General features: G+C 36.0%; 3 protein-coding genes across 41 annotated transcripts in view; 2 read left to right on the forward strand and 1 right to left on the reverse strand.

The window, feature by feature from the left end:
* The first annotated feature begins 22,713 nt into the window (after window positions 1-22,713).
* Window positions 22,714-47,521, forward strand: LOC105224218 (syntaxin-4). 7 transcript variants are annotated; one of them, XM_049456268.1, is made up of 9 exons: window positions 22,714-23,272; window positions 28,488-29,095; window positions 31,330-31,452; window positions 45,022-45,115; window positions 45,225-45,467; window positions 46,584-46,657; window positions 47,022-47,159; window positions 47,240-47,350; window positions 47,412-47,521. In XM_049456268.1, the coding sequence occupies exons 2-9, from the start codon at window positions 29,063-29,065 to the stop codon at window positions 47,481-47,483; spliced, it is 888 nt and encodes a 295-aa protein (XP_049312225.1). In that variant the 5' UTR covers window positions 22,714-23,272; window positions 28,488-29,062; the 3' UTR covers window positions 47,484-47,521. The 7 variants fall into 7 exon arrangements, with proteins under 7 accessions (XP_049312225.1, XP_049312226.1, XP_049312224.1 ...); XM_049456269.1 differs by having other exon boundaries at window positions 28,512-29,095; XM_049456267.1 differs by having other exon boundaries at window positions 28,530-29,095.
* Window positions 47,522-50,212: 2,691 nt separating this feature from the next.
* LOC105224219 (protein cramped) lies at window positions 50,213-56,928 on the forward strand. 2 transcript variants are annotated; one of them, XM_011202233.4, is made up of 9 exons: window positions 50,213-50,403; window positions 50,856-51,125; window positions 51,210-51,609; window positions 51,697-51,900; window positions 51,959-53,343; window positions 53,400-53,549; window positions 53,624-54,110; window positions 55,135-55,283; window positions 55,364-56,927. In XM_011202233.4, exons 2-9 carry the CDS (start codon window positions 50,868-50,870, stop codon window positions 55,463-55,465), a joined length of 3,135 nt encoding a protein of 1,044 aa, XP_011200535.2. In that variant the 5' UTR covers window positions 50,213-50,403; window positions 50,856-50,867; the 3' UTR covers window positions 55,466-56,927. The 2 variants fall into 2 exon arrangements, with proteins under 2 accessions (XP_011200535.2, XP_011200536.2); XM_011202234.4 differs by lacking the exon at window positions 50,213-50,403 and adding an exon at window positions 50,465-50,611 and having other exon boundaries at window positions 55,364-56,928.
* Window positions 56,929-68,732: 11,804 nt separating this feature from the next.
* The window catches only part of LOC105224246 (disks large 1 tumor suppressor protein), a 155,748-nt gene continuing 152,391 nt past the window's right edge, over window positions 68,733-72,089 (reverse strand). For 26 of the 32 annotated variants that reach the window (XM_049456221.1, XM_049456222.1, XM_049456223.1 and 23 more), the window contains 2 exons: window positions 71,811-71,902; window positions 68,733-71,739 (listed from right to left, as the gene is read on the reverse strand). In XM_049456221.1, the coding sequence (XP_049312178.1) occupies window positions 71,633-71,739; window positions 71,811-71,902 (199 nt within the window). In that variant the 3' untranslated portion in view covers window positions 68,733-71,632. The remainder of the gene's footprint in view (window positions 71,740-71,810; window positions 71,903-72,089) is intronic. The other 6 variants (XM_049456235.1, XM_049456234.1, XM_049456231.1 and 3 more) reach the window with 1 other exon arrangement.

Genomic DNA, 72,089 nt, shown 5'->3' on the forward strand with positions numbered 1-72,089 from the left:
TACATGCGAGGACACAACAATATCCGCGGCCTTGCATACTTGCAACGCGGTCTTTCTTTCCCTTGCTTTGAGACATAATCCCTGACATGCTTTGGCCTCCACGCAATCGAGCGCTGCATTGAGATCACATAATCAAAATCAAGAGCATCGATAAAGTCGCCGATGAAAACAACAAAATATAGTAAAACACGACAGTGACAACAAAATACCAAGAAGCAATCAAGATGCAAGCGAAAAGCACAGTGTCGAAGCTGAAAAAGAACAACAACGCGTTCAAGGACGGCAGTGAGCAAACGAATGAGAAAAAAAAAACAAAAAACTATCTCACAAAATGGCAAGAAAAGTAACGGTAGTTACAATAAAAAGAAACGCTCTTCACCCACATCTTGGTCAAAAAGAGCACAAAAATCACCACCCGCTTTTTACACTTCGCTTTGCTCGATATCAATTTCCGTTGGCCCATCAACACACTCAAAACGTAGCCAAGAAGCAAACGAACCCAAAGCACTTTCAAGCGGCATTTAATTTCCTTTATGCAATCAACGTTGGTCACGCTGCAACAAGCGCTGCAATATTATATTGCCACATTTTATGCTTTTTATCATATTATTTGTCCGCGCCACTCACCGTCACCATTCAGTTGTCTCAAACGCAGAGGGCAGTCTTCATTGGAGCCAGAAGTCTATGTCAATAGTCTTTTTGTTGTAAGTCAATTCTGGGTATCCTTGGTTGCAATAGTCGCTCTCGTTTTCCGTGTGCTCCTGAAACTGAATTATTCCGTTGCATACTTTAAGGCTATTTGACACTGCAAATGACAACTCAGCGCTTGCCACGGCAAGAGGTGGCAATGAGCAGAGCAAGAAATGGACATAAGCAGCAGTTCGTATGCAGATACTATGATGGGAAAGGTGAAATAGCGGCCAAGCCAGCCATGAAAGTATGGCAAAAAGGCAATATTCCGATTCGCCATTAGAGTTTTTTCTAAGTATTTACCTTTCATGCATTCGATATGATTTTAATAATAATTTCATTTCGTTTTGTGCTTTTCATGATATTTTCTCGCGGTCACTATTGGACTATATTGCGGCAAATCAAACAACTGCTTTACTCATTCATATTCATATATATTTATATAATAGTTTTAAAATTAAATTTGCGTCTAAGAGTTCTATCTCCACAATAGAAGCCTTATCAGAAGCAATTTGTAGATTTTGATCAATTTCGCTTTCATCTAATCCTCCTGTTTTCGATGGGCGAATACACAATCTGATTAAGAGAGACTTTTACAAGCATCGAACTCAGATCCTATCCTATTTTCTACTTTAATTCCACTAAAGCTTCTTCTTTGTTCGGTTCTAAGAGAAAATTTTATACTCTCGCAATTTGAAAGGATCGAAGCCGAGGAAAGTGTCATGTTCAAAAATGATGCGAAGTATTTAACATTCATTATTCGACGAAATCGTGATTGGATTACAATCAAATTTTGTATTTTAATTAAAATTTATATGCATACTATATATACTAATAGAGCTTTCACTGTATTTTTTATTTATTAATTGTTTACTATTCTATCTTCCAGGTTGGTTCGTGCTGGGCACAGTGTGCTAAATTATACTAAAATCGGTTCAGTAGTTCAGGAGTCCATCGCGGACAAACAACGTGACACGTACTTTTTATATATAAACATTATATTGCCAGTCAAATGAGATATATGATAAACTCAACCACTATAGCTAACATACAACGAGTCCCCGCATAAGACTAACTAACTCTTTGCATGTCCTGCTAACCATGCACATCTGACAACCCTCTCTCTATGGTCTGACTCTGTCGGTACACCACGGTTCCCGGTCCGTTGGCTAACCTCGATGACAACTTATGCAATCCTAACCCTCCTAATGGAGACTAGGAGAAGAACGACTTTATCGTTGTTGTAAACTCGGCTATGCCAATAAAAAGAATGTTTATTGTATATATGTATCTTCTAAACCATTCAAACTACATACAATAACCAAATTTGTTCACGGCAAGTCCCTTTACTACATCTTACAACACTGTAAATGGCTGAAAACGAAATATAACACCGTTCACCCCCAATATAACGAAACATGTAGGAACTGCTAAAAGCACGATAAGTCCACGACTAAATATGCCAGACACATAAAATTTTACACCCTAGATGATGTGAGAGGATTCCATTTATCTCTTGCCATTTCCTGTTGTTCCTAATACACTCATGCATGCTCTCTCACGCTCTGCTCTTGACAAACATATTGTCAAATAAATTATTTAGTTTTATATGCAATTTACAGACAAAAAATATTTTCACAGGTTTAGTGAACAAATTTATTTGCAAATGAAAAGTTTTAAGTGGTTTGTTTCTCTTTTTTATGACACGCCATCTCGCGTTGCTTATTTGTTTAACAAAATAAAAATAAAACTGTCGCCAGACTACAACAATAGCTGACGGCATTTGCAACAAAGTGGTGTTTATACTTTAAAGCTTTATGGCAAGAATAAAGAAATTGAAGCAAACTAAAAGAATAATGAAAGTAATTGTAAATTAAAGCGGAGAAAAGAAAAACAATTGAAAACTACATTCAACGTAAATATTTGTTGTCTGAGGGTGGAGTGGTATGTTAGAGGTAATCTCATTCGTTTGCGAAATGCGTGGATAGTTAACAAGAAAGGTGCGACTAAATAACAAATTAGTGAATATTGCAAATATTATTAATTCAAAAAATACAAATAACAGCTCATCAGGTTATCTTTAAAAGTGCTTTTCTCGAAATACTCGAAATGATACTATCATTATAAAATTTTGTCCATATAGTAACCTACCAGTATTTTGATCTGATCAGAAAACGAATTTTGGGCAGCTCAAAAACGACAGAACTAATTTTAGTAAAATTCAACTTTTTTTTAAGCCTTTACTTTACTTTTCGTTCGTTGGTCATTTAACGGAGAATATCTTTGAGTAGAGAATTTCATTTTAGGTTTGTTGCCGGTTTGCGACAAGAAAAGTTGAAATCTGGGTGACTATCCGTCTGTCCGTTCGTCCAAACATGCAAGCTGTAACTGGAGTAAAAATTGAGGTATCTTTATGAAAATTGGTATGTGCGTTTCTTGTTAAATAAAAAATAATTACGAGTTCGTAGATGGGCGCAATCGTAAAAACCTAAAAAATACTATAACTAAGCATTAATTGGCGCAAGGGATTCCAATAGCAAGGAGCACATGTTAGCAAAAAATTATGAAAACGTGACTATAAACAGTTATAAAATTAAATATACATAGGTACATGCATACTTATGTGCTCGCCCTTACCTTTTATTGCATGCAAATATTTAATTTATATCGATTATATGCACATCGTATATTTTGTAGCGCTATGACCGAACGACAAAAACAATTAAATATCACCAATATTGCAAATTTCTCACCAAACTTGAATTTTACTATTATACTATATATGCATGTATGTATGTACATATTTGCTTCGCTTATAACGCGCTGTTAGGAATCCTCGTGCAAAAGCCCTTTTTTCACAGGAGCATGCTGAAACATGTTTGCCGAGCCAGCACATTGTGCACTGCTGTTAAATTCCATTTGCACACGTTCACTACAATTACTTATATAGCACGCACTTATCATTTTTATCATTTTAACATATACTTATCACTTTACATTCACAAATTCACATAATTATTAAGTAATATTAAGAAAACTTCACTAAATTATTAATTTATAACTTTTTCACAAACTTTGAACGCGATCACGAACCGACGCGCACTTACCGGCACACGACAATAGAGAATGTTAATGAACATAAATGAACCGACACACAACTATCCAACAGAGAATGTTAACGAACATGAATGAAATTGTATTAACATTCGGTCATTCAGTTGCACTTCTAATTTTCTGCAGCGCTGTTCCCCTGCTTAGTAATGAGGAGACAAGAACTGCATGGTTGCATGCGCAAATATGTAACATTACTACATTGTAGTGTATGCTGTAACGAAATTACAGAGGATCACTCGGCGGGTTTGCAGTAACATAAAACAAAAAAATTACATTGCTTTGTTGGGTCTTTTGCCATAGATTATGGGGTAATTTTTGACATGTTGAAAATTACTCGTATATATTTTACACATCAAAGCACGAGTGGTCATCTCTTATTATTATTTTTTGTTTTTGTGATACATACGATCTTTACAAAAGCGTCACAGGGTGACCAGTATATTCTTGATTCAAAATTTCCAATTTTTAAATGTGAAAACAAAATTTTTAAATTCACTATTAAATTTTACCCGTAAGGTTCCACAAAAAAATATTTTCAAATCTCTGCCATGACAAAATTTTGTCAAAACAAAATCTCTCTCAAGCACAAATTATTTGCATTGTGTCTATCAAAGCAAGCACACGAGACACATAATACTTTTTTGTTACACATTTTTTTATGCTACTGCGCTTTAAAAGGCATGAAGCACACGAATTGCTCAAAACAATTCCACCTTTTATTTTCATACGCTTTTAATACTGGATAATATTCCCTCTATCTGTCTGGCAAGACAGCGAGACAAACATAGAAGCAGCTTAAACTAGTATACGAAATACGAAATGTACGTTTGTATGCAAATATGTTGAGACTTTCATTTGTATATATGTATATACCGTTATGCATACATATACATGCGCTTTTACTCGTCTCGTGCGAAATTGTGTGCCAAAGGATGCGCGACAAATTTATTTTAGCTATAAAAATGTCTGCAATGAAGTTTTCTCAAACGCACAGACACACAGAGAAATATATATAAATATATAAATACACATGCATGTATGTGTGCCACAACTTACTAACACAAACTAATGTTGGCAAGTATATGTTGTTTTAAAATTATGCATTTGCTTTTGCTTTGCCCTGCTGCCATGCCCGCCACATTGTCGTCACTCATACGCCTCGTCTTACCCAAAACTAATTTGGTTGAGTAATTTATGTTTATTTTTCATTTACATATTTTACTTGTTGCCAACGCCAACGGCATACACAGAGCGCACACATGCATCATTGACACTGTGCACTATGCCACCAGGGAGTGGCTTACACACTCGCTGCACTTGTGGCATGCCAACTGTTGCAAATTTTGTGCGAAGCAACAATTTATTTCTATTTTTTATGCTTTTTATTTTGCATATTTTGCTGAAATTTCTTAATTAAAGCGTGTTGCAAAACAAAATTATTATATGAGCATAAATAACTCAGGAAAAATGTTGCAGAGACAATACTTCATACCAATTTTATGTGTGGGTAATTGTTTTTGTTTTTCTGTGTTGGCCCTGATGCATTAAGCTGATTTCAGCACTCTATTTTAGGTTTTATTTTTTGATGTTAATAGTGTTGTTATTGTTGTATAAGGCACTTAGTTTTATTTCAATTTCCAAGAGGTGTCTAGTTAATATATGTTTTTACACTAGGAAGTGCCTCAAGAAATGTTTTTTCAGTAAATAGTTATAATCAGTAAAGAGCTACATATTTCCACTTGTAACGAATTTTTGCGTGATTTTTTATAGGCATTTGGCTTTGTTTTTGAATAAAGTAATACTCGTATGCATTTACCGAATTCAATGTAATTTCATAATCGGTGATCTAATTGGAAAAACTGGGGATTCCTTGAAAAATGCGCTTAAAGTTTTGGCAGCCGATTAAAAAATAAATACGCACATATTTCCGAAACTGTCTAACAAACTTTAAATTTCCGGAGAACAGTATTAAACAACTATGCTGGACTTTCGAAACAGTTTGCCTACGTACTAAACCCTTAACTCCGACTGCTGCAGCTTGCATTTGGACCCGCGAAACTGGCATTAAGCACGACTTCGCAGGACCAAGCTGGGCAATATATGCCTCTTCACATCCTACCTCCAGGGTTATTCATGTGGTCTTATGCTCCTCCGCTGCCTTTCTTTCATTCTGAGTTCTCGGAGCGCTATTGCGGCCACTCTCTCATTTTAGCCCACACCAGCTCTGATCGCAGCATTGACTCACTATGTGGTCGGGTGTCATTCTTTCTTTTGTCAGTTCTCTCCATCTCTTCGCAACTTGGCGCCAATTGGAGGTTCCAAGCGAAGCCAGGTCTTTCTCCACCTGGTCTTTCCAGCGGAGTTGAGATCTTCCTCTACTTACCCCGACGGGTACTGGATCGACCACGTTCAACGCTGGAATGTTTTCGTTTGTACGTACGACGAAGTTATGACTGTCAAAAGTGACGTGGGGGGTCTCTCATCCGAGGCTGTCGATTAGTTTTCATGGAGAGGATGTTTCACCTTCTCTTTTTAGAAACGCCCTTTAGCTACGCAGAGAATACTTGGTCTAGGATCGAAAGGTGTTTCTGGTCATTCAAGTGAATGGCAATCAGAGAACTTTCCTTACTTACGTGAATTTCTACACATGACTCCAGCCAATCAATGTATCTGGATAAAACTTGTTCAAATAATACCGCAATGCAGGCAAATTAGAGGACTCTTAACATAGATTTTCCGATGTGAACATAATCTCTGTGAAAGCTCAATTGGATATATTCCGTGTTTTCTGCACTCTGCTTCTTACTTATGATACATATATATATGTTATGCTCAGAATGGCTGACTCTCTGTGAATATCTCACATACCACTAAGTCTTATTTGGCTTACAAGTTTTGAGTTTGAGTTTCATTAGCATTTCTTAGATATTGACAGAACAGACGCGTTTTAAAGTCAAACGAAAGTTCGAAAGTCACAAGAGCATGGTGTCATCATAAAAACATTCTCCTCGAATATTTTATTTAATATAACTTCGTAAAAATACTTCAAATTGGAGTGTTGGCATCACAGAGAGAGCAAGGAATCTAAACATCTCTTAGAGATCAGCTGAACACATTTTGGTTAATGTTTTGGGTACGTCGATTAGAAGTCGAAAACGAAATACTCGAGAATACAGGAGAGATCCTACATTCATCAAACAAATCATCACTGATGACGGGAAACTGAAAAAAGAAACTTCTTTGGAGACACTGAAGACCATCGCAGCCGAGGAAAAAAATCCTTCGCCCAAGTCGATCTCAAAGACCTATGCAAAATTTCATGAAGATCGGTTGAGTAGTCGGTTGGCAAGACTTCAAAAACACAGTTACGAGCAAAACGCGTTTAAGGACGAAGCACAAGTTCTCAGGGCTGTCTTTCCGAAATTATTACTCAGATCAACTGGTAATGCCGAACTCTATTCTAGAGGTGTTGTAGTATTTATTAAAACTATAAAAAAAATCGATTTTTGAAACCCGTAAACCCCTTAAAACACATTAAAATGTAATTTTTTTGCTAGTCCGCGTCAAATTAGATCAGATTGCAATTTATTGCTATTAAACCTGCTGAACCTGTGTCATTAAGGGAGGTAAAGAATTAAATATGATAGCAGAAACTGCGAAAGGCTCCTTAAATATAAAGTCTGCCACACTGGCATAACTGACATGCAAACTATATCACATAACTCTATTATCCCCTTAATAAGGGAAAACCAACAATATTTCACAAAAACAACAACTACGCAAAAAATCTTTAAAATTTACACTGATGGTATTATAATTGCAACAAGCCACATCATTAGTCAGACACAATTTTCCACTACACTTGCAACATGTTGCTGGGCTACCGCCATAAAAGCAACAAGAAAACGCCGCTATGCTGACATGTTGTCGACTGCGGCCGTGTGCTACGTGCACTATTATGATTGCCACAGACACACACCTACACACTCAAACATCTAAGTAAAGTAATATGAATGCGAGGTTAAACAGCGCTTCACTGCTAGTTGTTGTTGCGACGCTTGCAGCACTGACACAGCCACTTACAACAAAAAGACCAAATGCTGCTGCATATTGCAATTAATTATAATTAGGTCGAAGTTAAGCTGATAGAGGTGGTGCATGGCTGAAAGCGCTCACTGCGAAGTGTCCTGTCGGCAGTGTAAATATATGTGGGAGTTGAGTAGCAAAGACTTTACTAAGTGAAGCTGGGTTCCTGCACTTTGTTAAAGGAATTATGCAGCACAATAGCGTACACTCTTTAGCTTGGTAGAGAATTTGTGGTTTGAGGTTTCGTGGTTTCCACTGGCATTGAAATATTCTCTTCCACCGGAGAATTCTGGAATTTAGAATAATAAGTAAGGGAAAAACTTAGCAGAGGACAATAAGACAAAAAAGAAATCGAATCGCCTTCACCTCCTCCGGCTCATATGCTCAATATGTATATGTATTTTTTACGAATATCTAATAGAAGTTTTGAGGCTTGTAAAGATCGAACTCACATCGAAATTGCAGAACCAACAACATAGCGAGTCTCACTTTCTGGAATATTTTTACAAAAAATTAGCATTAATATATCTATATATTTAATACCAGGTATTTAGTCAGGAGGCCAGTGAATATGGTTCTCTACTTAAACTTAACATCGAATTGAGCATATTTTTAGTTCGTAGAGAATTTAGACATGTCGAAGAGAGTAAAAACCGATTTTATCCATAAAATAAGTAACAATAACATTTTCGTGGCTGCGGAAGTTGCTATCAGACTCTGAACCTCTGAATACCTAAAAGGACACGTTACTGAGCACTTGGAAATTCTCACACACTTTGACTTTTTACCGGATCACTTGGATCTCTGGCGGCAGCTTGTCTGCCTTTATACCGGCGAGGAAGTTGTGGGTGGGAAGAACCCGTTGGAGTAGAGGGGCAATGAACTTCTTCACGAATGGGTCAAAGCTTGAGGGGAAAGTTGGTGGAGAGGTTTGCTATCAGAATATCTCTATCAACTCCAGCTTACACTTTCTGGCCGTTACAGTGTTTTCCAAGCTTAAGATAGCAATAGATTTACTACTCCAAAGTACAAGGCGGCGCTACTAGCCTTGAACTCGTTAACATGTGCTCAAGGTTCGCTATCAATAGCATTGAGTGTATTTGTGATAAGACTGGTATGGTTTGCCAGGCCAAAGCGGAACCGCTAGAAATTGTAAATCTAATGAGCTAGCAAGGATGAGGCGTCCATGTTGCAAGGGAGTCTTACCAGACGCTGTTTGCAAAAGCTGTATGGAAGAAGATGAGGTGGAAATAACTCGACACTTCCTTATTAAATGTCCTCGCTGTATGCCACTTTGTAACTGTATCTGTGGCAAGAATAAGTAAGATAATGATCGGATAGTTAGAGAGCACAATATAACATATAATTTGACCCTAATAAGCAAAGGCAAAGGAGACCCAGGAACACCATCAGCATACCGACCTTTATGCATGCTAGACACAGCAGGAAAGCTATTAGAAAGACTCTGGAAACCGCGCATCATAGCCGCCATAAACGATGCTGGAGGCCTATCAGAGCGACAACATGGCTTCAGACCAGGCAGGTCCACCATCGGAGCCGTGGAAGACGTCGTGCGCAGCGTGGAGGAAGCTCACCGAAGGAACAAGTTCTCGAGGCCAATAGTCCTCCTCGCAACAATTGACATACGAAATGCTTTCAATAGCGTAAAATGGGAAAGTATGATCGACGCACTAGAAAGTCGCTTCAAAACGCCCTTCTACTTGATGAAAATGATACGAAGCTATCTTAAGGACAGGAAACTACTGTACGATACGAGTGACGGCCCACAAAGTAAGGAAATAACCTCTGGAGCAGCGCAGGGATCAATACTTGGACCAGACCTATGGAATGCCAGCTACGATGGAATTTTAAACGTTGAAATGCCTGACGATTGCTACCTCGTTGGCTACGCAGACGATATCGCCGCCGTCATAACCGCGCGTAATACCGACATGGCCAGGCGTCGACTGACACAAGTTATGATACGAACACAGACATGGTTGGACTCACACGGCCTCAGCCTAGTTGCTGAAAAAACAGAACTGATCCTGCTCACTAGGAAACATATCCCGCTGGAGGTAAACATGCAAGTTCATTCAGAATCTATTAAAACGACGAAAGCCCTAAAATATCTAGGAATAAGAATGGACAACAAATTGACGTACTGGGCTCAAATCCAACATGCTGCAAAAAAGTCAGCCAATATAACCATGGCGCTATCAAGACTCATGGCAAACACCGGAGGCCCACTTGCAAGTAGAAGGAAATTGCTTATGGACACAACACAGTCAGTGCTACTATACGGTAGCGAAATATGGGCCGATACATTAAATGCAGAACATAGACGAAAAGTGCTTGCTAAAGTGCAGAGAACAGCAGCCCTGAGAGTCGCCTCGGCGTACCGCACTGTATCCGAATCCGCAGTGCTAGTGATAAGCGGCGTCATCCCAATAGACCTTCTCGCAAAGGAGAGAAGACAACTATGGCTATGGAAGAAAGACGGAATAGAAATACACATGACCACAAGACAACAGGCGGGGAAGCAAACTCTTGAACTCTGGCAAGATCGGTGGACAAGGGAGAGCAAAGGCCAAACTGATTAAAGAAATAGAGAAGTGGCACAGTAGAAAACACGGCGAGGCTAATTACTATATAACACAGATGCTGTCCGGTCACGGGTATATCCGAAAATACCTATACAACATGGGAAAAGCAGAAAGCCCTGCTTGTATTTATGGAGACGAACCACTAGACGATGCAAACCATAGCATTTTCAAGTGCCACCGGTGGAAAGAATCCCGAAGGACTGTACAAAACAAACTCGGAAAACTAAGTGCGGAAAATCTCGTAGAAAAAATGATATCTAGCAGCGAAAACTGGAAAATAATTGCGTCGTACGTGGAACATGTTCTACGCACTAAAAAAAGGTACATGGACGTGGACTCCCAATAGAAGACGAGCCAAATAGCTTGATGCTGGCTAAAAAACCGTAGACATCCCTGGACGCAGGGAGAGTAGAAATTGACCTGTAATGGATCCATCTTGAAAACCTTGCACTGAAGTAATGCGAAAGCGGTCTCGGGGTAGGGGAAAAGATTCCATGATAGAAGGGGGGACTGTTTTAGTGGGTACACCACTCACGATATTATAAAATTAAACTACTTTTTTCTTCCATAAATATAAATATTAGGAATTTAAAATAGCCTGCGACATCTAACGAGTTTTTGAGATAAATCAAAGATTAAAAAATATTTCTTGAGCCTCATTCTTCCGTTATTTATACCTGAAGAGCCCTTAAATGTGTGTCCATACATACTTGTATGTATACTACAGTTTCATTCACTGTAGTCGTGTGTACTAACCACAACCGGTTCTAATTTAATCAATAACAAATAATCAATTGTAATTAATTTATATTCCATAGCGAATTTATATTTCCTTTCAAGTTATCAAACTATTTATGTATGTATTTTTTATATTTGTGCATGTCACATTTATTGCAACATTTTAGGTTAAGTTGTGTCTTTGTTAATTATACTCTATTAGATAAATATCTGCATTAAACACGCCAATTAGTTCATGCAACCGCATTTAAATGATCACTTCATAAGGGTGGCCACATTTTTATACCATTTCGTTGCTAATTCCATAGCTGCACATTTTTGCACTAAATCCTATTTGGTCAAAAAAAATTTAAATACGCCACAAAATACCAATCATTAGTGGTTTGGTGTTGAACGCAATGCGAAAATAAAACAAAAACCAATATAATTGCAATTTGTTATCGTGCAATTAGTGCAATTGATTTCACAATAGATATGCATAGGCGGACTGACACAAAATATTCAATCCCATTTGAGGTAGTTTATACAGGGTAATGCTTTCAGAGCTTTAAGAAGACGACGAATTAGCAATTTTACAGTCTGGAATCATATTTGGTGTTTTGAACTTCCACTCAGCGGATTTGATAAAAAACCGGATTCTTTTCCACCCAGTTACCCAATGTCTCTTAAGTTGTAGTATTGAGAGCCGTGGAATATGTGGTATTCCTCTAGGACCCATTGCTTTAAACGACTCTTGACGGAACTGCTTGGCATGGGGCAGTTTAGGGTAGCTTTCTTTCCAGCCGCCCCCTAGCGGGCCAGCTCATCTGCCTTCTCATTTCCTGCTATTCCAAAATGGCCGGGTAATCAGATGATGCTAATCCAGATGCTTACTTTGAGTCAATAAAGCCTGATTAAATAACCTAACGCAGTGAGGCTTGGTATTGGCACTACGGGTTGCCTTAATTGGCACTTGGCTATCCACTAGAAGGTTTATGGACTCTCTAGGTAGAGCAGAGGCCTACTTGACACCTTCTGTTATGCCCTCAATTTCCCGTAAGATTGAATTTTAGTCATTTAGTTTGAAGCTACCTTCTATCACAAAATAAGCCAACTCCTGTTCCTATTTCACCATTTGATCCATAGGCGAATGTGTAAATTTCGATGCTGGCACCGTCGGTCACAAAACCATTGGCCCATCATTCTCTGTTGGGAAATAAATACGTTGTGTTTACTTTCTCATGTGTCTTCTTTTCTCGGTCGTATTGCCAGCTTTTATCCGAGTTCATTAACAAGGTCGAGTATGATACCACGCCCGTAGTGACGCCTAACCCGGCTCCAATGGCCTCAAATCATAAGCCAACATTGTGTTATACTTCACTTGTATATGCATTGGCCGAATCTCAAGGATAACCTCCAAAGCTCAAAAAAAATGGCCGTTGCAGTTGCTCCAAGTGTTTAGCACGGGACTTTTTCGATAATTCCATCTACCATACCACCTCGCTATACTCGTAAGTTAGTATTGGGCGAATGACACTTGTGTTAGGGGCAGTAGACTACAAGGGGTTCTAAACGCCACTTTGGGACAAAGGCTCTTCTGAAGAAGTAAATCTAATTTAAAGAACATGGTAGATCAAAACAATCATTAATGCCTAAATAAGTAGGAGAACATAGATCACTACCAATCAAAAGATTGCGTTTGCTAAATTATTTAAGAAAAAGAAGAAGAATTACAAAATCCATTATTAGCAAAAAAAAACCTTTGAAAACCGAAATTTTAATATTTTCCTTTCATAAAACCCAAGTGAGTAACCCTTTATATAAGCCCACAATACAAATTGGGCAAAATTCGAATAACCAACAAAAACAACAATAAAATTCCTGCACATTTATCTGGTTAAATAAATGCAGTAAAATCTATAAATAATTACACTATTATTGTTGCAGCAATTAGGACTCTAGAGAAGTCCAGTGTGTAGTTGAACTCAATAGAAATGATTGACGAGTTAAATAATTATACTGTGAGTAGATGTTTGTTGGCATTGCACCGATTAGTGGACACTGTTTATTACGAGTATTGCTAAATTGGCAACACTGCCGCGTTTAGTATAAAAATTATGATTATTGTTTATTTTTGGTAGAATTTCGAATTAAATTCGAAAAATTCATTTGAAATTCTGGCAGCACAGATTTTATATTTTTTTTTATGAAATTAAGTGAAGTAGAAAATAATATTGTTTTGATGCTGTTATGAATTTTATTAACTAATTGTAGGTGGTGTTTGAGCGCACTTAAATTAGCGCAAAAAATGAGAGTGTGATAGTGCTCAAAAAGAAGTGATATATTGTTGTTTTCTTATTAAACAAACTCATACGATATTTTTCTAATATCCAAAAGGTCGTTTGAGGGCCTTCATTTTCATTTATTGTCAATTCATTGCTAATGGGGTAGTTAATTAACAATCGTTTAATTTTGTAAATTGAAAACAAATAGGCGCAAAATTCTCAAAATCACTCAATTATAATATTGTTTGTCTATTGGTCAATTTAGCTCGTAGTTGTTCATTTATAAGTCTCTCTGTTATTTATTTGTTGAATTAGTAGTAAATTTAGCGCTTAATTGTTCAATTAGGGGTCTATTTAGACATGGTATAAGAATGATAAGGCAAGATATTGTTGTTAGGAACTAGTAAGTCCCTGTGAAATTATGATGGAAAAGAGAAAAATGAAGGCAATTTACCAGAAGAAGCCTTTTCGAGATACTTTATTGTATATTAAAATTTCTTTATTCTCATACATGAACTTCAATTTCTGTATAAAAACTAAATAATCACTTTAGTTGGCACCCACTGCCGAAAACATAACGCTTAATTGAATTTCAAAAGAAGAATAACGAAATTTCGGATAAAACGTATGTGAAGTCTAAATCATGGATAGAGCTGCTAGTCCAATCAATATCGTAGTACTTATAATTATTTTAAAGGTTAATCTATGACGAGTTCCCACTTAATCTAACTAGTTAACAATGAAATCAATAAACAAATAAAAAAGCCTTCACAAAGGAAGTAACATAATTTGATATTGATGAATTTGATATGCATGGATCTACAAAATTGTGTTCAGAGGCAGTTAGTTTAAGACCACTTCTTGGTAGATTCGTAGTTAGAACGTGACCTTTTTCTTTAAATATTATTGTATATAAAAGAGTTTGAAACGACCATGCATTTCCAAGAACAATTAATCGACGTAATATAACATGGAAATATGAAAGCATAATAATTCTGAAAATAATTCTTTACTATATAAATCTAACACAAACGAAGGCGTCGGAACAGAACTTTGCACAAAAAGTGCCTCTAAGGTAGTGTTAATTAAAAAATTTTCATAACATTGTTTGGCTTTTTTTTGACTATGGTATATCGGTAAGTATGAAATGAAGTTCAGGGAGTGTATTTTTGTCATAATTATCTGCATCTTTTGCCGAAAATGGTTTATAAAGGGTGATTTTTTAAGAGCTTGATAACTTTTTTTTAAAAAAAAACGCATAAAATTTGCAAAATCTCATCGGTTCTTTATTTGAAACGTTAGATTGGTTCATGACATTTACTTTTTGAAGATAATTTCATTTAAATGTTGACCGCGGGCTGCGTCTTAGGTGGTCCATTCGGAAAGTCCAATTTTGGGCAACTTTTTCGAGCATTTCGGCCGGAATAGCCCGAATTTCTTCGGAAATGTTGTCTTCCAAAGCTGGAATAGTTGCTGGCTTATTTCTGTAGACTTTAGACTTGACGTAGCCCCACAAAAAATAGTCTAAAGGCGTTAAATCGCATGATCTTGGTGGCCAACTTACGTGTCCATTTCTTGAGATGAATTGTTGTCCGAAGTTTTCCCTCAAAATGGCCATAGAATCGCGAGCTGTGTGGCATGTAGCGCCATCTTGTTGAAACCACATGTCAACCAAGTTCAGTTCTTCCATTTTTGGCAACAAAAAAGTTTGTTAGCATCGAACGATAGCGATCGCCATTCACCGTAACGTTGCGTCCAACAGCATCTTTGAAAAAATACGGTCCAATGATTCCACCAGCGTACAAACCACACCAAACAGTGCATTTTTCGGGATGCATGGGCAGTCTTGAACGGCTTCTGGTTTGCTCTTCACCCCAAATGCGGCAATTTTGCTTATTTACGTAGCCATTCAACCAGAAATGAGCCTCATCGCTGAACAAAATTTGTCGATAAAACACATTTCGAACCGAACACTGATTTTGGTAATAAAATTCAATGATTTGCAAGCGTTGCTCGTTAGTAAGTCTATTCATGATGAAATGTCAAAGCATACTGAGCATCTTTCTCTTTGACACCATGTCTGAAATCCCACGTGATCTGTCAAATACTAATGCATGAAAATCCTAACCTCAAAAAAATCACCCGTTAATTGGTTCAATACTATTCCTAGCCCACATATTCTTAATACAATGATCTCCGGCTTTCCAGTTATGTTTTAACAGTTCATTTAGATCAATATGATATTTTAATGTTTTTAACTACTGTCGACAACCATAACGTACGAGTTTTTACTTTCACACTAAACTTCAAATCGATTCGGTCATTGATCAAAGCAGAACGTACAGCTTCTACTGGTATTGACGACGCTTTTCGAAACAAAGATTTTTTGACACTCTCCGAATTTCTGTGGGGTATTCGATAGACCATATTCTCCAACTATAAACTGTAGTCCAATGGATTCAAATCTGAATTTCTAGGCGGCTAATCATTTGCGGCTATGAAACCAGGAATATTGATTTCACAGAAGTGAAGAAATATAAACCCTTTTTTGGAGATGCCCCATCAAACCATTACAGGAAATGGACGGTGGAAGCTTGGTATAATATTTTTTGCGTCGTTTCAAGTTATTGCGTAGATTTTGTTGGTTTGCTTATTAAAAAATCTCTAACAGTGAAAATTGATTCATCTGTAAAAAAAGATACTTTCATAGCAATGGAACGTTTGCTTTAAGTGTGTTGTCGGAAGATGACTGGTTGACCGTCGGAAGACTTCTCGAATAACTTTTGACATGGTCGATATTTCTATTTGTCCTGACAAAACTTATTTTCTGTTCGGCTGAAGGCCTCGTAGCCAGTGCTGCGCTTATGTATTTATATAATAAAACTCTTTTCGTTATATGAATTATTATAAATAAATAAATAATTATTTTCTGTTTTCTAAGCGAATTTCTGCTAATGCGTTCGTGAACAGTTTTGTGGATTTTATGACTGTCGAACTTCCACTTCTCTTTTTGTTATCAACTGTAACCGTCTGGGAGAAACGATCAATAGTGCAGTTGTTAATAAGCGAAAGAAAGCAATGAACTAAAGACCTATTTTGAGGTATTCTACTTTTTTATAGCAAAAACACAGAAATTTCAAATTTAGTGGGAAATATTTATTATCATTCTGTCATTCTTTCCAATTTTCAATGACTCGTTCGAACATTTTGTCTGGTAACTGCCGAATGACACACGTGATATTTTGCTCCAAAGCCTGAATCGAAGCGGAATTTTCTGTATAGATTTTAGACTCTACATATCCTAACAAGAAAAAGCCTAACGTTTGATATCGCATGATCTTAGTCGCCAACCGACCGTCCCAAAACGTGAAATTATCTGCTCATCGAAGTTTTCTCTCCATTAATTGATGCCTTGTTGAAACCAAATGTCGCGAAGATCACGAGCTTCAATTTCAGGCATCAAATAATCGGTTATCATGGCGCGATAACGGTAGCCATTGACAGTTACATTCTCAACGGATCATTTTGGAAGAAATATGGACCGATGATTCCACCGGCCCACAAACCACACAAAACCGTTGTTTTTTCGGGATGCAATGGCAACTCTTGAATCTCTTTGCTTGTTTACATACCCATTCAGCCAGAAATGGGTCTCATCGCTGAAAAAAAATGTGGCTCAAAAACGTAGGATCTTCTTGGAACTTTTCAGGAGCAATATTTTATATCCTTTCAATTTAAGATCATGACGTAAAATGTTCAAAACCGGTCTATACGTCAGTCCGAGCTCCTGCGACCGGCGCGAATCGACTCTCCACGGTCTTCGTGTACCCTCTCAGTTGAGGCTGATATATTTTCTTCAATTCGTGCTGGACGTCGAATATTATCCAATAATAAATGCTGGATCTCAAGATGGGTGATAGTGATTCGAATAATACGCTCAGTAGGCCGATTATATTTACCATAAGTTGAGCGCGCGAAACACATTGTTCACAGAACGTGAATTTTCCTAATAAGTTTTAATAATTTGCGTGGCAATCAAGAAAAATATCAATTATTGCATCCCTCCATCAGCAAAAAGCTTCCGTGAACGCGTAAAAGAGGAAGCATGAATTAATGCCTCGCTACAAAGCGGTCCACAACATTTCACAGAAACTTCAAGCGGTGACAAAATAACCACCACAATTTCTTGCAGTGTAAAGATAATCGCAATCAAAGGAATGCAGCCAAAAAGCAACAATAAAGCATTTATTAAGAAAGAATACTCGCGCTTGTTTGTGTTATAAATAAAAGAAGAATAGTCTTTTAAGCTTAATTCTATAGAAATATACACAGCGACGGGGACAAAACGTTGCCTACCGCCCACCGCGCGCAACAGCTGATGCCAGCGACACTAACAGCAGTAACAACAACAACAAAAATCAAGTTAGACCGCTTAAACGCCCGACTTCCACAGCGCAGCCGGAGTCAACAAGAGTTGGAGAGAGGGGGCAGCGCCGCAGGGGCAGAGCTGCAAAGCGGTAGCAAAGCAAAGGAGATTTCTTCATTGTGCGCTTATTACACTCAGCTTTATAAATGCATATATGTATGTACATTATATGAGTGTACCGCTTCGCGATCTGACAGTCACCGCGAAAGTGCAGTTAACACGAATTCGCCAACAAACAGCGGCGCGACTGCGGCTGAGCGGCGGCGCAGCGTCGAAGAACAATTAAATTGGATAACCGGTTCCAGCGTGTTGTTCATAGTACACACACGTGTGTGTATGTGTGTGTATGCTCAGTGCAAAGTTTGTTGCTTTCAAGCAGTGAGTAATGTGTGTGCACGAGTACGTGTGTATGTACAAAGCGGTGCATAAGTGGAGCGGTAGTGGAAATAATTTATATGTATGTGATAAAAAAATTATCATTATGTGAATATGGCTGTGGTGTGGAAAATATGCGAAATTAGAAGAATGCTAGCAGAAAGCACTTGAAAAGCGCTACTTGAAATTGAAATATGAAAAAATATTAAAAAAAAAACTCTCTAAAAGTGCTAACTCATACGAGGGCTATTCTTTAAGTCAGTGACTTTTGACTTTGTACCTCTTCAACTTGGTATTAAGTTTGCCAAGGAGTTTGGGACATCTAGACGAAAGCGCCGGAGACCCTATAAATTATACATAAAATGATCCCTCCGTAGATAGTCTCTCAGTTTTGTCCTTTTCTATTTAAGAAGCTCATTATTTATCGGAATTGCCAATATCCAACTTTTTCTTCTTCTTAATTGGCGTAGACACCGCTTACGCGATTATAGCCGAGTTAACAACCGCGCGACAGTCGTTTCTTCTTTTCGCTTCGTAGCTCCAATTGGATATTCCAAGCAAAGCCAGGTCCTTCTCCACTTGGTCCTTCCAACGGAGGGGAGGTCTCCCTCTTCCTCTGCTTCCCGGGGCGGGTACTGCGTCGAATACTTTCAGAGCTGGAATGTTTTCGTCCATCCGGACAACATGACCTAGCCAGCGAAGCCGCTGTCTTTCAATTCGCTGAACTATGTCAATGTCGTCGTATATCTCGTACAGCTCATCGTTCCATCGAATGCGATATTCGCCGTGGCCAACGCGCAAAGGACCATAAATCTTTCGCAGAACTTTTCTCTCGAAAACTCGTAACGTCGACTCATCTGTTGTTGACATCGTTCAGGCCTCTGCACCATATAGCAGGACGGGAATTATGAGTGGACTTATAGAGTTTGTTTTTTTTGTGTTTGTCGAGAGAGGACTTTGCTTCTCAATTGCCTAATTAGTCCGAAGTAGCACCTGTTGGCAAGAGTTCGTCATCAAAAGGGGGGTCTCTCATCCGAGCCTGGTTCTGACTATTCACTGGGGGTGTTTTTTTTACGTGGCGGGTCCCAAAACCCAGCGCAAAACCCTATGCAGGGGATGCTTCGCCTTCTCACGTTAGCTCGCCTTCAAACGGATGTTCTTAGGATACCCAGAGGATACTTGGTCAAAGACCGGAAGTCATAAGCTGCTTGAGTCATATGTAAAAGAATCGTTTCTGGCCACTCCCACGTGAATGGCAATCAGAGCACTTTCCTCACTTGCGTGAACTTCTACACATGACTCCATCCTCCAACTATCCAACCACTATGTATAGCATAAAGCTGCGGTACAAACTTATCATCAAAACGAAACACTTGAATGGAAAACTTTTTATCGATATAGATTATTCTTCAAGCAACACTGCAATGTCCAAACATATTGTTCAGTTGGAAGCACCTTAGCATATAATTGGCATACAAGCTGACTGATCATAGTCAGGATCAAGATCTTTTTATAAGAATTTGTATAAGAAATGCACCTATAAAGGTAAAGGCTACGCATATAGTAACTTCAATACAACCGAAGCAAGCATTTTGGCTTGTTTTGTCATGATTTGAGCAAATGTTGACAGTTTTGGGGGACAAAACTCCGATTACGATTGAGAAGAAGCTCAGCAGAGGCGATCTTACTCTTGTGGGAAGGTTCACTTGTAGTAAAGCTCTTGGTTTTGGACCATTAGGATGCTGGCTGGGTTTTTCCTCCACCTTCAACTCCTGAAGGACAAGTGATATAGCCATGATCTCTTCTATTCTGGGATCCTTTTCTAGTTCACACGTCTTCAGCGTTTTTTTGTTGGCGGCTGCGGGGTGGCGCTTCTGGAGGCAAAGGAACACACTTCCCACGCGCCACGCCATCCTCCCAAACCTCGCGTACAAAAGATTCTCGGCCGCCTTAGTGGTCTGGAAGATGTAGCTATGGCCTCCATTTTCATTCATGGATTTCGCCAGGCTTAAAACCCTCAAGTCGCTAGTTGGATTCTATTTTTGTAGCAGCCGCAGAGCATGTTTCGGTTCCACCACACGAGGTATGGTTACTTTCGCTTTGGGCACCGATGGAGTACTGCTATGGTCTACCATATTCAGCTTCGCTTCTCCTCCACAGGTTTGGAACCATTCTGACCGCTTCCCTTACCCATGTTAGCGTCGGGTCGTCGTTGCATTTGAAAATTTTGACACCGCTAAGCCATGACGGCATGGATGCGCTCGGTTCACTCTCCAGTCTCGGAAAGAAGGTTTCCAATAGCTTTATTTACACTATTTTTCACCGCTTCCGTGAAATTTGTCCCAGCGGTTTACTAGTGTCTCTGAGAGCGACGATCAAATGCCGTTTCGCAATCTCATTGCCCGCCACTGCTGCCGGTTTGTCGTCCGCGTGTTTGACATCTAGGTTCCCGGCGTCGTCTTTGCAATTACCTCTTTTCACCAATGTGCTTCTCAATGCTGCTAGCATACCGTGGATCCTAGACACTACACCAATTACGAGTGGCGAAGTGTGCCCGACCATACTTCACCTCTTCTCTAGCCCAAGCCAGCCGTTTCAACTCTTCTCCCTTCAGACTGGACTTGCATTCGAGGCGTTTGCTTATTCCGACGTCGCTTTTGCCTTCAATCCCTCCTTGCTTGGATTCTTCCGGGGCTCTCTATTGTTGCCAGACTTGGAATACTCGGTCGCCTGCACAGGAAAGCGAAGAAGTTTTTCTTCTCTTTCCGCGTGTGAACATAAACAAATGATAACTTTCAGTTAAATAATCGCTCCTCTTCAATAATATCCACACAAATCATAAACTACTCGAAATAAACATCTCAGAAGTTTCTAAAAATATGCCTTTAAGCTAACTCTAATATGGTTGCCAAAACATAGAGAGGTGCAGATAATGCAAAATTTGAGTAAACATCCATTATTCTCGTAAATACTTTTTTGAGTTTTCCTAAAATTCAGTTTTAAATCCGTATTCGGGAAAAACAATGAATTCTGCGAGACGGCAGTGACTCTAGGTCTAAGAACCTAATCTAGATCTAGCATCAACAGGTAAAGCATTGATGAATTTATATTGCTCTATGATCTCATATATTAGCCTGGCGTGTATTCTGGGATGGAGCCTCGATCATGAAACGACAAAAATATAATTTGTTACCAGAAGGAAGATCGCAACTCAGGAATCCTAAAGTAAGACGTACTAAGCTTCCATTATACAATCTAAAAGCTTTCCAGCTTCCTAGGATATAACGATCAAGGGTTTCGTATCCGCTGATTAATTTGATATGATATGGCATATAGAATTCCTAGAATGCGGACAAAAATCCCTCTAAAAGTCATGAAATGAAGGTTTCGGGACAGCTTTTCCAAGAGTGCCGTATTATACAAAAATACAAATAGATGAAGAACAATCTTCGAAACGTCTCATATTCGGCTAAACTGAAAGCGGGCTTAAGTTGTATGCAATGCAATCTATAGCAAAAAATCGAATCGTGAGATCTTCGAAAGCAACAAGTCAAAAAGTTTTAGCAAAGTATAAATCATATTAAACATAAAGCTGACTTTGGAAATAAAGACGTTTGGTTTTCAGGAAGATATTCGTCGACTTATCAAACCGCCCTCGTGTACACATACATACAAGTATATCTATGAGAATCTAGGCAAGGGCAATAAATGCGCGAAAGTGATAAATGAGACCAACAAACAGGCTATGCGCACGTAGAACAACAAAAACTTGCAAATTCGTAATAGAAAAGCGAAAATATTTTTGCATTACAAATTTTGATTTCAGAATTGAGTTCAAATTGCAAAGGCACAACGCGCGCATACGAAACCGGCCGCGCGTCGATTACAGCAACAGTGTAATGGCAAGCGCGCGAACACTCAATAAGTCATTCAACCAATTACAATGTACTATATATAGGTACCCACAACCTTCGCGCACGCTGTACAAGTTTCCATTGCAATTGAGCTGAGAAAAAAAGCACACGCTATCATTGATGTTTTCTAAGCGGTGTCGCGAAGTTAGCAGTTGCGCGCGCGGTAACGCTTCACTTTTCGTGCACGCAAATAAATTATTCGAGAAATTAAACATAGGAACTTTGTGTCGATTTAGTGGAGAACGCGCTCTCGCGCGCGTACTTCAGACAGCGTCTACGCCGCTTGCCGGTGCTAATCATATCATTTCAGTATGAGTAAGAAAAAAGTGCGATAACAACAAAGAACATTGTGCACAGAGCGCGCCTTACATACTAAAACGCTGTGTAAATAGAGGCGCTCCATATAAGCAACAACAACAAAGTGGGCAAAAATACCGCAAAGAATGTATTGTATACATTTTTAATAATTGATAACCACAAAAAGCGAAACATACTATGCGCTGGCGTTCAATGCGCCGCTATAACAGCCGCTGACGCAACAGCGGCGCGCAAATAACGTCTTGCATACATACGTAATCAGCACAATACACACTTCAACAGCGCCGCCATCCCCAGCGCTTACTTGAAGCCGGGCGCGCATAGCAGCGCATTCGCAATCGCGACGTGCGCCTGCACAGCGCTGAGCGGCTGGCAAGCAAATACCGCCTTGCGCTCAGCGCGTTCAGTACACTTCTGACGCGTGTTTTTTGCGGCCGTCCAACACAACGCACAGCTACCTCAATTTCCATTTAATATAAAACTACTTTGATGTATCATTTCGCGAAAGTAGCGCGAGCGCGTACGCTTATCGCAACAGTGGCTGAGTGACAAGACAATTTAACTTATCTATCTAGCGTGGCGTAGTAAGGCGTAGAGAAGGCGACAATTAATCCTAGCATGCGCCTGACTGCCACAGCGGTCGTACATACTTAGCGCAAGCATGCGCCGACAGTAGCAAGAAGAAAGAGAAAAATAAACGAGCGTAATATATGGAAAACACAAGTGAATAATCGCTTCAAGGTAATGTGTAAGCCACAGCTGTCAGCGCGGATCGCTGATCGTTGATCGCGTGGATTGTGGCAGTGATCGCGCGTACGTGCCACGCCAAGCCGCCGAGCGCTTGAGGCAAATTGCAGGCAATTTCAGAACTTAAGCGCCTTGCCGCGAGTAAATTTCAGTTCAAAAAATAAAAAGTGAAAAGAACGAATTCCATACAAATATATTTGACTAAATATTAAAACAAGTAGAGAATATGAAATGTTGCTTAAAACTAAAAAAAAAATACAAAGTAATGGGTTTTCTAGTGACATCAGCTGATTCATGCTGTTATTCTAGTGAAATTAGCGCGTCTAATCTAACTACTAACAAGTGCTAAATAAACATTAGATTCGTGTTTGTGTGTGTGTGTGTGACTAATGACGTATTTGAAAAGAAACTGCTGCTAGCAGGTGTTACTTGCAAAACCGCAGAAATACTGTATACGACGTAATACTAATGGATACTGCTGAGCTCAGTACAACAACAATTACAAAGCTATATTAATTTATACTCTCTACAATAAATCTCGGATGCTATTTATCAACAGCGTTCCGTTTATGCACATACACCTACATACAAACGTTTGTAAATGTTTAGATGAGTGAATCGAAAGCTCCACGTACTGACATACATACGAGTATAAACACACTACACTTCCCCTTTACATTCATAGCTCTGTGGTAATAGGCAAGGAAATCGCAAACTTATTACTTAATAGTATAATTATAAATCATAGAGAAATTTTTAAAATATTTAACGAGTACCTCTTCACACAAGTTCACTTCAAGTCATGCTGATTTGCATTAAATACATACTAATTTCGCTTGAATTGCTGTAATTTTGCTTGCTTATTGAACCTTCCACAAAAGCCAGACTTGACTTTGAACTTTAAGCATTAACAGTAATGACTTTTCTCTGAACAAACACATATCAAAATAAAATAAACGAATATAAAAGATTTCTTACAAGAACTTGTTTACCAGCTAAAGTGTGATCCATTTCGAAGTTCCCCACTTTTTAAAAGAAAAAACACAAACACCTCAAATTTAATAGGGAATGTTAACTATTGACCTTTCGAAAGAACATTCTTTGGCATTTATTTTTTGAAGATTATCTCTCTCAAATTTTGGCCGCGGCGACGTCTCAAATGGTCCATCCATTGAGTCCAATTTGTGATGACACGTTCGAGCATTTCGACTGGTAACTGGCGAATGTCACGCGTGGTGTTCTGCTCCAAGATCTTGAACGAAGCGGAATTGTCCGCAGAGACTTTAGACTTTACATATCCCCACAGGGAAGAAGTCCAACGGTGTGATATCACACGATCTTGGTGGGCAATCAACTGACCCAATATATGAAATTTTCTGCTCAACAAAGTGTTCTCTCAATAAATCCATTGATTGATGTCATGCGTGGGAGGTGGCGCCGTCTCGTTGAACCCAAATTTCGCCGAGATCACGAGTTTCAATTTCAGGCATAAAATAGTCGGTTATTATGGTATGGTATATGGCGATAACGGTCGCCATTGACGGTTACGTTCTCACCGGTAGAATTTTTGAAGAATATGGACCGATGATTCTACCGGCCTACAAACCGTACCAAACCGTTGTTTTTTCTAGACACATAACCATTAAGTCAAAAATGGGCCTCATCACTGAACAAATTTGGCTCGAAAATGTCGGATCTTCTTGGTAGCTTCTAAGAGTCCATTGAAGAAAGCGATGTCGCTTGGGAAGATCGATATGGGCAATTTTTTGGCGAGGAAAGAGCATGTGCAAAATTCAAAAAATTAAGGACTAGTTCGCATAGAGGGACATATGAAATCATACAGTCTCATTTCGTTTTACTTTTAGGTGATTTTAATAGACTTGAATTAAAATAAAGGGTACTTAACCAGAGTATTTCAAGAGATTCAATCACCCTATAGTAGCACCAATTTCTTGGAGAGGATTTTAGGTAGCTGTTCATTCTTAAATGAGAGTAAGATCTATACCAAAATTTACAAAGCTTTTGATCAAAGTCCAAGGAAGAACTAAAACCAAAGAAAATCACTGAACACTTTATGTTTTCCATTTTCTTCCCATTTTCACTAATTTCTCACATTAGTTCATTCAAGAGTGATACACTGATTATAGCGACCCTATAACTATTAGAACTATAGTATAATTTGTTTTGTGCTTCAAAATAGCTCTCAGTTTCGGCGATCACCTCTTCATTTGACGAAAATTTCAGCCAACATTCTTTTGACATCTGACAACAGGAAATAGTCGTTGGGAAACAGATCTGGAGAATACGGTGGATGCGTGTTTCGCAGCTCAATTTATGGATACTTGCCACAGTTTTCACTGACTTGTGACACGGCGCATTTTCTTGGTGAAATAGCCATTTCTTTTTCTTCAAATGAAGTCGTTTTTCAGCGATTTCGTCCTTCAAAAGGTGTAGTAACGAAGCTATTTAATAGCAGCTGTTGATGGTGTCCGGAAACTCATCAAGCAAATTTTTTGCTTGAAACTCCTTTCTACTAATTTTTTGGTAATAAAAGTTGATTCACTCACAAACTAATGATCCGAAAGCTTTCGAATTTATACACGCGCCTTTTGAAGATTAGGGCTAAATACAAATCATATTGATTTCGTGCCAGCGGCGCCATTTATGTGTCAGGTCGAGGGCTTCAATTTCATTCTTCACTGCTGGGCTAGACCAGGGCTTGATGACTAACCTCCATGTAGATTTCTGTTATTAAAACACTACACATAAAATGTTTTAGTCATTCGAAAACAATTCAAATTGCTTGTGGTCTGTGGTCTGTCCAAATGGTCCTCACAACTATACATATGAATATATATTATATATCCGCAAACTTGGGCTCAAACACAGTATACCGGCAAATTTTCAATAAGCAATTTGGCCACGATTTCTTCAAACAAATACCAACATAACGGGATAGAATATTGGCCAAATGTGAAAGCTTGAACGTTGTGCTGCCCTAGAAAGTACGATACCCGTTTGAAAGGGAATTAATCTAAAAATTATTTAAGCTTCGCAATACAAAAAAAAAATTATTTACAACTCTCCGAATAAAGCCGTTACTTGCACATAGAACCATTAGAAACGGAATAGCTAACTTTTATTAAAAAGCGAATGTATATAGTATAACATATCAGGTTATACTCGATGTTGATCAAAGCAAATATCAGATGATGTAATACCTGCAAATTTAAATTCAATTAACAAAAGAATCCAAAATTAGAAAATGCAACAATTTATTATGTTTTTTTTTTTTTTTTTTTTTTGTAAATAAAAAATATTGTATGATCAAACATTGTCAAAGCTGCTTAGCCATAAAACACATCTTTGTAAAAAATATTATATGCAACTCGTCATATTTTCAATGATTTCACAATAAGACTAAATGAACTCAGCCGGCATCACACATTATATACCCTACACGAATTATAAGTAATGTTGAGCATCAATGTGAAGCGTTTAAAATAAGTTGCGTACACGAATAATTACAAACATTTTATTTATTTTTTGTGTATTTTGGTAGTGGAATTACATAGTTTCTTATCATTGATTTTTGCTGGGCTAGGGAAGCTTCGTCATTATATAACTTTTTTTTTTCTCAAATCACAAAAAAACGTGGTTGTGCTGAAACTCTGACTTCTTACATTTACAAATTCATATTTGGCTCTCATTTTCGTCCGATAAAATATCAAAATTATAACCACCATGTTAAAGCACTCTATTTATGCCTAAACCAATTTTAAAGTAAGCAGGTCAGTGTGTTGTATCATCATTCACGCACACCGCAACGGTTCTCTGTGATTCAAATATGTAAAGAATATACCATATAAGCAATAATGCTCCAACTTGTGACCAAAAATATTAGGTCATTAAGTCATCCATTAATTTCGCATGGTAATTGACTCTTCGTAAACATTGATAAGGCGCTAATGTACATAAGTATACCAATATTTCTTAAAAAAACTCATTATAAGCAAATTTGTAGGTAACGGAAAATATTTACAATAATTAGGATGTTTATAAATGTTTGTTGTTCCAAGCGGTGAGGTTATATCAACTGAGAAAATGTTCTATATAGTATATATATTGTAATTTATTTTGGTAAAACCATGTTAGACAATCTTATACTGTGAGTCCTGGATAATAAAGTGCTATGTCGGAACTTGGAATTAATTCAAACTAATCTGATACGCAAATATGGAATAACATCTATTCCGAAGAGCTGTCAAACACATTGATAAATGGAATATTAAAAACCATTTATCACGTATTAAAGCAATTATTCGTAAGCATGATTGTTATCTTTCCAAGATTACACTCCTTAAATTTGTTAAGGAAAATTAATACTTTTAGGCCTATGGTATATTACAATGCACACACATGGTATTGATCTATGATGTTGCCAATACAAAAAAGATCAATAAATCATGCGTAGAATTTTTCTTTTGTCCACACTATGAGTCTTTTCATCGACTTTTGTAATCTATCAGCCTTAAGTTGCATGTGTTTACGCCATTATACTACTTAGAGGGAAGGTAATAAAATTAGCCAAAATTTTTTTCAATCCTCGAAACAGTTGTTAAAACTGAAAATCTCGTAGTAACGAGGAACTAAATCAGTTGAATACGGCACGATATTGGATGAAAATTTGGCGAAAATCGAATAATTCTAATCCTTTTTACGAATAGCTTCGTGAAAACGACGCAAAACAGTCAAATAGTACTCGTTGTTGACAGTTTTGCCGGTCGGAAGGAATGCAGAGTGAACCCACCTCGACAATCGAGAAAAACTGTCAACATAACCTTGACTTTTGACTTGCTTTTACGTAGCCTTTTCGGTTTCTGCTCACCTTTGCCACGATATTCGATTGAGAGATCATGTGTTTCCGGGTCGTAAGCATAGATCCAAGACTCATCTCTAATAATAATACGTTTCATGACGTCACGGCGGTCGAAAAGCATTGTTTCACAGACGTTAACCAATCGTGCTTCCACTTTTTTTGGGCTCAAAAGATCTTTCAAAATGATTTTTACTGATCTTTCCTATATTCCAATGATGCTAGTAAGATCTCTGACAATTAATCGGTCTTGATCTGCAAGCGCCAATATTTTTACGAATGGGTTATGGCACGAAATTTAAAAAAAATCTTACTATTTTTTGCCCACAATAGTATACTATAAACTAGTTTTTATAGAATCTGAATAATTTTAAGGAAATAAAAATAATTACAGACTCAAGGAAACTATATTCGATACGCAAATAAAGTCTAAATATATGCAATCGCCAAAAAGATAAGAAAACTGAGGAATATGTGCTATCATTAAAAAATAAAAGATATGACAAGTGATAAAAAGTGCTATAAATGGTTGTGCAATAGAGCGTTTATATACACAAAATCTAAATACTCATAAAATCTATAAAAAGTAGTGCAAAACACGAAAAAATACTAAAAAAGTACTAATAGCATTTGTTTAGAGGGGTGGCTGCTCGCTTCACGAGCGTTTTTTGTGTTCTTATGAAAACGTCTCAGTTTTGGCGCAGTCTTAAAGCCAAAGTGTCAACAACGAGCGTAAATATTCGTTTCGTAACAAAAACGAATTTGCCGTAAAATACTATCAGTGATAACAACAGCCAACGCTAACAACAAAAACAACGACGACGACGACGAATTAACAACAGGAAAACAGCAAAAATATTTAATTAACAGCCGGCGCTGCCTCGTATACAACAACAACAGCAACAACAATGGTTAAAGACAGACTGCCGGAGCTGCTACAGGTAAGTTCAGCACACACATATTCACACAAACACTCTAAAATATGAGTGCATGTGTATGTTGGTAGATTATTTTCGGTGGGGTTTTGAGAGTTGGGAGAGTGCAGATAACAACGCATTGCCTGTGTGCGTGTGTAGGTATTAGTGTTAGAAAGATCTAAGCGGTGTTGCCACCAAATTGAAAGTGGAATAATGTCGAAAATATGCAACTATGCTCGATAACTTCTTTGACCTTTTAGGTCTTTGGTGTTAAAATTTTGAAATATTTATTTATATATAGCAATGTGGGCTAGCTCTTAAAATAATAATATTTTTCTTGAGCTTCTTTGCTTCTCTCCTAACATTACTAGGTTTAAGTTAATGGGGCCGCTAGTGATCATAGATTAGTTTAGGTTAATTTAGTAGGCCAATAAGCTACGCATTGAGTAGTTTTGGTAGTTTGCGATGCCAGATGAAGTTCAGATGGTAGGTGCACGACGAGTAATCATTCTTTAGGATGCCTGCGCTACACGCGAGTTCTTACAGACTCTGCGGCCTCACTATCGATACCTCTTCCAGTGTATCATGCCGTAGGGACCCCAGATACTTATAGCGTAGTCTCGCTAATGCGATGGTGCCCAATGTTTCGCTGGTGCCCTGCTCTAGACACTTCCTGCAGTTTTCTCGATCTGTTAGCCCCATCCTTCGGGCGTGAGTCGCCACCAGACAGTTAGTATTCCCATCATGTTCCTACAATCTCTTCTATCGAATGCCAGTAGTTTTGTGAACCTCAGATCTACCATTTTATATATGACTTTGCAGTTTTGCACTCAGGTAGCTCGTTTCATCGGGTTTTGGTTTTCTTTACCATGTTCCTGTCGAATTCAGTGATCATAAGATCTCATAGAGATCGTTTTGAAAATATGTAAGTGTTTTCGGGTTAGCAGTAAATAATCCGAAGCCATTGGAGATCACAAAGCTCATAAGTCTTAACCAATGAGCTCATAAGTAGAAACTCAGTTCGTAGTAAAACTTTTGAAACAGTACTAGCGCGACAGTCTTCACACAGTAAGCAATAGCAAAGGTAAACATGTCCAGAGGTTAGTTTAAGCAAAAGGTAGTGAATCTTGAAGATTCGTCTACAAGCAGCGCACAACCCTGGGGAAGGATGGTTCGCCTTCTCACTTTTGCTTGCCTTCAAACGGACGGAAGAACGTTTTCTACGCAAGACATGAGATCACTAGTCTAATTTGCAAGAAAGATCTGAAGTCAACCAAAATTGAAAGGACATAACTCAGCGATTGGAATCAAGAGACAACATCATGCAGCTTACATCCTACCTAGGTCTCTTGAAGATTTGACATCGCTTCTATGTCTTTGAGACTGTGCTTCTTCACCGTTATGTCACAGCACTTAATTTCCACAGAAAAGTTGAAAATTCTGCTTAGAAGTTAGCAAAATTTTGGTTCCGTTATGAAACAACTAACTATATGACACTACTTCTTCTTGTTCAAAACGGCAAAAATATAATACCAAAATCCATGAACTTCAGAAAGTTGTATGAAAAAGTGGCAACACCATTCGTAGGTGTAAATTTAATTGCACGTCTAAAAGTACATATGATTGTGTGGTGGGTAAGCGTAATTGGCAACAGGAAGGGTGGAAGCGCGTGCAAACGTAAAAACAGCCAACAACAAACAAGCAAACGAGTCACATCGGCGCACACAGAGAGTACGGCGACAATCAGTAGAGCACTTAGCGCTTGCAGCCAGCAGAAAATATGGCTAACAGCAGTGAGTAACGGCAGTGGTAGGCGCAAATTGCGCAGATTTGGCAGCACCATCGGCAGGGCGGACGTGTTTTGCTCTTATTTGAATATTAAAACCATTTTTTTTTGTTTTGCAAAGAAATCAGTAAATCGGTGCTTTTTCAATTGCATTGGTCTCATGTTCGATAATCGCGCAAACAAATTGATAGCAATCAGCTGCAGACTGACGGACACCGTTAGACCGTAATTGTATGAAGACAAGGCGCATCAGCTGATCATTGACAGAGTTGAAAACAAAAACAAACATAAAAGCGGTTAGTGTGTGTGTGATTGAGACATTATTTGTGAGTGAATTGGGGTCGAAATTTGAAATTTGTAACATTTAATTATTGCATTAAATGAATTTAATTATTAATTTAAATGGATTTAATAATAAAAAATTGTTTACTTTTCATGGTTTGTTTAACAAATATTTTATTTGTTTTCGCAGCGCTCTAGCAGCGTGTTGTCTACCGTCTCCGGCACGAATGGTTCGGCATTATTTCAGCGCTCCAGCAACGTCGAGCTCAAATTCGCAGAGATGAGTGCACCCATGGACGCCATACTCAATCCGGTAAATAAATTTACTTATAAATCAAAACAAAAAAAAAATATTATACAAGCGAATATTTAAAGTGCAAGATGGCTCCAAAGACAAGGCTAGAAAACTGTGTGCACAATTGTCTATGCAAATGTATGTATATATGTAGGTATACATATATGTACTGTATGTGTACATATGTGTTTAAAAGTGTAGGGAACTTCTTAAAGTCGGCTCGTCTAACAAAGAAATCATCTTCCAGAAAGACAATAACAGTGTGGTTTACTTATTGATAGGCGCTATTAAACTTGCTTAAGCTGATAGGCCCACCTACATACATATTTATATACATATATAAGTTTATATTTACATATTAAGTGACTATGTGTTAGAATGCAAATATCTTTCTTATACATATATAGGTATGGTATATATTGTTATGTATTTGCCTCCTTGCGAGTTTAATAATCGCATCGCAGAGTTATAATTTATTTTTTTTTTTTTTTCAAATTTACTTCATCTGCGCACTCTTTTGATTTCATTGATATTTTTATTTATTATGTTTTTATTTTTTCATTTCTTTCTATTTATGTATTTTTTTTTAATGATACTTTGTCATAAAGAGTGATCTATTCAAGGTTCCCCACCGTTTTAAAGAAAAACACAGAATCTTCAAATATAATGGGGAATGTTTATTATCATTCGAAAGAACATTCTTTGGCATTTATTTTTTGAAGATTATTTCATTCGAATGTTGGTCTCGGCTACGTCTTATATGGTCCATCCGTTGAGTCCAATTTCTGATTACTCGTTCGATCATTTCAACTGGTAACCGACGAATGACACTCGCGATGATTGGCTCCAAGGCCTGAATCAAAGCAGGATTGTCCGCATAGGCTTTAAACTTTACATATCCCCACAGGAAACGGTCTAACAGTGTGATATCACATGATCTTGGTGACCAATCGACCGGCTCATAACGTGAAATTATCTGCTCACCGAAGTGTTCTCTCAATAAATCCATTGATTGATGCGATGTGGCGCCGTCTTGTTGAAACCAAATATTGCCGAAATCACGAGCTTCAATTTCAAACATCAAACAGTCGTTTATCATGGCGCAATAGCGGTCGCCGTTGACGGTTACTTTTTCACCGGAACATTTTTGAAGAAATATGCACCAATGATTTCACCGGCCCCCAAATCATACCAAACCGTTATTTTTTCTGAATGAAATGACAGCTCTTGAATCTTTTCGGGTTGCTCTTCGTCCCAAACGTGGTAATTTCGCTTATTTACATACCCATTGAGCCAGAAATGGGCCTCATCACTGAACAAAATTTTACTCGAAAACGTTGGATCTTCTTGGAATTTTCCAAGAACCCATAGAGCAAACCATTGTCGCTTGGGAAGATCAAGCAGCTTCTGTTCTTGCATAAACTGTATTTTGTACGCCTTTTTTTAAGATCTCGACGTAAAATGCGCTAAGTTGTTTCATACGTGAGTCCGAGTTACACTCTTAACTACAGTTGCTATAATTTCATGACTATGTGCTATACGTGATCCCCTCGGTTGAATGTTATTCAATTATGAATGCTGGGTCTCAAGATGGGTGACAGTGTTGCTCTGAGTACACTCAGTAGGCCGATTATGTTGACCATAAGTTGAGCGAAGTGCGCGGAGCACATTCTTTACAGAACGTTAATTTCCATAATAAAGTTGAACGATGAAATGCCAAACAATACTGAACAAAAATAACATGACAGCTTGACACGACTCACGCGTCAAAAAAAGGCTATTGAAAAAAGTATCTCTACTTGGATGACACGTTATTAATTTGAATATTTAAATATAATTATTCTAAAATTTTGTATCATTTAATTAATTTTATAATATTTGAAAATTTACACAAACAATTTTTTTTATATAAAATTAAAATTTAAATATTTATGTTTTTTTTTTTTAAGTTTTCTTTCATCCACATTTTTATTTGATTTTCATATTTTTAATAAAAGAATAAATGTTATACGATTTTTAATTCCATTTTTCTTTTTCATGATGTATACACTGTATTTTTTTTATTATTTTTTTATTAATTTTATAATGTGCAACAACTTCTTATACCAAAATTTCATATTTTTTGTTTGAAGTTATCATTTATAATTTAAATATTTTTGTTTTTGAGTTTGCCTACCTTTATTTTTTTGGTTTTATGTTTCTAACTTTCATTCTAATTTTACTTTGATTTTTGTATTTTTAATTAACAAAATTTAACTTTATAATATTTTTTTCAATTTCGAAGATTCTGTAATCTTTTATTTTTTAATTAATATTTTAAAAACGGTTTTAGATAACTTCTAAATTCAAAATTATAATTTTTTATTAATTTCTATGAGATAATTATATTTTTATTAAATTTTTTGAGCTCATAATATTATTTTTGTTTTATATTTCTTGTAAATTGTCGTTTTTATCACGTTATATTATACTAAGTTGATTTATAATTTTTTTTATTTTGATTTTATATATATATTTTTCTTAATTTTTTGTTTCTAACTCCACAATATTTTTTATTATATATTTCTAGTAATTTGTTATTACATTTTCCCCAAACACTTTGATAACTTTTTTAAGCGCTAATTATTTTCTCATTTATAAATTTGGCCTCATTTTGCGCTTTCATATCATTTAACCCATGAAAAAGCAGCAAACAAATTTGCATGCTCCTAAATTGTATAATTAGCACACATTTTAGAGCATTGTTCTTCAAAGAACAAGTAAAGTGTCTGTGTGTTGGTGCGTGTGTGTTTGTTTGCATATGCACTTAGCGGATATGTGAGTACTCTTAGGAGAATGCATATGCTTTACTTAAGTGTGTCATTGTATATAAAGATGTGTATGTGTGCGTGTCACACCTGAGGGTGACTATCAGTGTTGCCACTTATGGAGAATTGAATTGTTTTCTAAACTAGGGAGAGGCTAGCCTTACTGAAGGCAAAGAGATCACTAAATCTCTTGCGATCGATCTTGGGCCAAAAGGTTTTTGCGACAGTGTATGTACCGATGGTGGCCAGCGCTGGCCAAGCTTCCGTAAAGCTCAGCACCAACCCGCTCACATTCTACCAATAGCGTTTCTAGGATGCCTTTCCTTGCTAGCTTTACAATTTCCTGCGATTCCGCTGTGGCCTGGCACATACATATATCTGTTTTATCACAAAGATACTTGATGCTATTGGTAGCGTGGTTAGGCACTCCTTGACCAATACTGAATGCACTGTAAATGAGTGCAAGACTAGTATCGCCGCTCTTCTATCTGAGTGAATGGTCACTTCTCTGAAGGGGGCTGCATTCCGGAGCAATAAATCTACTGTTACATTAATGGCTGCCACTCGGCTTGGAAAACACTGCAATAGTCAGTAAGTGTATGAGCAAAGAAAGAGCCTTCATAGTTCGGTTTGGCGATTGATTCCATAAACATTCAAAGTTAATTATTTTAGTATAATTTTTGAAAGAAATTAGTATAAGTGGCAACTCTCGCTGTGCACTGGAATATGCAGGCTTATCAGCAGTTGCTAAGCTGCTTCAAGTATTATAAATAATTTTTATTGCTCCTGAAGCTATATTGCATATATGTACATATATATGTACATAGAAAAACTCATTTGTGCGAAATATTTTTCTTAATTGAATAAGAGCTATAAGTATAATTTGAGCTAGAGAAGGTACAAAGCGAACCCAATTCGATACGACAAAAGTGCTCGCCAAAAGCCAATCCATCAACAACCAAATCCTACAAATCACAGAATATTTTTGCCGATGGACTCTACTTAAAATTGCTTAAAATTATATACCAATAATGTCATAAAATATATATACGTCACATAAAGCTTTTATTTGCTTTTGTATCATTTATAACTGTACCATGGTACTCTACACTTTAAAAAGAGTAGAACTCAAGTACCGTCGCTCGACGCAGATTACTCAGATAAGATCAATCATAACAGATAAATTTAAACCGAAAAATAAAAAATTATGAATTCCTAAGTAACGCTAACTAATTTTATAACAATTTGGACATATACCCTTGTACTTGTTTTTTTTTTTTTATTATTTTTTTTTTTTGGCGCCATAAGCGTGTTCTTCGTCCCAAGAGTACCAATCGATTTTTACATTTATTTTATTTTATTTTTTTTTTTTCAAATGAACGAAGTAGACTGAAATAGGGATTAAATGAGGTGTCTTTCGATCTCCTATTTCATCAGGAAACATGTAACAATATAAAGTTCCATAAATATAGGATGAATTTCGAGATTTTCTTCATATTGAAGGGGTATTAGTGACCCGAATTTCGAAAGTTTTTTGGCAATTGATAAATAAAAACATTTGATATTTTTACATAAAACTAAAAGAAAAAAATTAATATGCGTTAAGAACGCATTTGAAACTTCTGCCCTGTCTTTGAAAAAATAAAACAATGATGGAATCTTGACAAGTGCGAATGTCAATACCTCAAGAAGCTGCAAAAAAAAAAATATTTTTCACAAAATGGTGACACTTAAAAATAAAGGTCGAGTTTTTCACTCATTTTTTGACGATTGTTGCTTCATGTGATACGAGAACATTGAATCACAGAATATCAATTAAATTGGCTGATTCGAACTTGAGATATTGTGGCAAATTTATTCGAAACAAGTAGTTTGGAGAAAAAACGCGCTTGAATTTTTATGTTAACGTTTACCGATCCTGATGCCACGACACTATAATTTCGGAAATAATTTGAATTTAAAAAAATCAAATTTCTAGACTCGAATACCCCTAAGTTACCATTGAAAAAAATACTTTTTCACCAGAAATTCCATTGGATTATATTATAATTTGACTCAAATTATATATCCACTAAGAAAATTGCTGTTATAAAATAACTCTAACTTAACTTAGGCTTAAACTTAGGCTCAAAAATATATACATATGTATCTTAAATACTGCGATGTTTATGAAAATTTATGAATAACTACTTTTATAAAGAAAAATGTTAAAAGTGGTAATAACAAAACATTACACCAGCCTTAAAACCACACCTAAGTACTACTAATTACCCGCTTTTATTGCAGCAAAGCAGCACGACAGAAACATTCTCGACCGTTTCTATGGAACTATACATAACTTTCTGAGAAGCGCACCCTTTACACCGCAGTTTTAGAATGCTTTAACGAGTCCACTTTTCATCAATTACTTTGTATCTGGAGAAATTAGAAACTTTTCTCACGTAGCAGCCAAAACATATGTAGTATATGCATATACACAGATAGGCACAGCTAATGTGCCCAAAAAATAAGGTGACATTGTATTTATTTTGAAAATTCTTTATTGATTCTTCCAAATCAATTTCATCCCCTTCAAAGTATTCCTCTCGCGACGCAATGCACTCATGCCAACGGATTTTCCAATCTTCGAAACACTGGTTGTAGTCACTTTCCGGGATGGCCTTCAGTTCCGTCTTCGTTGCGGCTTGAATCTCCTCTATCGTATAAAAACGGTGTCCCCGGAGCGGTCTTTTGAGCTTGGTGAACAGCCAGAAGTCGCACGGCGCCAGATCAGGTGAATACGGTGGTTGCGGAACGATATGGGTTGAGTTTTTGGCGAAATGATCACGAATTACAAGGGCAGTATGGAATGGTGCATTATCGTGGTGTAAAAACCAAGAATTGTCTTTCCACAATTCCGGCCTTTTTAGGGGGATAGCGTTACGCAAACGACGCATAACGTTCAAATAATATTCCTTGTTGACTGTTTGACCGGTTGGAAGGAATTCATAATGCACAACACCGCGATAAGCGAAGAAAACAGTCAACATGACCTTGATTTTTGAGCGACTTTGGCGCAATTTTTTTGGTCTCGGCTCTCTTTTGGCACGATATTCGCTCGATTGATCGGTTGTTTCGGGGTCGTAAGCATAGATCCAAGTCTCATCGCCAGTTATAATGCATTTCATGACACCCCTGTAGTCGGAAAGCATCGTTTCATACACTTCAACGCTACGCCTTTTTTCCAAAAAATTCAATGTGTTCGGTACCAGTCGAGATTTGACGCGCCTGAGGCACAAAACATCTTTCAAAATGATATTGGCTGAGCCTTTCGATATGCCAACTTCATCAGCAAAGTCTCTAATTGTTAATCGACGGTTTTTCAACACCAAATCTTTGATTTGTTGAACGTGAGCTTCGTCGGTTGAGGTTGATGGTCGCCCTGGACGCTCTTCGTCTTCGACACGTTCACGGCCGGCTTGGAACTCACTATACCACTTGTAAACATTTTTTTTAGACATAGCCTCATCACCAAAGGCTTTCTGCACCATCCTCAACGTATCCGCAGCAGAAAATTGATTCCGTAAACAAAATTTAATGCAAATTCTTTGCTCAACAAATTTCGACATCGCAAAAAACGAAAAACTCACTTTTAGCAGCTCACAAAACGACACGTATCTCAAACACTAATAAATATTTTGACATGAAATTTGACATACGAGTAAATGTGACTGACAGTACTACCAGCCTAAAAAAAAAAATGATTCTCCAAATCCTTCGACGCGCGCAGTTAAATTCAAATGTCACCTTATTTTTTGGTCTACATTAGACCGGGTAGATTTTTTTTCTATAAAATCGAATATATTATTTTCACTGCCATTGTTAAGTATGTACTGGAGTGCAATTCTGCTGAATTACGTGCTCTTAGCTTTTTAATTAAAGGCAGGTAATCAAAATATGAAATAACAGAATAATAAATTGTGTGGGAGATATTTCATATAGTTATCCGATCTGGTCCGAAACCGACAAGTGATTAACATAAAGTCAAAATGCACCAATGTATTAAATCTCATTCAGATATCTTAGAGCTACGAAGTCATTTTTATAATACCCAAAAATAACTCGAAACCGGTTTCAGACCCATAGTCTATTGGGCAAAGTTGTTTAGAATGATCCGTAGCCCATTTTCCGCATACGCGATTTTTCGTTTTTTGACTCCCAGTAAATCAACCCGCCCTAATATAGTACATTCATAAGCGCACGTGCTTTTGCTTCAAGTAAATGTCTATTGAAATTGGTGCAGCGTTCTGCCAATAATTATTGCTCACATGCGTCGATACCTTCATAAAAACAATTGAAATTATAAAACATATGCACGTCGTCGTACATACCAATTTCTATATATTTACAAATACATATGTATGTACGTATTTATCATAAATGTGCAGCGTTCGCAATTCATTAGAAAAATGTGCATTTCTCTGGATGCGGCGATCATTTTTTGTAGCAAATGTTCGTTATTAATTGGCATCTAATTCAAATAGATTTGCGTCATTGTAACTGTAAATTTGTGTTTACTTCTCATTCGCATTCTTACAATTTATGGAAGCAAATACATATGTACATACGAACGTGTGGGGAAGCATTTACCCATTTTGTTTCATTTTTGCTTTTAAATTCTTTCAAATAAAATACAACCACGCACTTGAGGTGACGAGTACTTTAGATAACATTGTGTTATTTTTTTACTTTTTATCGCATTCGGCCATAATGCCCTTCATTGATAGATTGACAATTGTCATTGATTCATTAATGACATAATTCCATATGTAATTCCATATGCATACATCCACACACTTATACCCGCTACTTCAATAATCTTCAAAAAATAAATGCCAAAGAATATTCTTTGGAAATATATAAAGAACCTTTCCAATTTAATTTGAAGTTTCTGTTTCTTTTCTTTAAAAATGTAGGAAACCTTGAAATATAATCCTTTATTTTTATAATGAATTAATTTCCACCAATGCAGTCTAATTTTTCCTTCACTTGTCACCAGTCTCGATTGGAATAGACTTCAGGACTATCAGCGATTTTTGGTTTTTTCAAATTCAGCTCATTTTTGGAGCACCATCCGCTAAGCCCACCCCTTATTACCAGTAATGACATTTTAATGTATGTAGGCCCCTCAGCTATGTAGTCAAGCATCTCTTTTGTCACTTCTACTCATTGTAGTTTTTGCAAAATATTCAAGCCTTTTGGTACGAATCTAGCAGGCTTCATGCTTTATACCCAAAATATTAACTAAAATGTATTAAGTCGACCCATAAAAGATTTTGAGTTCCTACCATTCTGATGGTTTGAAGAAAGAGTGCCTTTCTTCAATTTTTTCGAATTTACGGTATACTCTTTCAGAGAGGTGCATGAAATACACGCCTGTAAACAGTTTTCGAAGACTTCACGATCTTCGCTAAATGTACTTTCTGAATAAAGTAGACTCCGCAAAACACTTGTGTAACGTTTTTATGCAGATAGTAGGATTCGTATGTGATAATAAGAGTAAGCCAATCGAGGAAAAAATGTTAGATTCCAGGTCAAATTTAAACCAGATGATGTATGTATTGGTCTTAATAGAAAGTGATGATTCTTAAACCTTAGAATTAAACTCCATATAATGCAGGCACGTAGCCAGGGGGGGGGGGGGGGGGCGCGCCCTAGAGGGCTGAAGCCCCCCCCGAAATAAGGAAATTTTTTAAATAAATCGCAAATAAAAAAGATTTATCACTGACTGAATCTTTTGAAACTCTTATACACAACTCAGCTCAAACCTATAACAGTCGTACGCAACTACACTAGACGGTGACTGAAAACTTATCAAAAGTCATACTTAAGCGTTGTACAGATCTCCATCTTGATATGGCGAAGTTGGTTGGCCAGGGATATGACGGAGCAGCAAACATATCAGGGCATTTAAGTGGAGTGCAAACCAGGATAAGACAACTGTATCCAAAAGCACGATATGTTCATTGCGCTAGTCACCGATTGAACCTTGCGCTTTCTAATACTATGTCATTACCTTCAATACGGAACTGCCTTGGTATTGTCAGTGAAATAGCAAATTTATTTAGAAACCATTCAAATGCAAACACAACTTTCCAGGACGTTATACAGAAGCACGCACCAGAAAGCAAAAAAAGACGACTTGTTCGCCTTTGTGAAACAAGGTTTATAGAAAGGCATGAAAGCATTATAAGCTTTGTGGAGCTTTTCAAATTCATTGTACTAAGTTTGCAAATAATTTCGAGTAAGACATGGTCCATTTCGTCTAAAGCATCAGCCTTCTTAGCAGCGGTAGAGAAAAGCGATTTTTTGCTTAGTCTATTCGTCTGTGAGCAATTGTTCAGCTTAACGCTGCCACTGTCTGTGTAACTCCAAGAAAAATCTATGGATTTTGTATCAGCAATGAACCGAGCCAAAGAATTAATAAGAACTCTGCACCAGATAAGAGAAACAGCGGATGGTTTTTTTCAACGATATTTTCCAAACAGCATCACAAATGTCTAAAGATCTTTTTGACATAGATCTTGTAGTGCCTAGAGTGACTTCGCGTCAAACTACTCGTGCTAATCCACCTTGCACAACCCCTGAAAGCCACTTCAGAGTTACAAGATTTATTCCATGCGTTGATGCTCTGATTCAAAACATGACAGAACGTTTATTAGTGAATGAGGATATACTCTCATCATTTCAAATTCTACTCGCAGGTTTTGCTGCAATTGATAATGCCGAAGAATTCAAAAAATTTAACTATTTACTTCGAGAAGCAAATATCAATGACAGCATTAAAATCAGAGTATCGATTGTGGTGTGCCAGCTTATCAACAATAGATCCAACCATAGAAGTGTTGAAATTACTGCAACATTGCGATGCAACGTATTTTAAAAATATTCACTACCTGCTTACAATTTTACCAACTCTTCCAGTGAGGACCGCTTCCTTCGAAAGAACTTCTTCAACCTTAAAAAGAATAAAAACTTTACCACGCAGTGTGATGGGCAATGAGCGGCTGAGTGCACTTGCTGTTATTGCAGTGCACTGGGATATTAAAATAGATCCAGATGAAGTAATTAATGATATGGCAAACAAGAAGAAAAGAAAAATATTACTTATTTAAGTTACAACTACCAAATAATTTAAGTAATACGTATATGAATTTATATTGTTTTTTTTAATAAACAGAAAATTCAAAGTTTATATATGTTTTTACTTCAGCCCCCTCCGAAATGAAAAGCTGGCTACGGGCCTGATATAATGAAAATTTTAATTTTGATTTTTATACCCTGAACAGGATATATTACGCAGTATGTAATACCCAGATACCCTATAAAAATATATACTTGTAAAGGGTGATTTTTTAAGAGCTTGATAACTTTTTTTAAAAAAAAACGCATAAAAATTTGCAAAATCTCATCGGTTCTTTATTTGAAACGTTAGATTGGTTCATGACATTTACTTTTTGAAGATAATTTCATTTAAATGTTGACCGCGGCTGCGTCTTAGGTGGTCCATTCGGAAAGTCCAATTTTGGGCAACTTTTTCGAGCATTTCGGCCGGAATAACCCGAATTTCTTCGGAAATGTTGTCTTCCAAAGCTGGAATAGTTGCTGGCTTATTTCTGTAGACTTTAGACTTGACGTAGCCCCACAAAAAATAGTCTAAAGGCGTTAAATCGCATGATCTTGGTGGCCAACTTACGGGTCCATTTCTTGAGCGCCATCTTGTTGAAACCACATGTCAACCAAGTTCAGTTCTTCCATTTTTGGCAACAAAAAGTTTGTTAGCATCGAACGATAGCGATCGCCATTCACCGTAACGTTGCGTCCAACAGCATCTTTGAAAAAATAAGGTCCAATGATTCCACCAGCGTACAAACCACACCAAACAGTGCATTTTTCGGGATGCATGGGCAGTTCTTGAACGGCTTCTGGTTGCTCTTCACCCCAAATGCTGCAATTTTGCTTATTTACGTAGCCATTCAACCAGAAATGAGCCTCATCGCTGAACAAAATTTGTCGATAAAAAAGCGGATTTTCTGCCAACTTTTCTAGGGCCCATTCACTGAAAATTCGACGTTGTGGCAGATCGTTCGGCTTCAGTTCTTGCACGAGCTGTATTTTATACGGTTTTACACCAAGATCTTTGCGTAAAATCTTCCATGTGGTCGAATAACACAAACCCAATTGCTGCGAACGGCGACGAATCGACATTTCACGGTCTTCAGCCACACTCTCAGAAACAGACGCAATATTCTCTTCTGTACGCACTGTACGCATTCGTGTGGTTGGTTTAATGTCCAATAAAGTAAACTGAGTGCGAAACTTGGTCACAATCGCATTAATTGTTTGCTCACTTGGTCGATTATGTAGACCATAAATCGGACGTAAAGCGCGAAACACATTTCGAACCGAACACTGATTTTGGTAATAAAATTCAATGATTTGCAAGCGTTGCTCGTTAGTAAGTCTATTCATGATGAAATGTCAAAGCATACTGAGCATCTTTCTCTTTGACACCATGTCTGAAATCCCACGTGATCTGTCAAATACTAATGCATGAAAATCCTAACCTCAAAAAAATCACCTGTTATAAATGATCAGCGTGACAAGCTGTGTTGATTTAGACATATCCATCTATCTGTTAGTATGTCCATCTGCTATGTCCATTTCCACCCCTAAAAGTTGCATATTTGTCATATTTTTGACAACTATAGCATAAAGCTGCCATACTAATTGTCGATCGAAATCAAGTTCTTATACATTATAGTAGGCTGCGGAGGTGCAAACTTTAAACGCGTCTTTCTCGAAACGACATTTTTCAAAATTGCTGACATCATAACTAAACGAGAAATTGACAGATCGACTTCATATTAAAACTGAGTATTTTTGAATACATTTGCCATACAATGAACTACGATCTTTTTGATCAATTTGTCATTAAAAAAACGACAATTTTTTTCGTAAAAAACGATTTTTTTTTTAATTACGCCATTTTCTTAATTTTTGATATTTTTCAAAGATTTTAGTTGATTGTTGTTTAGAAAAATTTTTAAGTTTAATATAAATTTTGAATTTTTTTTGTTTCAGCTACTCATTCGGCCGGAATCATGCCAGCAGTTGAGGCACTTTTTTTTGGCCCCTCCGAAGACAGCCCATAACCCCGTTATTTTTCAGCATTTTTGTAAAAAAAAAATCTTAAAATATAGCTAAAAATGTACTTTATTACGTTCAAAAAAGTTCGAAATATTCAATTGCGTAGTTTCTCTTAAAAAAAATCACGAAAATCGGCAAATTTTTCATGCGTCACACTGGTATAGCCCCTTAAAGTCGTTTTTTTACTACTAAAGCATCATAACTTATTATCTAGAACACGAATTTAAAACAATAATCAATAATACATTTTTTACAGTTTTCGAAATATTTCACACGCTTTTATTTCTTTATAAAGTGAGAGTAACTAGCTAAGCGTCGGCTGCGACGGAAGGGCTAACTTCCTTACTTGTGTATATTTGTCATTACATTTAGATTAGAAAAAAAATCAGCGCACAAATAAAATGATAAAATATGTAGAGCACGTGTGGGCATTAATCATGTGAATAAACATATATGTACATATGTATATACATATGTGTGAATATAATATATAAGTAAATATGCGTATGTTTGTATTTATGAAAGCTAATTGTTTACGAAACTAATTTCCTCGATTAAAATTCGCTTTGCTTGGACTTTTTTGTGCTTTTTGGTTAATTAGAGTCCACAAACAATATTTTTAGATTATTACATACATACATACAAACACATACATAGACATTTATTTAACATGTATTTGTATATGTCATTGACACTTTTCTTTTTAGTTATATTCTAACCTAGCCTCGCTTTTGCAAAAGATATATAATACTTTTGGATTTTACTACTTATAATGCAAGGCTATATGACCTTATTACATACTATATAGTGTATGAAGAACAATTAATGAAAGCCCAATCGCATGCAGAACCGAATACCCGACACACTTTAGAGAAATAAAGCATATCATAGAATGGAAATCAGATGACTTCAGATTATTATTTCCAGCGAACAGATTTAGAAGAGGGCTCTCCTCTACAGCAGCATAGGGCAATCGATGCTTTCCTTAGTCTCTATTCAATATTTGGTCTCCATAAAAGTTTTCACTTTATCAACAGATTGAAACCGAGAGCCTTCAAATGAGAAGAGATGTATGTCTACGATCTTATACATCCTAGTGGATAAAACTATTTCAACCACTAAGCCTTGGACAATAAACTCTGCCAAATATTTCTAAAAGTTTTTCATACAAAAACTTTATTCTGAGCGTTCAGTTTGTATAGCAGATATATAATCGTAGTTATCGGTTCGAATAGCTCGATATCTCAAAGCTAACAGACCAGTGATTGACAAACAAACAGACATTGCTAAATCGACTGTGTTTATCACACTGATCATTTATTTAGATAAATATACAGATATATTTTAACAGGTCTTTGATATTTCTTGCTGGGTATTACAAACGTCGTAGCAAACTTAATGTATACCCTTTTCAGGGTATAAAAATCCCGAATACGATTAAAACTATGTAAAGATTTACAAAAACTTTTATGAATTAATAGAAAATCTCTCGACTACTTGAGACAAATATTTTAAAAGCTAATCAACTACTTCAATATTTAAACATTATTTGATTCAATTATTTAATAACAATATTTCTACTTAATTGCAGTATTCGGAGATACGAGTACAATTGGCACAAATCTCCGCCAATTTGGAGACAATGAGTCGAATGGTGCAAACAATAAATATACGAAATTTCAATGGTATGTTAATACAAAAACACATGTACATACATATGTATTTGCATGGAACATAGAAAACAATAATATGGCAACTAACCATATACAACATTTGCACTTTCAATTCTCACAGAAAAGGAAATGGATGAACTGCGCACACAGAATTTAAAAATGGGTAATCAGCTGATGAACAAATTCAAAGAATTCAAAGCGAACATGCCGCCTGAGAACGATTTCACATTGGAGGCGCGCATGAAGCGAACGCTCTTCTATGGTCTCTATCAGAGTTATATACAAATATGGACGAAAAATGAAGAGTTCCTGCAATTATACGAACGCAAGCTAAAGAAAAATCTGGAAATGCATTCGAAAATCAGTAAGTACTGCGATTTGATTAGCTTCATAAATACACAATTATAATAAATTAATAATATATTCAGGGTATGGGATTGTCTAATTAAAAAATTTAGTTCAAAATTGAATACTTAATTTTTAATACCGAAATATTAAATAAGATATATAATTAAGATATTTACTAGCCGATATCTAGAACGGCCGCGAAAAAAAACATGTCTGGCGATGAGGAAGATTTTCCTGCCTAAAACTATTTCAAACCCAAACATCAAAAAAATATTGAACAATAGATGCAGACAGATTAAGATCTTTAAAACAGTCTGAACTGTGAATTTACTCTTAAAAACCAACTCTTTTTGAGAAGTCACCAAAATTTTGAGTGGTTCTTCCATCATTACCTAAGAAATATAACAAGTAAGGTCGTGGGAAATTTTCGATGATCGGTACAGTTGTTTCGAAGAAATTTTTCTCACCGGCTCTAAAAAACACCATTTCGAGAAAGAAAACTTTAAATTTATATCTCCGAAACTATTTGCTGGATCAACATGAAATTTTTGGATAATATATTCAAATATGCAAAAAATCGATTTTTTTTATTCTCAAGTGGGTATGGCACTTAAGAAATGGAAGGAAAAATTAATTAATTAATAAAAAAAAAACTAATTTCTGACCCCAGAATCAGAATAAAAATAAAGCAAATATTGCTTAATTTAAAAATTGAAGTTAAAAATAAACAATATTTTTCAAATAAAAATGGAAGGAAAAGGAATACAAAAGAAAAAACAATTTCTACCTGAAAATCTATTAAATTTCATCCGACTTTTGAGACAAAAAATTAACTTTTAATTAATAAAATTAATTTTTAATTTTTTTAACGGGTATTTTAGATTAAATAAAAAATAAAAATGAAAAAAAATATTTCTGACTAAAATTACATAAAATTTAATTTAATTTTTGGAATTAAAAATTTATTATTTTATTTTAATTATTTTAATTTTTTACCAGGTATTTGGGTTTAAAAAAAATCAATATTATTTTTAATTAAGATTTTTGGTATTTTAAAATAAAAAATATTTGAAGTTTGAATAATTAATGTACATATGGATATATTAAAGTTTTATTACTCACCCACCTTTAGTGAACTGCAATTCCACCGAAGAAGAAATTGAAGAACTGATAGCAAATAAGACGACGAACCTTTTTGTTGGCAATGTAAGTCGAATATAAACTTATGCACACACGCCCACGCTACACTAATATTTTTCACTAATATTTTACACTAACACTTTGCAGGAACAGTTTTACACCAACACTTTTGACTAAAACACTTTTCACTAACACTTTTCGCTATCACTTTTCACTAACACTTTTCAATATCACATTTCACTAACACTTTTCATCAATATTTAACCTACATATCTCATAAATGAATACTTTTCATTATTACTTTTCGATATCGCTTTACAATAACACTTCTGCTGTCATTTTACACAAACACTATGCTCTCTCAGTTTTATCCCTACTCACTATCGCTTTACACTAATGCATTAACATTATTGTTGTATTTTGTTTACAGATTCTAGAAGAAACCGAAAATGAACGACGCACACTTCGTGATTTAATGGATCGCTTCAATGAGCTTAAGAAACTGGAAAAGTCCATTGAAGATGTGCACGCCTTATTCCTGCGCATACAAACACTCGTAATGGAACAGGTGCGTACAACAACAATAACAGCGGCGATTTAATCTGCCCTTGCCAACTACTCTATATTCATATTATTGTTTATTTTCAGAGTGAAACGATAAATCGCGTTGAATTTGTTGCGCAGCAAGCGACACACTTTGTGGACAAAGGTCAGCATAAGCTGGAAAAAGCGGAATCGCTGAAAAAGAAAGCTTTAAAGGTTAGTTACAGTTGAGCGTTAAAATTAATGTGTTTTTTACCTTTTACATTTTGCTTTGCAGAAGAAGTTTTGGCTCATCGGCATCGCGTTGGCTGTGTTAATTGTATTAATATTAATTGGTATATATTTATGATCTAAAGACAAATATATTTATATTAAAATCCAAACGCACGACATTTTTTCACTTAAACGAAGTTTCAAACCGGAACTTTTTGACATTTAGCAAAGGAAGAGGAAAAATAGCGGCAGTTGGTGAACAACTCAGCGTCATGTTGAATATCAAATATAGTGCTGCCACTTATTTGACTGAAAGTTTACTTAGCAAATTTGAAATAAACGAATGGAAAAAAATATGTTGTTTATTATTGAACTTATATTAAATATTTATATATTTTCTTTAATTGTATTAAATTACTACATTTAAAAAATTGAGAAAAAGTAAGTTCATAAAAACATAAATTTATATTTTTTGTTTGTAATTTCGTAATTAACTTAAATAAGTCAATGTAGTGTTATTTTCGAGTAGACGTTTCTTGTATTGTTGAACTCTTATACGAGAACAAATCCCACTTTGACATTAAAGCTTTGCTTAGTGAGGGATTATATAGACAAAAAATAAAATATTATTTATAATCAACTAGAAGATGTAATTAAATTACATTACATTATTTAACACGACGAAGAAATACACGTTTCCAAGTATACAATCAGAAACTTCAACGATTACGTTCAAAATACGATCACAATCCGATTGTAATGAGATAAGTGAGGCTTAATATAAGTAGGTCTTACTTACAAATTATCCACGTATGGTATATAACGGCGCGGAAGAAAGCAGAAGTGGGCCAGAGAACATATATGATATGATATCATATACGTTGTCTGAGAGGGCCTATGTCTAATCATATGGTAATGTTTTGTTCAACATTCATCGAATATAAATACAAACTCGACGGTGATTTTATAAAAAAAAGAGTTCCATTAGCACTTTTTGCTGGAATAAACGAATATCTGAGCAAATTTTCGAGTCTGGCAGTACTGTAGTTCGGACGTGAAATAGATTTTAATTTTATATACATATAGGACAGAAGATCAGGTAATCAACGATTTTTATTTCGCCACTATAAAGTTATCTGATATTATTTCTGCTTCTTAATACCCTTTTCTTTGCTAATAATAAGCTCAATTAAGGACTTACAGGACACCAAGTTCAAATGGAAGGACACCGAAGAAAAACACGCCAAGTGACAGCTCAAAACTTACCGCAAGCCGAATGGGCTTGTAATGTAATGTTAGTAACGATGACACATGGAGAAAGTGCAGAGAAGTAGACATGAAAGACAATGGAACATATCTGTTTCTATACGGCCTTATCTAGAACTCGTCTTTGACCTCTAGGATCTACGCAATTATGGGACTAGAAAGGAAAACATTAGTTCCTATTAAAACGAGCCTCCATCTAGTAATTTAAAGAACCAGAAGGTCTATGTATGTCGTCACAGCGAACTAGTGTATTCTAACCTAACCTAATAGGGTATTATAATAAACATATTTATTCAACTGTTGTTGATTTTTCTTTGAATTACACAAATTTTAAGTGGAAAGCATTAACAAATAAAAATAAAAATTTATTAAGATCATAATTTTCCGAAATGTTCTCGTATTAATTATGGAAATAATTAGCAATATTGTTCAAGGAGACAAAAACAACGTACGAGATGATTATTCAAACCTATATAAATGACAAGAAAATCTCTGAAAGATCTAAGCTGAGGAGCTAGAATCGCAGAAAATTTTAGCACTGAATACATCAGGTAAGTAAGGGAGCGACAAAATAGTGTTACATTTTATTCTCTGCTGAGAAAGAATATTATATTTAGAGCATACCGGCTATCGTTTTTATAATTTAGAAAAGCAAACACCTATTTCAGAGTGTTTTGTATGTGGATTCATATCCTATAAGAATGCCCAAGAGCTACAAGTCTTAACTACCGACATAAAGGCTCAAAGTCAAAGTGACAGGTAAGGAAGTGGTACAAGAAAGTGCTTTCCCGTAAGTGGATTGGGGACGTGGCAATACAACTATGTCTGAAATCACTTCGCTCATACATATTTATATTGCGAAATTCTGACTAAGTCTGACAAATTACTCTTTTGAACAAATAACTAAAGCCACCAAATCTAGACATAAAATTTAATGGATGCGGTTTGACTGGGAAGATTCTGAATCTGAAGAATAACACCGTCAAGAGGTGAATGTTAGGCATGGCGTATAATTCGTTTGAATTTTATTGAAAAGCTTTTCGTATTTCAAACAGATCTATGGGTTATTACAAAGCTAGTATTACTTTCCCAACTGCAAATAATTATATAAATAATTATATAATTATAATTTTTTGTGTGTCTTTTTTACTTCTTCCTTCCAAATATTTTTTAATTTAATTAATTTAATTAGAAAATTCTTTGCGTATGTTTATTTAACAGAAATGGGTGAAAATTAATAAACTGAAATGTGTTCTTTCAAGTGAAACGTAGTGTTTCTAGCAAAAGTGTAAAACTCGCTTCTGGACATGTCATCAAAAAAGACCTTCATTCAAATTTTGACTATGAGTTGCGTCCATCGAATTTCTGACAAAAACTATATTTACATACAATATATCCTATAAGACCAATGATTCGTTTACTTATTTTTCAATTATCATAAATTTGCACGCTTAATTTCACTATTAAACAAACTAATAATATGGCAACATTCCGTCAATTAAAGTCAACGTCTCCAGAATCCCGTAATTTCTATTGACATATTTTTTCAATCATCTGCAACCCAATCAGCAGATGGTAGTATTTTGGCAAAGTGCATCAATAAACAAAAATCCTATGCAGGCGAAACAACAACAACGAAGTAGTAGAAATAGAAAGAAAAAGGGGAATAGAATTCTTGTACTGAGTTGTGAACACCAAGAGAATATACAAATAAATGAAAACAATGTGAAAAGTGTAAATTATTAATGCATTTTGTACATAAAAACGGCGACATTTGGACGGTTGATTAGGTAAAATAATATAGCAAAGCGTTTGTAATAATATTTTGTAAAAGGACTGATAAAAATAAATAAAAAGGCTGAATATGCAAAGCCATCAACGAAACGAAAGTCGAGCGCCATTTTTGTCAGTTGTCAACTTCGTGTTTTCGCAAGTGAATTTAGTGAAATTTTATCGAATAATTTTACATTAAATTTCCGCTGAAAATTATTAAATTTGGTAAATAACGAAAATTCAAACTGTTTAGAATGTTTTTAAAGCAGTTATGTGAAAAACTTTGCAGTTTAAGAGAAGTTATTTGCAATTGAAATTCAGCGTGCCGACGAAGTCGAAAGGGCGCAATTAAAATTTTTTGTCGTGTTAAATTTTTCCAATGAAGTCTTCTTTAAAAGGCTTCTGAAAAAATTCTCGACCCGATGAAGATGTTTGGAATTTTTATAAAAAAATATTTTATTTTAATTAGGCTGCACAGAAAATGAGCGCCAATGCGCTGGGCGGGGACGAAAATCAGACGGCATTGTCGATTACGACGACAACTGTACCACCCGGTCAAGAATTCATTGATGAGTTCGAGGAGTTATTGGAATGCAATGAAACTCAAATCCGAATCGGTGAAAGAGTGACTCTTGCCATAGCGAGCAATGGCAAAAGCGTTGGCGGCGGAAAAAATGTCAACGAGCGCAAACCAAATGGCCATGTATCCACAAATTGCGAAGAAAAATCTCGCTCCGAGGTATGAATGCTTTGCGGAAATGTGTATGTGTTATATGAAATGAATAAATTAAAATTGGTTTGGAATTTTTTAAAACGATTTTAGTTGGATTCCGAGGTGAGTGAGTTACTGGGTTCTGTGATAATGCATAATTGTACGGGAACTCGTGCTAGTGCACGGGTCATACAAAAAATGAAACAAGACCAGACGCGACCATTAACACCACCAAATGAACGCGATCCACAGCGACGTGACGAGAAGTCAATGCAAAAAACTCCATCGCAATTACGCAGCATTAAGCCGACATGGACTAATTTAGAACGCAATCACTTTTTTGATGCGCTTAATGAGTTTGGCAAGGATTTTGATGCACTCGGCAATTATATAAACACAAAGTTGAAACGCAGAAGCACAGCAGACAGTGCATTCAAGACGAAAGAACAAGTGCGACAGCACTATTATCAGACGTATCATAAAATCTGTAAATATATAAAATTCTCTGACGGTAAGTGGCCTTGTTAAATATATTTATTTGCATACATATGCATATTGTATGTAATATAATTTTTAATTTTTTCTTTATTTGTTACAGAAGTTAAGAAACCGGCACAGGAGTTATATGCGCTTATCAATTATGGCGAAATGCGACGGAAACTTCAATTTGTAACCGATAAACACTTCATGAAGTTGCGAAATCTTGTCTACCATGGTCACATAACTGTGCGTTGCAAAGGCAAAAACCTGCGTATTAAGACACCATCATGCAAGGCGTTAAGGAGACTAAACCAACTTGATGGTAAATAAATTTAAGCATGCAATTAGAACGTCATTAAAATTTTTGTTTGCAATTGCAGATTCACTTGAGGACATACGATTGCCATCGAAAATCGAAGTAATCGTTAGTCCTGCCACTATGGAAGCCTTCGGACGTGTTCAAACCGTTGCACAAAATCCACGTGTCCGCACTACGGTGCCACTGCACAAGAAACTGGTGAATTTTATCAAAACGTTTCAAATGAAATGGCGTAGTGCCGAACAGAAAATGGCGGAAGAAGAAATGAAATTGTTTCCTTCGTATTGTGCGCCCACACCCACTCAACATTCAAGCGATTGTAACGGACCGCAGTCTGCCGAAAATTCTGAGCGTCTGCCAGCCTTTCAAGATCCTGAAATGTGTTTTTTACCCAAACCCGGTGTGCCTATACATCGTCCATTGTTGAGCATTACAGAGTACCTTGGTAGTGGGAATATCTGTTTGGCCGCCTACGAAGAACGTATGGGCGTAAAAGTGCGTGGTGAAACGTTATCACAAGATCGTGCCGCCAATAAGCGACCACGCACCGACAGTGGTTCGGAGAAACGTTCGCCTGATTCAAAGAAAAATAAACTTTTCAACAGTCCACCATATGAAAAATTAGACAGTGACGGCCCAGTTGGTGATAATGTGTTCAAAGAGGAACTTGGCGTGATGTACGAACAAGACATATTACCTGGAAAATGTGAAAGCAGTAGCGATGAGTTAAGCGATGAACTGCAAGAGTTGTTGAATGCCGATTTGGATAGTAGTATAGTGATAAAAGAAGGTGCTGAGAACTCGCAAGAGGAAATAAAAATGTCATTAAACGCAAGTGATATGACAACAACAATAACAACTAATGCAAGTTCAACAACATTCAATCAAAACCCAAACACTGCCAATAATCAAGCGCGTATGCGACGAGCTGTCAACGCGCGTGCTGGACGTGCCAGCGCATCCAATTTTAAGCCATTAATCAGTGAGGCAGTGATACGGCGCATACGAAAAGGCTGGACTATATCCACGGCTGCGGATATAACCATCGGCGATCTTTATGTTGTGCTCGGACAAGATTCGAAACTCGAATTAGACTACTATTGGACTGATAGACAACAACAACCAAGCGTGAATACCGTTAACACCAGCAATGCTTTGGTTAATGTAAACAATATGCATGTAAATAGTGGCTGCAGTTTGACCTTCGGTGGCGCTGCTTTGGAATCTATGACGCAATCAGATACAAAAGTGTTTATGCAAAAGCAAAATGGTATGCCATATAATCCCAGTGAATGTGATGACCCGGAGTTGTTGAAATCGCTCTCAACCGCTGGCGTTGCAAATAAGCTTAAGCATCTGCTCTTGATTGCCAATCTGAGCGAGCGCATGCGCAAGAGACAGTGTTCCTGCGGACACACATGTGAGCGTAATGTAGCCAAATCAAGAGTAAGTGACGCGCAACGTAATACTTTTTTTTTGAAATTTATAAGTTCATTTTTTAGATGGAGCGCAATTTGGCTACAAAGACTTACGTGTCGACAAAAACATTTTCGACCAACATCAACAATGAGAGCAATAATGTTTTTCGTCAACCTGTTGCACCTATACGACGGCCACTTTTTAATATGGACAGTGTCAAACAACTTAATCCGGTAAGTGGGCGCAAACAATATAACATTGTCTCTTCAAGTGTGGTAATTTGCTTTCGTTTCTGTTCACTTCACAGTTGTCACGTCAAAAGCAATCAATGCGTCAAGTGTTGGTGCAACGTATGATATTGCCCGGTGGCAGCACCGCCAATCAATCATATGATGTGTTGAAAGTTAAAAATATGGAAAACACACTTGAAAACTCTGCTACCAATACAGTGGAACAAAGTACATGCGCAGAATCTCTTACGTCTTCTGAATCAGTTAACTTGTCTGCAGCTAAGACAATGACGGAAGTGTCAACCATAGTGCCGCTACATCACAATCCACCAGCGAGTAGCAATTCCTCACCCTTTATTTCAATTACAAATATTAATTATGGCGATAGCGACGCAGCTGCTGGTTTAGAGGAGGTGGACAATAATCCTTCAACTTCTGGAGCTTATAAAATGACAGCTAACAACACTGATCTTGTTGCTCGATTTTTTCAATCCTCTGCTGTTGATAACGCTGATATATCGCTCTCTTCGTCATTTCCCGATAGCGCCTTCGATGAGTCTACAAGTAAGTAAAGTATTTTATTAGAACTATTTTGTCATTTTCCCCAGAGCTGTATGGAAGAATTAAGTAAGGGTCCTGGATGCAGTGAAATGCTGACAAGGAAGCTTCAGACATATCAAAATACTGCACTGCGGACTATAACGGTATTGCTCTTGATATCGTCTACCGAAAATCTGCACAGGGAGGCCCATATACTCCCAGTTAAGTAGAATAATTAAGTCTTCTCCAAGCAGTTTCTGCTGGGGTGTTTTCGTAGAAATCATCCCCTTTCTCACCCGATTGAAGCGGAACCGCCTCCTAGAAATATGAATAGGTCCTTCCTTAACTTCGTCGACATAAGACAATCCGCCGACCAGACATCGGACGCAACTAACTTCAGACATGCACTGACCGCCATTCACAGTGGAGCCATATACACCGTCACCCACTCCTTCTTGGAGTCAAACCACCACCACTTGCAGACGCAAGCTCCATATTAATAGATATAAAACTTTCGATTGTAGTAAAAAAAGTTCGTTATAGTAGAAAAATTTATATCAAAAAGTGCCAAACGCCTTACATAGTAATCCATGCCAAATCCGGTGAATATATCTCGTCAAATGAAAAAGTTTTCCATGTAAACCCTTGATTTCGTTCGTTCAGTTTGTATGGCGGCTAGTTGCTATAGTTATCCGATATCGGTATCGACAAATGAGCAACTTCTTTTTCTATGTTGCAAGGCCTTGATTTCGGATGAATATAGTTTTCAAAAGCTACTTTGATCTTTTACAGCGGATTAATCATCCGATTGAATGATGATTTTAAGGCATGTACTTTAAGTCCAGCGAACACTTGTACTTATCTTTTTTACGCTTATTTCTAACTCAGCAGTTAGCAAGTTATAAAAATAAATAAATGTATGCATTTCGGCCACGGTTGCAATCATATTCAGTATTTTGCAATTTACAATTTTATTTTGAATTTTTGCTCCCAGCATTTATTATCCAAAAATTTTTAATTTGAAAATTGTTAACCCTGCTTTCGACAGGTACCAGCTCGCTCAACGGTATGACCCCCACACATTTACTGCGTGAGTCCACGTCGAATTCGCGTTGGCTTGAAGAGAACATCAATGATTTCTCCCTAACCAGTCTGCTGGGCCATTTGGATGAGATCAATGCAACTCGTGATATTTTGGTAAGTTCGAAATAACTTTTTTCTTTAATAAAAAATGGCACATATTATATTTCCTATATACGCATACGTTTAACTCTCAGGATCCCTCGTCGAATTTGTCGGTGATAAGCGAGAGCAGCGTCGATTATATGCATAAATTTCAAGAGATTACTGCCTTAATGCAAAGCCAGGACAAGGATTAAAGCCCATATATAAAAGTTGTATACTTTCTTACGCTGAATTTAAGATCTGCTAATGGCTGGCTGTTGTGCCACGCCGAACTATATACATACATAGATATTAGTTAGATATAGTATCAACACCAATAGTCTGTAAGTGAAAAATGTTCGACCTTTTAGACTTCCACGCCCATTATTTTTCATTTCTCCCCTCAAAAGTATGAGTCGTGAGGTCGCTGCATCTGCATCCACATTTTTTGCACGTATTTATATACATATACATATTTATATACAAAGGATAGGAAATATGTATTCATTTATCGCTCACAATTATTTACTTTAAGTGAAATAGTTTTAATAACATTAATTTGTGCTTTAATTTATATACTCAAAACGATTTTATTTTTATGATCATCACACCATATAATATATGCTTCGTTTTTTTCTTCCTTCCTCCCTTTACATTCGTTCTATATGTATACATATTGTATATCTATATGGTTTACTGTATATATATATCCGTAGTTTTTAAGCTGACGTTGTGATTTACGCTAAAACTACACTCATGAATTGCTGCAAATCACAGACATTTAGTTGAAGCGCTTCCTGAAATGATGAAATTTGATCTTTTTCACAATTCTCACAAACATTATTTTCCAAGATTCTTCTTAAGTTGTCCCTTTTTGGTTATATCTCTTTTCGGGTGTAGTAGTTTATACATTTATCTCGTGTATTTGAACATTCTCATGTTTCGCACTCACACACACACTCTAAGAAACATTCATGTAACGAGTTAGTTGAAGTTGGCTTCCACTTTGTAATGTGATGTAAGATGGGATGACGACACGCAGTACATCAGATTACAATTAATTAATTATTAACTAAGTTTAAAGCATAAGAATATTGTTACTTGTTTGCCATTACCCTTGTTTGGTTTGTGGATACCATTCTTTTGATACGATCCTACTTTATAAGTGTAATATATGTATGTACGCATTGAAGTTTGTATTATTCGAGAACGTATTATTGAAGTCTGTATAAATCATTTATTCATCGTTCTTTATTTAGCTAAGTTAGCCTTTAGTCTTTAGGTAAACAACAAGCATCCTAACAAAGCAATAGTTTAAGCTGAAGCATACAAATAAGCACCTGCTTGTGACAGGTGTACAAGCACGTTAACCAACAAAACTCAAATATATATAAAATGAAAACAAAAAATATTTTTAATATCCCCTGAAAGTGAATTGTTTTAATTAAGAAAATTTTTTGAGGTTAGCAACATTTTCTTATGCGTTTTTTAATAACTCAAAGGTAATTTCTCAAATAGTTTGCATGAAATGTAATACCTAGATGGAAACGTCAGAGACCATATGAAGTAGAACGTCGCCTGAAATGCAAAATAACGTAACAACATTTTCGGAAATTTACAGTGGCATGAATGAAACACGAAATAAAATGGAGCATGAGTGAAAAAAATTTTAATATTGGTTAAAACTGGTTTATATCTGAGCGCAGAACCTAAAATATGTATGTATGTAATTTGCAGTAGTGAAGCGTAATCAATATGACACTCAATTTCGAATTTATTGATGATACGTTATTTTGCATTTCAGGTGACGATATATATAAATAATCTGCTTGCCGAGCTGAGCCAATTCAGTCATGTTCGTGTGTCTGTTCGTTTGCATAAGCAAACCTCGACCTAGTTTTTAAGATTTTGAGCAGAGGCATAATGTACTCCTCTCCAAACAGTTCCTGCTGGAGTGCTTTCCCAAAAATCTTCCTTGTAGTCACCTGCTTGGAGTGTGGTAGCTTCTCCTAGGAACATCAAAAGCTCATTCCTCAAAATCATTTCTACCTCGACGACATCAAACAACACGCCGACTAGACTTCGGACGCAACTAACTTCCGACATGCACTGACCGCCATTCACACTGGAACCATCACCACCTTCACCGGCTCTCTTTCAATGAAAAACGTACTTGCAGTCAAACCATCACCCCTTGCAGACGAAGAGCTGCCGTAAGAAATGAGAGTGATCCTTGCCCAGTAAAATTTATGGCCGTTTTTGTATTTTTAAATAGTTGTAATTGAACAAAGATTGATTGAGTACTTCGTGAGAATCTGGACAATCGACTTTGAAAAGAGGGTTAGATAAAAAGGCGTTTAAAGTTATAAGTGAATATATAGCTGACCTTGATGTCGATGTTTTAGAATTAAATATGACACATTTTTGAAGCCGTGAAACCCATGTAAGCTCTTAATCAAATCAAGGTACACTTGCCTTGGGTTATGTTGAAAATTTGTTATTGATCGCTGTGATTTATTCAAGTCTCGTCTCGAAGTCCGTAACGTATCCGGAATTTTTTCTATCAGAATACTTTCAACTCGACAGCATTCATTGAAGTTATTTCGGTAAAGCTCTCTCCATAAGAAGTTGAATTATAATTTTCTTAATATCTTCCACACCTTCATCTTTTCTACCTCTGTCTCAACAGACTAATTATCTAACTCTAACGTCTAAGAATATAATTTTTCTTTCCTGATGCAATGCTTTGCGGATTTGATCCGAGAACGGGATAAAAATTACAGTCGACAAAACACATCCCGCAAGAGAAGCCGCGTTATAAAGTCGTCAGAAGAGGCACTCCGTCCACATGTACAAAATTCGTTATTCTCTGGGTTGGTAAGGAAGTGGGCGAAAATTGTGCTAAAAGCGCCAATGCGCTGTTTAGGCCATGCCGTTCACATGGAAGATGTTACTCTAGCGAAAAGCTTCTTCACTTCGAGACTCATGAGTGCACAACGAAAGCAAGGGCGGCCACGTATTCAATAAAAGGATCAAGTGCATAGCAATCTATCTTGCACTTGAGAAGTACCACTGGAAGTTTTGTTTTTTCGGTACAAACTAACCCATGGTTTTAGTGCCAAAGAAGAAGAAGAGAAAGTTCTAAAAGGGCAATATTAAAACTTTGTATAGTTTCCGATCCTTAGTGTAGCGACTGCAGAGGTGAAGAAGTTTTCCCATTATCTCGTCAGTGGAATTATATGAATCTTATTTCACTAAACCATTGTTGTTGTGTCTTTGTCTTTTTCAAATTCTATTGTTCATCTTCCCTTTCATCCACTTTTCAATTTTACCATCCTTCTACTGTTTCCGTTGTCCGACTGTAAATACACGTTGTTATTGTTGTAACGATTTTATATTTCCCGTTAAAATGGTCAGGTTCAGATGAGTTGTCATCGAGGTCATCGAACAGTAGGCCCAGGAAACGTAGTCTATCGACGGGGTGGGACCATAGGTAGAGGTGTGTCAGATGTGTATGTTGCAAAGAGCTGATTAGAGTTATGCCGGGACATATGTATGTATATTTGGAATGTCGGAGTCGATTCTGGATTAGTCGGAGTTTAACCTTCCACAGTATCCAGAACGAATCTCGCAGGAACTCAAGCTCGTCGTCTGCAGTGGATGATGGTTCAGCTCCAAGTACGCCATTCACTGAGAGGAAGTGGGTGAAGGTGTTTATGGCTCCACTGTGAATGGCTGTCAGTTCATGCCTGAAGTTAGTTGTGTCCGAGTTCTGGTCGGTGTATTGTCTTATGTCGTCGACGTAGTTGAGGAATGACCTCTTGATGCTACTAGGAGATGGTACCGCTTCAAGCAGGTCAATATTAGAACACCTCAGCAGAAACCGCTTGGAGAGGAGTTCATTTTGCTCCTTAACTGGGAGCATACAGGCCTCACTGTGTAGGTGCTTGATAGGAGACATCAAGAGCCATTCCGTTATAGTCGGGCATGGACTATGGATGGCTGGATTACTATGTCTCGAAACGCGTCATTCCGATTGCGTACAAATCTAACCAACTATCTACGACGTACTTATTTCGAAAGTGTTGATAACCTCGAAATCAGACACTCTTTTAAATAAAGAAATTTGAGAGTTTTCCATTTTTACGCGTATATATTTTTTCTCTTTAGTATATCGATTGAACAGTTACATTTTATGTGTTTTAATTAATTCATTTCTTTTTTTTTTTGTTTGGTTTATTTTGTTTTGTTTACGGGTGAAACGTACCACTGTACTCCATTCGTAATGCTCTAGCGCTTAATCAAATTTTTGTTTCTCTGTTTTTGTTTTTTATCTATGATAGTACAATAAGATCGCATTTCGAATGTGTTTATAATCTTTTAAATTTTTTTTAAATTTTTTTTTTATTTTTTTATATAAATATTTACCCTTTTGCTTTCGATTGAATAGTTGCGTTTTTATTTAAGTTTTTCTTTTTTAATGTGTATATATTTTCAATTCAGGTGTACTAACAAAATTTAACGGTACATAATTGTATTTTTATTTAATTTCTCTTTCTAGTTCCTTATTGTATATAATTATTATTATGTCTTTAAATATTCATTTAATTTTAGTTTTCAAGTTTTCATAAGCATCGTAAATTTTTACCGTCTTCTATTTGCTTAAAAATAGTTTTAACAAATGTTTAGTTTGTGTTTTAAATTTTCTAGTTATTCCTTAGCTGATTTCATTGCAGTCAGCGTGCAGGTTTCCTTAATTATATTAAATATTTTTTCAAAAACTAATTTAGTAAATAGTTCTTAACACAAAATCTAATTAAATTGCTTTATTGAAGAGTGACAATTTTTGGGAGTTGGTAGTTGTGATTTGACGGTTGACAGATGACGGGAGATAGATTGTTTCCTTTTAAGTTAAAAAAAGCCGTGCTAATTCTCTAAATACTAAATATTTTTCGGAAAAAGTAGCAATCCAGTAATTGAGTTTTATATAGTATTTTGTGCTTCTAGCTTACTGAGGTGGGTAACAGGGATATACATATCTGGTTTCGAAATATTTTAGTGAACAATATTATTGACTGATAAATGCTATTGTACTCGTATAAGGAATAACATTATTCACCATAGCTAAATCCTCATGTTCAAAAAACCACTGCATACTATACGGCGAGATGGAAAGCCTTAAATACATGCAGGAACGCCAAGATCATGTGCAAGAAACCCTTAGGAAAACCCGCTTGCTTCTTACTCACGCGGTCTCGAAGGGATTGTCGGATGGATGTTGGCCTCATAACAGGTCACAACCTACTGGCATTACATGCGAACCGACGTAAGCGATAACGATACATGCAGAAAGCGCAGAGAAGTTAGCATGAGAGAGACGCTGGAACATCTCCTATGCCTTTGTTTGACAGTATCTAGAACTCGAGTCAAGTATCTAGGAGCTTAGGAGTTCGAGGAGCTGAACGTAGTACGAAACGTAGACATGAAGTCACTCCTAAAGTTCGCAAAAAACGTTGACGCCCTGTTTGACAAATTCTTCAACTCAAATTAAACTGAAACTCCATTTGGCATTACTAAGGAGGAATAAGGAGTAAGTTTATCGAATACCAAATGCTTGGGAGAATCCGAAGAGCATTTCAAAAATCTTGGGAATAAAAAAAATCTTCAGAAATACGTATTTTGATTGTCTTGGAGTATTTTGCAATATCCAACGAACTAGTCTTCGAAGTCCTAGAGTCTTTGGTGTTATTTATTGCATAACTTGGGGTATCTGTCTTCAAAACAGTACTGAATATATTCTTCTAAAGGCGTGGCTTGTAAGAAGTACTACTTTTTTATAAATATTTAAATTGCTGGAACACAACAATCGATAGTTCTCATCGAAGTCATCTAACAGTAGTCCCAAAAAACTGTACTCAATTTCGTCAGTGTTGGATCAAAGAGAGGAAAAAATGATGTATATCGATTGGGCTGAAAGAACTTACGCAGATAGTTTCTGCGTTGTTTTTCTGTTGCGGACACATTTTATACTTGACATTCGCTGGGGTTACTAAATTTAGTTTGGATATGTAGAAGTTTAAACTAATTCTGTATACAAAGTCACTTCTTGCAGTCCTACCGCTTGAACTCACGAACTCGCCTTCGCCGCCTTCGCGTTTACCTTCGCGTTTGCCTTCGGTGTATTTACCAGGTTCAGTTAATGCGGAATAATACTTCGATGGAATTCTGAACATGAAAGTTTAGCGACAGCAAAAATAATGCGAAAACTATTATTATAACGGGAAAATTTTCATTTTATTTTATTTTTTTTTTCGTTCTTTACGTATTTCTTTTATTATTGTTATTCTATTAATATTTTTCAATGCATTTATTGGATTTTGCTTAGCTTTTTTCTAATTGCGTGCCATTTGCAATGCTAAGTTCGTCTATGTATGTATGTACATTCGCTACATATGTATGTACATATATTTGTACATATGTATAAATATTTAATTGTATTGTTTAAGCATGCGCGTGAGTGCATTTCTCGTAGGCTAATCAATTCACTTTTTGCTTTTTCATAGTTTGCCATTGTATTGTTCTACTTTATATACATACATACATACGCATGTGTATGTACCATGTATTTTTGTATGTATGTATATATTTTTAGTTCTTTGAGTTTATATTTTTTATTCCTGTTGGATTTTGTGATTTAATGCATGCTTATTTTTGAACTGCTGATAACAACAACAATAACTGAAAAGGCACATTTTGATGAAACGCGTTTGCTAATGGAAAATGATTAAAGCGGGTGGCATTTTGTATGTGTGTGTGTGCGTAAATGTATGTGTGTGTGTGTATATATGTATATGATTGAGCCGGAGAAGTGAAATTGTATGAGGTTTAAAAATTCAAAATTCATATTAAGGTTAAGCTACTGCGGAGTTGTACTCACTATACTTATACAACGTAAAAATAACAAAAATACAATATAATGAAATAATTAAATTGTTTTTTAATTTTGTATAAGTTTGTTTGGTGTTAGTTATATATATATCCATAATTTTGTTGAATTTTCAAAAATTCCCTGCCCTCTGCTGAACCCTCCCAAACTGGCAGTAGATACCACAGTATCACGACGATTGCAGGGACGGCATGGCAACAGCTCGCCTCTGTTGCAGTTGAGAGGTATCTGGCCAAGGTTTGACGTTTAAATTAGCTGTTCGTTGCGCCTTGCCGCAATCGATGGAGACTCCAGCTCTGGGAGTATTCAATTTCAGTGCTCGCCGGTGGAAGCAAAGGAAGAGGAAGTCCTCCGCGCCGTTAGAAAGACCAGGCGGAGAGGGACCTTGCTTCACTTGGAAACTCCAATTGATGCCAAACAGCGAAAAGGAAGTACGACTGACGCGTTGGTGCAAATCGGCTTTAACCACGTAAGCGGTGTCTACGCCAACAAAGAAGCAGAAGCACAGCCCCTCAATAGCACAGCATTCAAATAAGAAGACTTACTATGGTTGGGGTACAAAGAAGGGTTGGATCAAGGAGTCATGCAGAGATCACCCTGGATGAATGCACACAAATAGTTCTCGAATGGAGTTTACAGATACCTAGCATTCTTCGTAATAAGATAACGGGGATTATCCGCAAGCGGACGTACTTTCCCCTACACTCATTGGTCCTAATATGCAACAGAAGAAATAAATAATTAAAGTTGGAATCTCTTGAAAAATCTCGAACAGAACTAGTTGTTCCCAGAAGAGAGCAGGAGAGCAGAGTAAAGAGCTCAGAAGTAAACAGCACAAGATAAACCTAACATCAGGAAGGCAACAACTCCAGCGGCAGCTGTAACCAAATCCGACAGTCAAAGTGTGGCTAAAAGAAGAGCAAAATTGGAGCTGTCACTAGTGCATCTGCCAAAGAATGACCTATTTTTAGCATCGATGATCCAACGAAAGCCAAATATATTAAGAAACGTCGTGCTGCCTACCTGCTCAGGGTACAGCTCCACCTGCTAACCAGAGAAGAGTTTACAAAGGAGCTCCAGGATTCCATTGATTGCCCAAACGCGGTTTTATCCAATTTTAAACTTGAACCGCCAGCCAAGAGACAGAGGTTTTGCTGAAGAAGCTATGCCGTCAGCTAACAGGCCGAAGACAAAGGGGTGTGACAGCCGCGAAATCATTTGCTGACACGGTCCGTCAACGCATTATGCTGTACTGGATGAGGAAGATCCCCAAGGAAAAATTGTCAGGGCTCAACGTCTGCTTCTCTCCCATGAAGTAATACATTGTCCAGTGATCCCGTGGGAGAGACGAGAGATGGAAATAGGTTAGGTTTAGCGGATTTAAGTCACGCTCTCCGGCTTTCGATGCTTCGTTCTACTATAAAAAAAGAAAAAAAAAAAAACGTCAAAAACGGATCCAGCAGGCCAAGGCCAAATGAAAGACTGCGACAGAGCCAAAAAACGAATTTTGGGAATTTAAAAACAAAACTGAACTTTTAATTTAAGAAATTTAAAAATACACAGTAGAAATTTAATATTTTTTGGGTTACATGCGATCGCCGACGCGGCGCTGAGCAGCAAACCACTGCTGCAGTGATGCCGGCTAATTTATTGTTTGTTAAAGTTATTGTCTTGTCGAGCTGAAATGAAATAGATGTGTCTAACTTAAGCCGTTTTCTTCAACTGAACAATTTAGAAAGGCTACAGCTGGCTTTATTCTCTGTGCTTCAGTGTTTAATTGAAATGTTAAAAAAATTGAAATCGAATTAAGCTATGGTCGGTAGTTTCAGTTGTAGTAAAATCATACGAGTATTTTTTGCTCCGCGCTTTAATTATTTTAAAGCTTACGGTACTTCGGTTTGTTTAAGAGTTAATACAAAATCGAGTCTCGAAAAAGTTGGCTGGCTTAACTCATATTGTCCTCATTAACTTTAATCGACTTGCGCTACTTTTTAGAAGAAAAATATCAATCTTGTTTTTCAACTGAGTAAATGTGAGTGTGAGGATGAGAGTGAAGGCTGCAATGAATGAAGGATATTACAAGATGTATTTATAAGCAGCGAATAGTTCCTTGTATGTGGTCTAATATAAAGAAATAAATAATCGTCACCTACAAGTAAAATGCAAAATTACGTAAAATCACTTTTCATCAGTTGACAGGCGAAGCGATATAATGGAAACCACTTTACTGAAACAAAATTTGAGTTTTGGTTATAAAATGGTTATATATCGGTTATATCTAACAGCGGTGTAACCAATATATAACCATTTTATAACCAAAATTCAAATATGGTTTCAAATTGAGTGGTTTCCATTATATTTGGTTATAAAACAATGTTTTGGTTATAAAATGGTTATATATCGGTTATCTCTAACAGCGGTGTAACCAATATATAACCATTTTATAACCAAAACTCAAATTTTGTTTTAAATTGAGTGGTTTCCATTATATTTGGTTATAAAACAATGTTTTGGTTATAAAATGGTTATATATCGGTTATATCTAACAGCGGTGTAACCAATATATAACCATTTTATAACCAAAACTCAATTTTTGTTTCAAATTGAGTTCTAGTAGTTATTGGCTGAAAATTTAATGCTTGATATACATTTGTAATATGATGTAGTGTATCGTAAGCAATAACAAACTCAGTTTCGCTTGTTTTGATGTTACGTTATTTTGCATTTTAGGTGACTATATGTAATAGAGGCGTATTTTGTAAGTGTTCATAGGTATTAGTTATCAAAAAGTTTTTTCCTTTAAATTTTTTTTTATTTTTAATGTAGGAGTCTGGTCTAAACACGTGGTTTAGAAAACCAATTTTGAAGTTTTTCTTATTAGCTCTTTATAGAATTTTGCCTAGTTTTTTATTCAGCAATTCTCATAATAGAATTTATGTTGCCTACATATACACATTGCTACCATATGTACACATGTATGTATGTATGTCTCTTTAATCAGTTTAGTTGCGAATTCGTTTCAATTTTCCTTTTTTTATTAAATAATTTTTAATTATTTTTTATTCGTTTCTATTTTCTTTTTGTTTTTAATAAATAATTTTTATTTATTTTTTCTTTGAAGTTCTTATTTTCATTTACTTCTTCGTTTCTTGCCGGCACAATGACTACAATTATTTACATTTTACTTGCATTTTTCGCTACATAATGTATATTTGAAGTTTTTCATAAGAATGGTATGCATAGTTCATTAATTTATTAGTTCCTTTCTTTACATATACTCGCATGTATGTTTACGCTAGTCGTTGCAACAGCTTTCCCGGCCTGTTAAGGCATCAAAACTTAACACTTTGAAAGTAAATTTCTGAAAGTAACTATTTGCAGCATGTCTTTACTTATGTGTAGAGTCTTGTGTGTTGTCCAAAAATTTTTAACAATTCTAAATCAAAATTTACCGTTATCGCTATTGATGTTTTAAATTTTCTCTGTCATAGATATCCGTGTATAGACTGCCACCCTCTGCTTTGTTGATTAAGAGTTTTAAATTTTGCTTCTAGTAACTCTACTCCTGTGCTATAAATACTATATTATAGTATTGATTGAGAGTAGTTTGCGTTTGACCACCTTAGAGTACTGTTAATTCATTATTAGTGTTTTTGACAATATCAGCCGTGTAGTGACGTCACAATAGCAAATTCTGTATAGCTTGGCTGTTGAAATTTCTCGCATTCGTCTATAAACTTAGCCATGCCTCCATTCATTGGTATAATTGAAATTTTTTAAAATGTGTCCTAAATCGGTTTTTGTGTAGGGGTCAACCACATTTTTCGGCTCTTCGAAGAAAGTAAATTTTACTTGCATCGAAATAAATCGAAATCGATTTTAAACGATTTTCTTTTTTCTATACATGTGGAGTAAATGTGCATGTGTATGCTCTACGTGAGGTTTGCTTATAAAACAGCAGCGCACAACACTGCGTATACGTAACTTTACTCTGAGTGGAAATTCGTACTACTGTTTGTACCCATGAATGTATGTATGTATACTGTGTGTGAATGTATTTAAAGATCTACTTTTTGTTGTTGTTGTTTGTAAGAAAGGCAAGCTAATATTTTTTTGAAAAAATAATAATAAAACAATATAAAAGTATACATAAAATTAACTGGAAATAAAATAAAAAAAAAAATAATTTTATTTATTTTGTACTCTAAAATTTTTTTAAAATGTACTAATTAATTTCTCATAACTTCAAAAATATTTCGTTATATAAAAAGATATTTCTCAGAACATTTCAGCTCCTATTTCAACATATTTATCCGTCAAGGCTCAACAATTGCAGTCCTTAGTTACATAAACATTATATTTTTTGTACACTCATATGAAAATACCGTTATTTGCCAGTAGCAATAAATATCCACATACGATTGCTGGAACATGTGTTCGCATGATTCCGGACACACAAGTGAAAGTGCTAATTTTGATTCCAAAAAAATTATACGGTCCTTTGTGAAAACTGCTGTACTTAGCATACATGGTACATACATACATATGTACTTACATATGTATATGATAAAATCAAAAAAAAAAAAAACATTAACTTCGATGGTACTGAAGCTATAAGAGAGATAATATCTCGAGAAGTATTAATGATAGCGATTTCAACATCGAATCTTTTTTATAGCAAATAAAATTTCCTATAAATTTGTCATGTACATTTTTTCTATAGCTTCTATCATTTACGAGATTTATACAAAAAAATACGAAATTCTTGAAAAAATCGGGTTTAGAGCCCCGTACTACCTCGCCGGTATGAGTTACGACTTTGTTGCACTGGACACTTTTGTAGAGTGAAGGATTCTGAGAAATATGCGTCTAAAGTCAAAGCGATGCCATAAAATACCTCTGATCTGTAGAAATTTAAAGTTAAAAATCCACGATTGTAGTGTATTTTCTATGGAAAGTTTTTACAGGCCTTGGTCCATATTAAGGGCTAAAATTTTCAGGGAATTTTTTAGGCTATTTCCAAGGAAATTTCGTGACGGGACTGAAAAAAATTAATAGTTAAAAAAAAAGCTAATATACATACATATATAATAAAAAATAAAAATAAACAAATTAAAAAAAATATAAATATAAATTTGAAAAATATAAGTAATGACTTTAATAATAAATAGATAGATGCTTAACGAAAAGCGTCCGTAGTCATCTCGGCCGGGTCATAATTCAAAACAAGAAAATTATTCTTCTGATAGTAATATTTCTGACACAATAGTACCTCACTCACCTTCAGCTGTGTGGCGAGACGAGGAGAAGATCGGCCACTATGCTATATCACTATATGGTAGATATACTATACCCAGTACATATGTATGTATGTATATAACAACGTTCGCTCACGATGGATTTTCCATTAACATTATACCAACAAAAAGCAGGCATAACCAAATAAAGGCTTTCTTTAGAATTCTTGCAGCCTTTAAAACCCTTAAAGCAGCTAATATATTTTGCAATACCTGTGCCATGTATGATATTATGGAACCAAGATAGTGGAAAAATTGCGGCAATGCTTCAATTTCACGGGTAAGTATGGCTTTGAATTGATTTCAGTTCAACTCTATTAAAATTAAGATAAAAAACTATTATAGCACTCTGTAGCAACATGTTGCAAGAGTATAAAAAATACATTAAAATATATGCACCAAGTGCATATAAATGCCAAACTTGTTATTTCAGTTAGAAATGATAAGTTTATGAGAGTATAATTCATATTTGCGCTGCTTTTATTGTTTCCGGCATAATTTCACAAAAATAACGCGGCAATTAATTTCCTAGAAATTATTATTAATATGCTAAATCAATTCGTGTTGCCATGTTCCGTAATTCGCCGTTTAAATCAGCAAAATCCGTGAAGGAAAACTCAAGTTATACTTAAAAAGCTGACGGCATATAGTAATGTACTATGAAGTACAGTACGAATAGCAGAGTCGCGTACAGCTCTCATGTGACGCCCAAAAGCATGCTACAATTTTCAACATATTTTTGCAGCAGCCACCTACTTGGCAATGTTGCGCGCCTGGTGCATATCGGCAAAATGCAAACGCCACAAAATCGCACGTGCGGTTTGTGTCTCGGCTAAATTAGCTGCTTTTGTCAATAAATGAGTAGTTTAAACGTTTTTAAGCATAACTCGGACAAATCTCAACCGATTTCAATGAAACAGGTGTCAATTGAAAGTGCGAATTTTTGGCTTGCTAGCTGTTTATGGGAATCTTAAAAATTGTAGCGTTATATAGAGTAAAATTCGCTTGGAATGAGATAAGTGCTGCTTTGGAGAAGCATAAAATGAAAAATTTCGCATAAAAGTTTGTTTTCAAAAATGCGAAATGGTGTGTATTAAGTTAGATAAGGGTTAAGTGTTTTTTCTAGCCTATGAAATCGCTACTGGCAGCAATTTAGTGCAGGTTCTTATTATAGCTACCAACTGTTTGCGTGTATTTGAAACTAAAATATACTAGTTATATAAAGCAAATAAAACAATATTGTGTTTTTTTTTATTTTTTGAATAAAAATGAAACGATTTAATTAAGTTAAATTGTTTACTTAAATTCTGTATTATTGTTTACGCTCTTGTTCTTGCACTTAACGCATTTTAGTTTAGATATTCGTTGAAAAAAAGTATTTTTTGTTCTTGTTATTGTTAATTTTGCATATTTTTGCTTCATTTTCTTGTTTTTTATGTTATTTTTTTGTTGTTGTGTTTTGTGTTTTGCTATTAAGTATGCATGTATGTTGAGTACGCACTATATATGCTTGTAATAACTTGTACAATAGTTTTTTAAATAAAAATAATAATAATTAAAATGTAAGACAAAGATAATATTTAACTAGAATGAGAAAGAAACATTAACATTACACACACACACATATACTTGAACAATAAGTAGTGTAGCGGAGTAGCAGTAATAATTTATATTATAATAGTATTTGTAGTTGTTGTTGTTGTTTTGTACAATAGTAGTATGCATAGGACTAATGGAGTTTGAAGCTGTCGGATTTTACACAAACAAGCTTAACTGCTGCACAATTAACAACGCAGCGCTGCGAACAGTGCTGTGAGTGGGCGCTTATGACGCTTGTCCTAGACCCTTTACGGAGAGGCAAACAGTTGTTAAAGGATTAAATTAGTGTGAAAACAATGCAAGACGCCCAGTTGGTTGGTTGGTGGTCAATGACAACTTTACAACAAAAATGTAAAATATGTTTAAATTAAGCGCTTAAATTAAATTGTAATTTAACCTAAAAATAATAAAGAACAGTTATGTAGTTGTTGTAAGTGTATAAAAGTTTAACATAAACTCGTAAAACAGAGTAAGGTAAATTGTAAATTATAAATAAAAGTAATATAGCTTGATGTACGTATGTATGTATGTATGTATGTGTGAGTGTGTGTAGTTAAGTAGCATATTCGAATTTAACCTCACTATTTTGACTATGCCTCTTTCCATGCGCACATTTACAAGGCTTAAAGTAATGTTGTTGTTGTTGTTGTAAATTCTTTGTTTTTCTTTCTTTACAAAATATATAACCAACTGGGCAATACAAATACAAATAAATGTGAAATAAATTATGAGCCTTATGCATGCAACAACAACAAAATTGCAGTTTGCACGCTTACAGTGTGTTATAAAAGTAAAGTAGCTATTTTTAAACTCGAAAAAAATTATTTTAGCGTCATACAGTACATACGAGTACAAAATATTTACGTTGCACATAAAAACACAAAATTATTTTTTTGCACTGTTTCTCTCTTGTTTTTCAATACATAGTTGCTGTTATTATTATTGCTACACTAGCGTTGAGACAATATCAACTCAGATTGTGACAGTTTGTAGGAAAGTAAAATTGTTATTAACACTAAGCGTAAATAATAAAAAATTATATGCGTAATTATTACATAAAATCATAAAATATTTTGTTGTAGTTTTGTTGCATTTTGCTGTTACATACAATTGTTTATGACAAATACAGTTTTTTCAACATACACTGCATTTAACGTTGCTGCTTTGCTTTACTTAACTTTTTCTCTTTTTATATATATTTGTATATATATTTATATGTAATATAAATAAATTATTGTACGTTATAACGTTAATAAAACAATTCTTAAATTTTTTCTTCACTTTAACTACGCATTTCTCAAATTTAAATTTGCAATTTTTAGGTTAGGTTTTGCTAATTCGCTTCGCACGCTATTTTTCGCTATTTTTCTTCAACTTTAACTTCACTTTAACGGTTTTTAGTCATTGCTGCATTGCCTATTGTACATATGTAAGCGAGTTTGTTCATCGGCACTGGTTATAATTTTAGCTTATTTACTTTGTGTTCGGCATTTATTACATGCTTTTGCTTGCGCATGCATTTCCATTACTTTTTGACGTCTCCTTTGCGCAATTTCTAGTTGCCCTCTTTATGCAATTGATTTCTTATTATTTTTATTATTGTTTTTGTGTATGATATATGCAATTAGTTATGTATGTACGTCGGTATTTATATATGTATGTATGCGTGTAGAATTTGCAATTTCTTTATATGTATGTATATGTGGAGCGTGTGTGTACTCATATGCATTACAATTTTATTAAACTTCTGCTTCGTTACTAATTATTTATATATATATATATAATTTTATATATGCAGCTGTATATTTATATATACACACATATATATGTATTAAACGATTATCGAATTTCTTTTTAATTGCTAGCGGTAACAAACAAACAACAAATGCACCATCATCATCATCATCATTATCAATATATATGCATGTAGTAGAGTAGTCGCAGCCTGACTTATGCCTATTCATTATTATTATTTGTTTTTGTTGTTTTCTCTTTATTAGCTACAACATATTTCTTCTATAGTGTTTTTAGTTTCATATTTACTCCACTTTTTTTCCACAAAACGCGCGGTCGCATCAACGACGTAAGCAACCGACTGCAAATAGGCAACCACACAAACACGCACACACACACTGACAGTAAAGACAGAAGCACCGGCCATATTGCGTCAACAAGGCCTGTTAGACCTTGTTTGCCTTCGGCTGGTATATATTTGCTTAAGGCTGGTGACATTTTGCGCGTGGGTGTGACATAATGCTGCGAAGATTGAAGATTGTATGCCGCGTGTGTGTGTGTGCCTGTCCACTATTTTGTATTCGCTTGCTTCAGCTCATTTGCATAACGCATCCGCGTGAATCATCGGCTGCGTTTCGGTTACGAGTTGTGTGTGTGTGTGTGTGTTGGTCGTTGTTGGCGACATCGTGTTCCATCAATGACGTTCAAAATCAGTGCGTTTGCTGTTGATGTTGATTTGTTGTTGATCTCGAGACTGGTCGACAGCGTACTCGAGGCGGCAGTGTCCATGTCGTCGTGGCTGTTGGTCATAGAGATTCTTTGGATGGTACCCAAATGATTGGTCCCGATTGTGACCAGATCATCGCTTTGACTTTACTGTAGATCTCTTCGATGGTGTCGCCTTGGACCACTCCTACAAAACGTACACACATAATTATTATTATTTACATATTATTTATGGTTATGTAAGCGTTTAGAACTAACCTGTGAAGTATTCGCCGAATTCTTGTTCCATTTTAATCGCACGTTCGTAAGTTTTCTTCGCTTGCTCTTCCGTCATGCGTCGATTCATTTCCCTGGAAGCATATACGAAAAGATTATTTTATTGTAGTGACATAAAATATTCCTCGTAGTACTAAATATAAGGCTTTGAACAATCTACACTTCTTACAAGTCTGAGAAGATTGACAACGAAATATCTGAGCGGTCGGGAATTAACCATATTATTTCGAGGTCAAAATTCTAAATTAGGAAGAATTAATT

Source organism: Bactrocera dorsalis, chromosome 4 (genome assembly GCF_023373825.1).
Source record: "Bactrocera dorsalis isolate Fly_Bdor chromosome 4, ASM2337382v1, whole genome shotgun sequence".
Lineage (NCBI taxonomy): Eukaryota > Metazoa > Arthropoda > Insecta > Diptera > Tephritidae > Bactrocera > Bactrocera dorsalis.

What these genes read in the sequence shown, in the direction of transcription:
- LOC105224218 (XM_049456266.1), top strand. Translation starts at nt 30,562, where the DNA reads ATGACACTACTTCTTCTTGTTCAAAACGGCAAAAATATAATACCAAAA. An exon ending in GGAAATGCATTCGAAAATCA is followed by an intron (nt 45,468 to 46,583) that starts GTAAGTACTGCG and finishes ACCCACCTTTAG; the next exon opens with TGAACTGCAATTCCACCGAA. An exon ending in AAACACTCGTAATGGAACAG is followed by an intron (nt 47,160 to 47,239) that starts GTGCGTACAACA and finishes GTTTATTTTCAG; the next exon opens with AGTGAAACGATAAATCGCGT.
- LOC105224219 (XM_011202233.4), top strand. Translation starts at nt 50,868, where the DNA reads ATGAGCGCCAATGCGCTGGGCGGGGACGAAAATCAGACGGCATTGTCG. An exon ending in GAGACTAAACCAACTTGATG is followed by an intron (nt 51,901 to 51,958) that starts GTAAATAAATTT and finishes TTGCAATTGCAG; the next exon opens with ATTCACTTGAGGACATACGA. An exon ending in ATGCAACTCGTGATATTTTG is followed by an intron (nt 55,284 to 55,363) that starts GTAAGTTCGAAA and finishes TTTAACTCTCAG; the next exon opens with GATCCCTCGTCGAATTTGTC.